Source organism: Tasmannia lanceolata, unplaced genomic scaffold, assembly GCF_043159265.1.
Source record: "Tasmannia lanceolata isolate RefF3 unplaced genomic scaffold, GAP_Taslan_0.1 ptg000012l, whole genome shotgun sequence".
In the NCBI taxonomy this organism is placed as follows: domain Eukaryota; kingdom Viridiplantae; phylum Streptophyta; class Magnoliopsida; order Canellales; family Winteraceae; genus Tasmannia; species Tasmannia lanceolata.
Genome location: NW_027518689.1, coordinates 5,825,631 through 5,897,719, shown reverse-complemented (window position 1 = coordinate 5,897,719; position 72,089 = coordinate 5,825,631). Strand labels below are relative to the sequence as shown.

At 37.9% G+C, this 72,089-nt stretch overlaps 1 protein-coding gene and 1 long non-coding RNA gene across 2 annotated transcripts; both read right to left on the bottom strand.

Annotated features, from left to right (window-relative positions):
• Positions 1-44,181: 44,181 nt before the first annotated feature.
• On the bottom strand, positions 44,182-45,974 carry LOC143887053 (uncharacterized). Its single transcript, XR_013254010.1, has 2 exons — positions 44,865-45,974; positions 44,182-44,787 (listed from the first exon to the last, which is right to left on the bottom strand). It is a non-coding gene; the product is annotated as an uncharacterized LOC143887053 (long non-coding RNA).
• Positions 45,975-48,731: 2,757 nt separating this feature from the next.
• Positions 48,732-51,064, bottom strand: LOC143887052 (non-specific lipid transfer protein GPI-anchored 15-like). The gene is made up of 3 exons (XM_077391161.1): positions 50,652-51,064; positions 49,558-49,683; positions 48,732-49,025 (listed from the first exon to the last, which is right to left on the bottom strand). Exons 1-3 carry the CDS (start codon positions 50,965-50,967, stop codon positions 48,907-48,909), a joined length of 561 nt encoding a protein of 186 aa, XP_077247276.1. The 5' UTR covers positions 50,968-51,064; the 3' UTR covers positions 48,732-48,906.
• Between the last annotated feature and the right edge of the window lie 21,025 nt (positions 51,065-72,089).

Sequence of the window (72,089 nt, the reverse complement as noted above, 5' to 3'; positions counted from 1 at the left end):
TCTCAGAAACGTTAGAAACGTAAAGGGGGTAAAAACCCTATTTTAGAGGGATAGAATAGCGAGTTAACCTTTCTCAGAAACGTTAGAAACGTTAAGGGGGTGAATTTATCCTCGAGAGCAGTTAACCTTTCACACAAAAACGTTAGGAGGGGGGGGGGGATTTTATCCGTAAGATGGGGAAATATCACTACCCTTTATTAAAGTTCCTATTTTATAGCGATAAAATTGCGATTTTTAATATTCTATCCCAAATTATAAGTGTTAAAATTAGCAATTTTGCAAATCTTTGGGGACGCTGTGCACCCCCCCCCCCCCCTGAACGCTATACCTAGTTCCACTCCTGAGAGCTGTTATGCTTTCCACTAGAACGTCTGCTTCATGACCATGGTCTACCTTTGAGAGTTCCTTCTAGTTCTCGGCCATTGGTCTCCATTCTTGGAGAGGCCTCCTCTCCATGGAAGTTATTTTGATGGCTTTGGGTCAGCTCTCATACTATGGTTGAAGTTATTGAGTATGTTGCAGGAGTGTGGCTTCCAATCATATTCAACTTTCTGCTTGAGAATTCCAATTGTTGTTGAGATGCTGATGGATTCAACGAATCGTGAGCTTGCTTCGACTTCGACAGAGAGTCGGGCATAGTTGATCCTAGAGACTTTGGGGGTCTCCGAATTCATATATAGTGGTTTCCCAAGCACGCTAGCGATCTTGCTCATCCCCGGAAGGGGAGGGGTGGGGGGCTTGACATGTAGGGAGTGTGCTGAGGGGAGGGGTAACCTTTCAATGTTAAGTCTGGAGTCCAGCGACGGAGGATGAGTGGCCTACCTCTGTAGAAGTGACTATTGGCTTCTAGAACATTGGCGCAATCTTTTGGGGATGTAAACTGGAAGAGGAAGAAGCGACTAGGACATTGCCACAAAATGGCCTTCCGCGAAATTGCCTAACAAATCCCTTTTTCGAGTGGTAGGACTGAGAAATCATTTAAAAACATTCTCAACAAATAAGAGGCGTGTTGGTTATTGGGCCAATCTTCTCACTTTCACCAAACTAAATGACATAAACGGATTTATGAGAATCTTTGGGAGCGACTCTGAGTTAATTCCATAAAACAAGGAAAAGGGCTTTGTTGGTAGTATTTACCATAAAAAAATTATTATTTTCTAATTTTTCTCCTTAGCTGCACCTAAAAAATGGCGCTGATAATGTGCCCCCCTTTTAACGTGACCTGACTTCAAAAAGCGTTAAAGTCTGCCCACAATTCACATTAAAAGGGGGCCAGATTACTCTACAAGGGTGCCAAAAAATCATCTCACCTAAAAAATTTGGAAAAACCTTTTTGGCATTTTTCAGAATGGTTGTGGAACCCAACCAAAACCTCTCTCTTGTAGAACATTATGAGGAGACACACATAGTCTTGGTCCCATCCAGAATAGGTATTCCATGCATGCTACAAATATTAACCATTGGGCTTTCCTTGACCAAACCCTAACCAAGTCTTGATCAAGGCTAGTTGGATCGAAGGCCTAGAACATCCAATTGAGGTGATCTCAATAATATTTAACGGGTCCCATGGGCTATCAAATTGTGAGAACAAGGCAGAGCGGGGCCACATGTCTTTTACTAGGTAAGTGATCTATTACTCGGTTTTTACTTGCGGCAGGCCCCTCTGGTGTGTTTATGACTACTATTTTAGTGTTTCACAGTAGAGAGGCCTGTCTCAAGTAATAAAGTGGCCAAATATATCATTCCCCCGTTCAATTTAGGTAGGACAGTAAAATTGAAATTTTTACGCGGAAACTCAAAAAGGTAAGGGTAAGAAATTTAAGGGACTAAAAACTTAACACGTGGCATAATCACATTTTTTTTTATTACTGTTAAAGTTGTCCACATTGCATATATATCAGAGGCAACGAGATTTCTTCTTACAATTTAAAACCCTCTCCTCTCTCTCCTCTCTAAAACCCTAAAACCTTCTCTCCAAGTTTCCAGCTTTTCAAAATCTCAGGATTCAGGAGAGATTTTTAAAACCTGAATTTCTCACTTAAAATCCAAGAAACGCTGTAAAGACAGCATATAGCAGCTTGATCATGAACCCTCATTTACACTTTTGTCAAACTGAAAACCTGGATTCTAAAATCCGCATTTCCAAACAGCCCCTATGTTTGAAACAAGGTTTTAAATTTCGGTTTCGGTTATAATTTCGGGCGTCACCGAAACTGAAATTTCAGCTTAAATCTAGAAATTTCGGTTTAAATTCAAGTAATTTCGGCTAAAATTCCATAAAGAAATAAAATAATAATATTCTATTAAAATTTCGACCGAAATTGGTATGTTTCGGGAATTTCGGTTTCGTTGTTGGATTTCGGTCGAAATTTAAAACCTTGGTTTCAAATCATATTCATCAAAAGCGGAAAAGAAAAGAGAATATGGCTTTATATGTTAGCCATTTACATGTGGAATATCATAATTACCCTTACTTACCAAAAGACACTTCAAGGCATTTAAACTTCCTAAATGACTAAGCTACCCTCATAGGAAAAAAATAATGTAAACCAAAACAATTCCTACACAAAATAGCTTCTAGGCAGAAAGGATGTATCTTCAGCATAAAGATGCTGAGTAATCAGTATACTAGATCTCGCTCTCATGAAATAGGAAGCTTTTCCTTCTAGGAGTAGCCTAGAGATCCCTCTGCTTATTACTTTCTAAGCTGAGATAAAAAGGCACGAAGAAAGAGGATCACCTTGCCTCAGTTCTCTTGTAGATTTGACCTTGTGCAGCTTCCTTAATGAGATTCCTCCACCTTTCTTGTGTGAATATCAATATCTATAATTGTGAGCTTTTAATATAGTATGAAATTGTTGAAAGTGATGCTCAGCCCACCATAAGTTGTTTTGTCAACAAAATGAGCTAATGTTGCGACCTACCCTCAATTGTTTGCCAAAAAAGGAGGCTAAAGTTTGTCAAAAAAAGTGGCTATTTCTTTTTCAATTGATTTGTCAAAGAAAGTGACTATTAGTTTGCTATATATGTGTGTATTGTAATGATGAAATATAGGAACAGGGAAGTTCCATCAAATGAAAAAAGCTCTTTGAGTTTCTCATTCCTCAATATGTGCATTTTCCCATTCCTCAATGTGTGTATACAGTTTCATTTTCTTCTTTTATTCTTTCCCCATGAAATTGCAAAATAATCTAGCATGAGTTTAATGCACTACATATCCAACTACTAGACAAATCTCTCACTTTCATCAAATTCTGTATTTGTCGCCATGGCGTCCTCTAGTTCAAGCCAACACCAACTTGTTCCCATTTCCATTGGAGATAATTATGATTTTTGGAGCATGAAAATTAAAAGCTTATGATTTGTGGGAAGTATTGGAAAATGGCATTCAAAAAACCGCAGTACTATCAAAAGAAAAAATGGTAGTTGCGGATAGCATGACCCCTACCACCACTTTATCAGAAAGCTCTTCAACTTCTGAGACGGTCTCGATGAAGGAATGGCAAAAAAAAGATGCCGACGAACTCGCAAAAATTCATGTAGCTGTCTCAGATTCAATTTTTTCAAGAATCATGAATTCTTCTTCGGCAAAGCAGGCGTGAGACACGTTGTGAGATGAATTGCAAGGAACTGTCAAAGTTCGGGCTATAAAGCTTCAAACTCTTAGAAGAGATTTCAAATATCCAAAGATCTGTCTCAACTTTCGGTTACCGAGCTTGTCGGTTGTCTACAAGCTCACGAGCAAAGAATTTGCAGAAGAACCAAGGTTTTCACCAAAGATGCTTTTCAGTCAAGGCACAAAAGTAAATTTTCATCTACTAAAGGTGGAAAGAACCAGAAAGGAAGAGGAGGCTTCAAGCAAGGCGCTGCAAGCGGTACCAAGGAAGGTGAAAATAAATACAAAATCTCTCCTTGTGGAGTGTGCAGAAAGACTGTTGGCACGAGGGAAACATCAGTGCAAAATTGTAAGAAGTTTGGTCACATTGACCAAACCTGCATATTCAAGCAAAGCCAGCAAGTTGATGTAAAAGAGACCACAGAAGCAGAAAATCAGCTTTTCTATGCATGTCAATCTGCTATGGCAAAGAAAGAAGATGTGTGGTTGATTGGCATTGGCTACACAAATCACATGGCTAAGAACCAGAATTTTTTCACTCACATAGATTCGACCGTCAAAGTACCGGTCAGAATGGAAGATGGAGCTTAGGTAAAATCAAAATCCAAATGCACAATTGCTATCCATACCAATAAAGGCATAAGATTTATCATAGACGTTCTCTATGTTCTAGATTTGCATCAGAATTTGCTAAGCATGCCTCAAATGATGATTAATGGTTATTCTATTTTTTGAAGGCAATGCTTTTGCAATTTACGACACCCAAAAGAAACATATACCCAGTGTTAAAATGGAGAACAAAATATTCCCTACTCAGTGGAACTACACACTGAAAATTTGATGATGTCTCAAGCTGGAGCAGATAGTTCACTCTGGCACAAGAGATTTGGGCATTGCAGTATTCAAAGCTTAAAGCTGTTATCACTAAAAGCCATGGTGAAAGATATGCCCGCCATCAATGATTTCAAGGGAGTTTCTGAAGGCTGTTAACTCGGCAAGATGCACTGTAAGGCCAAGGGTTCCCATGGGTTAATCATCCACCTTACCTTATTGTTTTGATGACTAGCAAACTCAAATTGATTAGCATTTATAGACTGATGTGTTGCCTTGAGGTGGTGTATTGTATACGGGATTTTCATGTCATAAACGCCATTACACAACTCAACTCAACACATGGCTTGTGGATACACACACATGATCAAAGAGCTTGCACCTACATCAGAGTCATCACCATTCGGAGATGATCAAGTTAAGAAGCTCAAGATAAAGATTCCTCAAGCTACCTAGCAAGTCTCAAGAAGAAGCTTGGAGTTGAACAAGCCATGGTGACTTCTCATGCACCTCTCAACATGCATTGAAGATTGGAGGAAGTCATAAGAGCCAAGATGAAATCCAAGTAGAGACTTGGTTTGGCAACCTAGAGGGGGGTGAATAGGATGTTTATAAAACTTTTACCTTTTGAAAACTTTTACTAATTTCACCCTAGTTTTATCCTTTGGTTAATTAAGTTGAATTAGTTAAGCTTAACCAATTTCCACAATTGTATATAAGCTTAAAAACCCTTGTTTAAACAACCAACTTAATTAGAAGATTTAGTGGGCTAATTAGCAATGTAAAGATATTCACGTTGGATGGTAATGCTAACTCACTCAATTCTAAATAATAAGACAAGCACAAATAAGAGAGTGATAGAGGGAGTGAGAAATCGAGAAATACCAACGCAAGCGACACAAGGATTTATAGTGGTTTGGCCAACGGCCTACTCCACTCTACTCAAGGTCGCACTTGAGGATTTCCACTATGCAAGACCTCCACGATGCCCGGCTCCGAGGCGGTTACACTTCCAAGGGATATTAAATAAGGATGCCCTTACACCTTTACAATGACTCTTCTTCTCCGCCGAGTTCTAAGCGATTGCTCTCTAGAGAATTAATATAGGATGCCCTTACACCTTTACAAGAAATGAAAGAGAGATAGCTTGGCTTCTTCTTGAAAGCTTGATGCTCTTTGTAGTCCCTTGATTGCTCTTCAATGATGGCTGCAAGTGAGAGCTCTAAAATCCCAAATCAAAAGATTTGCAAGTTGCAAGGCAAGTTTGGGAAAAATAAATTCTTAAGCTTGAAAGGATTGCAAGAATGTTTTAAGGCTTAAGGAAGTTTTTCAAATGATCAAGAGAGAGGAAATAATCCTCTAGATGTTGTATAAATAGTCTCTCCTCAAAATATGACCGTTTGGGGGTGTGGATATCAAAAATTAAAAATTAATTCGAATCCCAACGGCTATATTTTGGTCTGTCGCGAGGTTCTCGGAGCTCCGAGAATTCTCGGAGTTCCGAGAAATATTCTCGGAGTTCCGAGAGAACGGCCAGAAGATGGAATTTTTCTACTGGACCATTTCTCGGAGTTCCGAGAAAATGGCCAGAAGCTACTAGACCATTTCTCGGAGTTCCGAGCTCGGAGTTTCGAGAAGCCTAAAAATCAGCAGTTTTTGTATTTTTATTGCTTGTTTGATTTTTAGCTTTTGGAACTCAACTCCTATGATAATTTTGGAATGTTTATGAGGGTCCCAACATGTTGGTCCACCACATAAGCTTTCACTAATCCATTTTAAGTTCTTAAGTGTTTTTGAAAACTATTTTTAAAACACTTTGCCTTGAACTGAAAATCTAAAGAGAATGGATGTACAATGATACCTATGCAACCTTCAATTTCTCTTTAGTCTTGGTCTTCAATTGATCTTCCATTTTGTGTATACTTGCTTGAGAGATGATGTGAGCTTCACTTAGCTCCTTTGTCCATTGGTTGGTTCATCTTCAAGCATAGGCCAACAAGGTGTGTGCTAGTATGATTTGACTTGTGTAGGACCTGTCTAAAGCACAACACTCAAGGCAGATGATTAGTCCATAAACGACTAATCAATTTGCATTTGTTAATCATCAAAACAAGGTGATTGAATAAACCCATGGGGAACCCTTGGGCTTACAATCTCCCCCTTTTTTATGATGACAAACCAAATTGATTAGATAGGTGGGAGGAACCTCTTATGAGGATTAGATAGACAATTTAATCATTACTACTCCCCCTCGACATATGCATGATTTATATTTAACAAGTTATAATACAAGAATGCATATGATAATGGATCTAATCAATTATACAAATTCTCCCCCTTTTGGCATTAGCAAAAAGGAAGGATTAAGTGTTGAAGCACAATTACATAAAGCATAAAAGATATTCAATGAGAATATGATGCTCCCCCCTAACAACTTATCATGAGTTACCAATTAAAATCAAAGTATAATCCAAAGTATATTGGCATGATAAGAGCATATCAACATAGGAAACGAATCGACTAAGATAAATCAAGCCTATGTTAGAAAAACAAAGAGACATTCTAATTTTAGTACACATTCTTAGGGTATATCTTAGTATATATATAAATCCAATATAATTCTACCTTATGACCCGTAATATAATAATAGATTAGCAAGTTAAAGCTTATATTTTACTTATCATTAAAGAAAACAAGCAAGTTTAAAGTTTAGCATGATAAGCCCCCTTTTTTTTAAATCTAATGATATGCAATTTTTAGCATAATTAGTGAGGAAATGTTTGAATGGATAGTGTTAGCATTTTACAATGATCCATATAAACATAAAGATAGCAACAATTAGCTCTCCCCCTTAGTATTTGTCAATGGCCTTAGATAAACCTAAGATTTAAGGCATGACATGACATCATAGGCCAATGATATGACAATGGAATACTTGGCCACCAAAACTTATTCTTGGAATAGATGATATCATATTTGATCATCCAAGATAAGTTACAAGCCTAGAAGGATATGACTCTAAGACCTAGGCTATGGGCTTCTTGTCTTAAACTCTAAAACACACATAAAAGCACAAGATAAGCCCGAACAACCCATGTGGAGCAATCATGCTCCAAATGAGTGTACTTATCATATGTGAGGTGATAACCACATTAAGAATCATATGATAAGTAACTAAGGACAAATTTACCTTTAAGCTCCCCCTTTGAAAATGAATCATGCAATGCATGAATCCAAAAGGGATGTCCTTGCATAGACTCCAAAGATTTTTGGATATATTTTCCAAAAGATGACATGTTAGACTCAACCCTTGGGCTACAATGACACTTACTCTCCAAGTGTCAGTTTCTCATGATAAAATGATAGCCATAGTCTAGCTCATCATGATAAACAAGCATAGGACAAAAGATTTTCAATCTTTGGCTCATGCTCCCCCTAAATGTGATATCATATTTTCAAATTCACGCTTTACTTCCCTAAGTATGTAACATACATAACTAGCTAGGGAGATCACATATAAATGTATACCTATTCATGTTTGAGATGTCAGCACAAGGCCAATTTGTTAGATATTTTAATTAAGGTGAATGTACCATCTCCCTCTTAGAATCTAAGAAGGCTAAGGGCACCAATTGAGTGACTTTTAAGATTAAGGTTTAACATCTTATACGTGTAGATATTATCAAACAAGGGATGATAACTATAGAATATATATATACCAATTTGAGTTCAATTCTATAGGACTAAGACATAGTGAGAATGGTCAATAAAATACACGTCTTAGAGAGACATCCATGATTCATGAAGGTGAGAGTATACCTTATGATGATTCATGAAGGTGAGAGTATACCTTATGAGAAGATATGATCATCAAGGTTTCCATGGATAATCTACCATGTTTGGACACAAAGGGCATGACACATAATGTGCATGGTCCAAACATTACATCTACATCCAAAACCACATGTAAAATGAGAAGACATTAGGCACAAAGTGCATAAGCCCATTGAAAACCAAAAATGTGTGGGAGGCACATGTTCCCGTCACAATCTAATGTATACAACCACCTTAGTGAATTTTAATTTTACTCAAGTGAGTAAATGCCCAAATATGATTCTAGATTTCTATGATATTTTCATTTCAAGTCATACATTGAATCTAGATTCATGATTTAACTTTCCTATATAATATATATCATTTTATGAACTTAAGGAAAGATCCAAGGATTTTATAATATATATGTATCAAATGACGCAAACTACCTTGAACACATGTATTCCATTTATGAACTTTCATGACTACTTGAACAAAATACATATAACATATCTATACATATTAAGGTTCATCTTAGTCATGATATTATCCAATTAAAGCTCTTTGGAAATACATTAGTTTTTTTTAACCCATCTATGATTCTTATTAGATTTGATGAAAATCATTAAGCATGTAATAGAATGGGTTTTGATAGGACAACTAGGTGCATGTTTGTTCACCTAGGGCACAAAAAGTTGTCTAAGAAGGGATTTGAAGTGAATTCTTAGACATAGCATCTAATACCTTAGTTTTGCTAGAAATGATATATTAAAACAATTAAATACTCAATTGTCTAGCAAGTGCCATGTTTGTCCAAAATAAAGTTCAAAGAATAGTACTTTGGCATTTTCTCAATTTTTGCTCAAATACTATTTGATTGTCAAAAATAATTTCATTTAAGTTCAAGCCTTAAAACCTATGGGTTTCTTTTCTTTTGGTTTTTCTAGAATGATGTGATCAATTAGCCTAACTCCTAGCAACTACCAAAACGGGTTCAAATTTTAAAGATGTACTTGAAGCTTTTAATTTGAACACATGGGCAAGAGATGTTGTTGTATATTCTATAAGGATCAATTTATGGTTTTCACATTGAATGCTCCATTGTGGTTGTCATGTGGATGAATGACATATTTTAAGTGCATGATGATTTTTGAGTATATGTGGGCACTAAAACTAGAAAACTCAAAATGATATTCAATTAGGCTCATCATATCAAAGTCTCAAATTAATTACATTTAAGCATATAGACTTTGAATTTTAAGGTGATATATATAGATATATGTTAGGCACAACATGTATTGATACAAAAAAAAAATAAACAAGAACAAGCACATTGTATCAACAAACATATTTTCAAATGATATTCAATTAAAGCACATCCCTTAATCTAAAATAAACACAATATAGATCATGTTAGGGGTTTTGGAACCCAAACCATCTTGGTTCCAAGCAAGTTTGTCCTAGGTGATAAGTTCCTTTTAACCCAAACAAACTTACTACTTTTTACAAGTTTAAAAGTACATTTAAACTTGTAATGTCCAAATCTACCACAATAGTCACAAGATGCATAAGAGTAGGTAGATGGACGGGATGAACATGATGAATTACAAGAGTGATCATGATGGTAATTGAATTTTACATTCTCTTGTAACTTATGATTTTCCAACCTTAATGTTTCATTCTTAATGTTTAAGTCATTGATTTCCATTTTAAAATTTATTAATTCAAGAGATGAAAGCATTTTGATTTTCTCTTCTTCTTCTTTAAGGAGTTGATTTTCCTCTCTTAGTGAAGCAATGGTATTACTTAGTTCAATAAAATCTTTTTTAAAAATTTCATTTTCTTCACTAAGATGTGCATGATCTATTTCTAGTGACCTAAACTCCTTGTGAATACTAGCTAAATTATTTTTCAAGTTTGAATTCTTAGCTAGTTGATCCTCAAGTTTCTTATGTAATTCTTGGACATTTTCAACAAGTTCTTCAAGTGTAAATTCGGTATTATCCAAGGGGTCTTCATTAGATAATCCCATTAAGCACATGTTTTGATTTTGAAGATTTTAAATCGAGTCCAAAACATTTTTAGCATTTTTACAAGAGGATACTTTCTCATAAATGTATGGTGGTAATGCACAACATGTTGCAATTAGGGCTTTTGTATTTAGTAAAGATAATTTTTTATTATATTCATTTCCTTTAGATTTAGCATTTAAAATAAATCCATTTTCAATTATCTTTACCATATCTTTATCTAGACCTTTTAAGTATGTCTTCATATGGATCAACCATGATCCATAATCTGAACCATCTAAAATAGGTAGTCTAGATCCCATCTTTTAAGTTGCCAAAAAATTTGATCTTTTAACTCTTAACCGGTTAGGATCTTAATCAAGAGCCCAAGCTTTGATACCAATTGAAATCCAAGTAGAGACTTGGTTTGGCAACCTAGAGGGGGGGTGAATAGGATGTTTATAAAACTTTTACCTTTTGAAAACTTTTACTAATTTCACCCTAATTTTATCCTTTAGTTAATTAAGTTGAATTAGTTAAGCTTAACCAATTTTTACAAATGTATATAAGCTTAAAAACCCTTGTTTAAACAACCAACTTAATTAGGAGATTTAGTGGGCTAATTAGCAATGTAAAGATATTTACGTTGGATGGTAATGCTAACTCACTCAATTCTAAATAATAAGACAAGCACAAATAAGAGAGTGATAGAGGGGTGAGAAATTGAGAAATACCAACGCAAGCGACACAAGGATTTATAGTGGTTCGGCCAACGGCCTACTCCACTCTACTCAAGGTCGCACTTGAGGATTTCCACTATGCGAGACCTCCACGATGCCCGGCTCCGAGGCGGTTACACTTCCAAGGGATATTAAATAAGGATGCCCTTACACCTTTACAATGACTCTCCTTCTCCGCCGAGTTCTAAGCGCTTGCTCTCTAGGGAATTAATATAGGATGCCCTTACACCTTTACAAGAAATGAAAGAGAGATAGCTTGGCTTCTTCTTGAAAGCTTGATGCTCTTTGTAGTCCCTTGATTGCTCTTCAATGATGGTTGCAAGTGAGAGCTCTAAAATCCCAAATCAAAAGATTTGCAAGTTGCAAGGCAAGTTTGGGAAAAATAAATTCTTAAGCTTGAAAGGATTGCAAGAATGTTTTAAGGCTTAAGGAAGTTTTTCAAATGATCAAGAGAGAGGAAATAATCCTCTAGATGTTGTATAAATAGTCTCTCCTCAAAATATGACCGTTTGGGGGTGTGGATATCAAAAATTAAAAATTAATTCGAATTCCAACGGCTATATTTTGGTCTGTCGCGAGGTTCTCGGAGCTCCGAGAATTCTCGGAGTTCCGAGAGAACGGCCAGAAGATGGAATTTTTCTGCTGGACCATTTCTCGGAGTTCCGAGAAAATGACCAGAAGCTATTGGACCATTTCTCGGAGTTCCGAGAGAACTCTCAGAGTTCCGAGCTCGGAGCTCCAAGAAAAATCTCGGAGTACCGAGAAGCCTAAAAAGCAGCAGTTTTTGTATTTTTATTGCTTGTTTGATTTTTGGCTTTTGGAATTCAACTCCTATGATAATTTTGGAATGTTTATGAGGGTCCCAACATGTTGGTCCACCACATAAGCATTCACTAATCCATTTTAAGTTCTTAAGTGTTTTTGAAAACTATTTTTAAAACACTTTGCCTTGAACTGAAAATCTAAAGAGAAGGGATGTACAATGATACCTATTGTGGGACCCGATCCCGCGAGAGGGGTGGTGGCGCGAGAGCCGCCACGCACTATCTCTTGGTCTCTCGTACCCACGCGATTGGCGTGTGCCTTTTATTATTAATTTTAATTCATCTTTTATGTGAACTTGGGATCACTAAGGCAATCCGAATTCCACACAAAAGAGACTGACAGAGTCGCCACCTAGATGTGGGATCTAGGACCCATAATTAACCAGAAATCTAGACTCGCTACCTGGTTACAAGAATGGAAGGTATGGGGATTTATCCACCACATGCACCATTCCTGCCCGATAATCGGTCTTCAATTCCAAAAGTTAACTCTTTTAAATTCATTTTTAATGGCTCATTCAACTCTCTGTTAATGTGCTATCTATGTGACATGCATCCTATGATCTAATTTCAATGTGAATCCTAAATGTGTATCTTGATTTCTTAATTGGTTTGGATTCAATCTAAGTGAAAGTTCTCCTAAAATTCTAATTTCATGGAAAATCCTAAGTGATTTGATTGTTTCAACAGTTTTAAAAGTGATTAGCCCGAGTCCTCAGATGGTCTGGTATTCATCCAAAGAAGCCTACGTATCCCCGCCTCCACGAGAATCAAGGCAACGTAGTTCTTCGCGCCTATTCTAAGTTATGACGCCTAAGACACCTAGCCCTCTATCCTAAACTCGATCTAAAAGACCGGACCAATTATTAAAGTTTATTGTACGATTATTTAAATTCCAGTGAATTGTGAATTTTAGGACACCCTATATGCCCTAACTAAATGCAGATTAGCCCTACGCTGATGCAGGTGGTTCTTACAACCTATGTGTGACTAGGCTGTATTTCTTAAGGAAAACCAAGGGTGGACTAGCGTATCATACTCTAGTCATCACTCGGCGATGTGGATCGCCGACTGACCGGACGGAGGCGCTCCTATAACTCTAGGACAGACCCCTAACTCTAAAACAAGCACACAACAAACAAACAATCAAATAACCTATCAAAAGAAAAACCCTAACTCTAAAACTCTCTATCTATGAGAAACTCCTAACTCTAGAAGAAGATCTTTTGAAAACAAGATTTTAAAGGTTTTTTAAGAAGGTTTAAAATAGTTATTTACAAAAAAGTTTGGCTGGACTTGGGATGTAAATCCCAAGCTGCACTACGTACCTCGGAAGAGGATCAAGCCAACGTAGTTCGAAACGAACTCTCAAACTACGCTTCTAAAAGAAACACTCAACACTTTAGATTTTTTTTAAGGTTTTTGATGTTTTCAAATGTTTTTTGAGTTTTAAATTTCTAATGTTTTTGGATTTTAAAGCTTTTCCAATGCTCAGGACCTTAAAATATTTTTAATCTTAAAGGGAACACGCAAGTAATACCACAAACTAGGGCAAAGCCCTAAAGCAAAAGGGGAAACCCCGAATAAGCAACTAGCGCCTCAAAGAGACAAACCACAACAAGAAAGATAGCGTCCCAAGAAGAGAGAAAATGGTCCAAGATCCTAAGCAAGCAAAGCTCTAATAAGACTGAGTTAGCCTCTAATCAAAAGCGAAGTAATCAACAACTCTAAAGGAGAAACTCCGAACTAACAACACTAAAGAGGGGAACAAATGAGTCAGAGACTCTCTAATACTACAACTTAGAGGAGGAATGAGTCAAAGACTCCCAAATAACGCCAACAGAAGAACCAATGAGTCAAAGACTTCCTAGTAGTACAACAAAAGAACGAATGAGTCAAAGACTCTCTAAAAGAAATGGAAACATGAGTCAAAGACTCCAATAACACCAACTAAAGGATAGATGAGTCAAAGACTCTCTAAAAGAAAAGGAAACACGAATTTGCACATTTGGCAGAGGTAAAACACCCAGCCGGGCCGGACAGCTACCTAGCCCTAGGGTGCAACAAATGTGCAACCCAATACCCATAAGGGTAGGGGTATGAAGCCAAGCCGAGTAGGGCGTTCTTCCAAAACCAAACGGCGCACAAAGAGGACTAACGAGAGAATGAGACCGGGCGGGTCTCCCAAACACACACAAAGATGAAGGTGCTTTAGAGATTTTAAGATGATTTTCACTTAATTTTTATTTTTTTAATGGATTTTACCAATTTTTAACCATATGAGTGATTTTACAAGTGAAGCTGTTGCAAACGAACTCGAAATGAGTTGAAACTTCTCCACCAACAAGATATGATGAGATGTAATTTACTGGAAGATTTTTACAGATTTTTACATTAAACTCATATTTAATATGGATTTAAAAATTAATTAACCAGATTGCAAAAATAACACATAAACTACTAGAAATAGATATCTAAATTCCATGAAATTTCTACAGTAGTAAGAGATAAGTGAAAATAGCATGCTGTGAGATTTCCATGAATTTAGAAAAACTATTTACTATCAGTTTCGGATTTTTCAAATTTCAAACCAGATTATGAATTAACACTACAGCTCATATGAGACAAGATCCAAATCACTTGAAAATTTTACAGAAGCAAGAAGTATAGAATTTAAGACTACTGTAAAACTTTGGAGAATTTTATCTGTGATTTGACGTCAGTAACAATTTTCCCAAAATCTGATAATTTTCAAAGAATGCGTAAAATAATATACCAAACAAAATCCAAAAATTCTCACAAATTCATGGTAGAATGTATCATTATCATATTATTTTCCCACGAAATTTCATTATTTTTGGAATCTGTTTAGTATATCGTTTAGTTTTCTTTGTTAAAAATCATGCAAAAATCCGAAAATATACCAAATAATTCTAAAAAAAATTCCGAGAACGGTGTACCTACCTGTGATCGAAATCCTCGCCGAATCCGAGAGCCGAAAAACTCGAAAATTCCGCCTCCGTGCGATCGCTTCCGCTTTCTTTCTCTTTTTGCTTCTTTTTTGTTTCTTTTTCTTCTTTTCTTGTTTCTTTTCTTTTTTTTTCTTTTCAACCCCTCATAGCAACTTTGTTAGAACACATGATAGAAGAGAAATGAGTTCTCCTTCTCTTACTCACCCTCATTGAACCATTTATAGCAAAGGAATGGGAGGGTGGTGGCCACCATTGTGGACTTATTCCATGGTAGGTGGCCACCATTGTGGACATATTCCATGGTAGGTGGCCACCATTGTGGACATTGAATTTTGACATGTGTGTGGCCCCATGCATGTTTTTTAAAGTCCTTTTGAGTAGGTAAAAGATAATCCAAATGGGTCCCATATGTGACCAAATTCCCAATTGTGCATAAAATCATATGCCCCACTCCAAAGTATGATCGGAACCGTTCATTTGATGGGCGACAATGTGATTTAATTTGTGCTCCGCTAATCAATCCTATGGGCTGATCCAAGCCATCCAATAGATCAAAATGTGAATATGTTACCCCATTTTTAAATCACTCCCATTTGATGATCCGAACCGTCCATTTGATGGGCGACAATTGATGATCTTGACCGTTCAAATGGTGGGTCGCAATGTAAATTGGTTGTGCCCCTTTAAATCATTCCTCTATGACGATCCAGACCATCCAATTGATGGGTCCCCTACCTAAGTAGGTTGTGTCCTCCTAAATCATTTCAATGGGCTGATCCGAGTAACTCAACCTGATGATCGTAACAAAATTGGTTGTTAAAACGACTTCTCTGAGATCTTGACCGTTCTCTTGATGATCATCTTTAGGTGTTGGATCGAAGTAGGTTCAAAACTCATTTTTCACTAAAACAATGCGCGGGCCACCCTGTTTGATCCAAATCTAAACAAATGCTCAAGACGGGCCCATCAATCGGATCCAAATTCTCTCTTGCTCGGATTCTTGGGAATAATCTCTCTCAACACTTAACGGAAAAGTGCGAAACATGGCGGAAATGATTGAACGGGATTTCGCCCAAGCATAACGAACTTGGGTCCGGTCAAAATGGGGTGTCTACAGATGCCCCTCTTTGGCAGAGCGTGTGTAACACGCGAATGGCAAAGCTGAACAGACGACACATTTTGACTGACCCAAAAGCAAAACAAATTTTTGGTTTTTTTCAGCTTTAAAATGATATTCACAAAGATAAAACTCTACCAACAATAGAGAGATAGCCTCTCACTAACTCTTAACTCGGCAACTAAGACATCTCAAAGAGATAGTCTCTCCCTAATACTCATGACTCAACTATCTAAAACAAATACGCAAGGGCTCTATTAAAGCAAACACAAACACACTCTTTTTAACAACAAAGCTTTAAGAAAACTAACACAATGAAATTACTTTTAGAGAATGTAGACCATTATCAATGCAAATATAAATCAATCACCTGAACAAATGTGAAACAATCACTCAAAGAGTCGGTAACACTCTGGGAGTTTCAAAACAATCACCCAAAGAGTCTGTAACACTCTGAGAGTCTCAAAACAATCACTCAAAGAGTCTGTAACACTCTGAGAGTTTCAAAACAATACAGAAATCTTTATACTCAAAGAGCCCTAACTACCCGAAGAGTAACACTCAAAGGGTCTCAACTACTCAAAGAGTCTCAAACGCACACGAAAAACCTTTATACTCAAAGAGCCTCAACCACCCGAAGAGTCTGTAACACTCAAAGGGTCTCAACTACTCAAAGAGTCTCAAACACATGCAAAAACCTTTATACTCGAAAGAGTCTCAACTACATAGAGAAACCTTTATACTCAAAGAGCCTCAACTACCCGAAGAGTCTGTAACACTCAAAGGGTCTCAACTACTCAAAGAGTCTCAAATACATCAAAAACTATTTATACTCAAAGAGTCTCAACTACCCGAAGAGTCTGTAACACTCAAAGGGTCTCAACTACTCAAAGAGTCTCAAATCAACAAAAAACATTTTATACTCAAAGAGTCTCAACTACCCGAAGAGTCTGTAACACTCGAAGGGTCTCAACTACTCAAAGAGTCTCAACTCAACACAAAAACATTTATACTCAAAGAGTCTCAACTACCCGAAAAGTCTGTAAAACTCAAAGGGTCTTAACTACTCAAAGAGTCTCAAACCAATACAAAAACCTTTTATACTCAAAGAGTCTCAACTACCCGAAGAGTCTGTAACACTCGAAGGGTCTCAACTACTCAAAGAGTCTCAAGCCAACACAAAAACCTTTTATACTCAAAGAGTCTCAACTACCCGAAGAGTCTGTAACACTCGAAGGGTCTCAACTACTCAAAGAGTCTCAAATCAACACAAAAACATTTTATACTCAAAGAGTCTCAACTACCCGAAGAGTCTGTAACACTCGAAGGGTCTCAACTACTCAAAGAGTCTCAACTCAACACAAAAACATTTATACTCAAAGAGTCTCAACTACCCGAAAAGTCTGTAAAACTCAAAGGGTCTTAACTACTCAAAGAGTCTCAAACCAATACAAAAACCTTTTATACTCAAAGAGTCTCAACTACCCGAAGAGTCTGTAACACTCGAAGGGTCTCAACTACTCAAAGAGTCTCAAGCCAACACAAAAACCTTTTATACTCAAAGAGTCTCAACTACCCGAAGAGTCTGTAACACTCGAAGGGTCTCAACTACTCAAAGAGTCTCAAATCAACACAAAACATTTATACTCAAAGAGTCTCAAATCAACACCAAACATTTATACTCAAAGAGTCTCAACTACCCGAAGAGTCTGTAACACTCAAAGGGTCTCAACTACTCAAAGAGTATCAAATCAACACAAAACATTTATACTCAAAGAGTCTCAACTACCCGAAGAGTCTGTAACACTCAAAGGGTCTCAACTACTCAAAGAGTCTCAAATACAACACAAAAACATTTATACTCAAAGAGTCTCAACTACCCGAAGAGTCTGTAACACTCAAAGGGTCTCAACTACTCAAAGAGTCTCAAATTAACACAAAAACGTTTATACTCAAAGAGTCTCAACTACCCGAAGAGTCTGTAACACTCAAAGGATCTTAACTACTCAAAGAGTCTCAAAACAAATCAAAACATTTATACTCAGAGAGTCTCAATTACCCGAAGAGTCTGTAACACTCAAAGGGCCTTAACTACTCAAAGAGTCTCAAATACAACACAAAAACATTTATACTCAAAGAGTCTCAACTACCCGAAGAGTCTGTAACACTCAAAGGGTCTCAACTACTCAAAGAGTCTCAAATTAACACAAAAACGTTTATACTCAAAGAGTCTCAACTACCCGAAGAGTCTGTAACACTCAAAGGATCTCAACTACTCAAAGAGTCTCAAAACAAATCAAAACATTTATACTCAGAGAGTCTCAATTACCCGAAGAGTCTGTAACACTCAAAGGGCCTTAACTACTCAAAGAGTCTCAAATCAACACAAAATTTTTTATCGATCTTATATCGAGTTCATTGATAGCATAGCTATCTCCTGCCGAGAATAAATGGGAGTGCATGATCATTGCTGAAAACCAAACTCAAATAACTTGAAAGAATTTTTGGGTATTGACTCTTTTAAAGAGAGGAAAAGCATTCTGTTAAGATTTGAAGATTGCAAAAGTAGGTTCTAGATTCCGCTGGGGACTAGATTTTCTAAAACATTGACTCTTTGAAAGAATGAGTTCAATTGAGGAATTTGATTCAAGAGAGTGTTCAAGCTTCTCTTGCCTCTATTTGCTGAAAATATTTATCTCAATTATCATTGTGTAATATCTTTTATGACGCAAGTCATAAAAGATGCCCCTAGTATGATGTGCTTCCATGACAAGGTTTTAAGAAAGCAGAATTCTTTGGTATAATGGTAAGACCACCTTCACAAAGGCTGAACGTAAGAGTTCTTCATTTTGCTCAGTGCTTGAGGCTTTGATGTTTCAGGCAGGTCTGAATAACAAATCTCTTGCCCTTCTTTGATTCTTAAACCAGGATCTACTCTAGATTTTTCTTTACATTTCGGAAGGTGTACACCCATTCTCTCCAGTGCCAAACACTTTTGATTCTAAAAGAAAACAATGAGAAACAAGGAACAGACTCCTGAGGACTCTTTCAAAGAAGACTTACAATATTCATGGGACTTGACTAAATTTTGATTCACTCTTAAATCAAATGTGTTATTTTTAAATGGTAAGGTCAGCCACTCTTAGAGTAGTCTCAAAAACCATGCCAAAAGGCTCTAGTTTCCTCCATCAGGACATCCGTCATGGTTATACCCCTTCGGATTGCTCGGTTTTAATGCCCCTAGTTTAAAAAGGTGTCAAAGTAAGCCTTGCTGACACTATTCGGATTCCAGGATCCTGCCCTATAGAGGTTGCTTCTCGGTCTCCTTGATTTGTCTTTTCGGAAGAAGTCAAAATTAATGTCTTCCAAGTTTTCAGTCTAAAAGACCACTTATCTCAACTTTTGCTTTCCAAGCTTTCAGTCTAAAAGACTACTTATCTCAATTTTTGCTTGTACTCAAACTTATGAATTCTACGTAACTGAGGAACTCCTTCTGCTTCTATTCAACTCAACTTTTCATGGGAAGTATTTGCCTCTGACTAGATTGTCTCTTCAAGTTTTCAATCCAGCATACCACTACCCTTACCTTCTGATAAGTCAATCATTTTGCTTGTTGACTTAGCAAGAAAAACGACTTTCACCTTTCTCTAGGCCGCCCTTTCGGGTTTTCAACCTAGCGGATCTTCAGACTCTCATTCTTTTCTTTCTGTTTTTCTTTTCATTCGCCTCGAACCTTTACTTGTTTCACCAGAAGGACTTTCTAGGTGGGCTCGGGTTCAAAAGGGTTGAATTCCTAAGGTTCTAAGGATTTGGACCGAATCTGGTCTAGCCAGACTACCTACGTACCCCAAAAATGGAGGATCAGGTCCGCGTAGTTCGCTTAAGGATTTTTCAAAGAATGGTTTAGCATTTAGCTTCAAAATTTTGAAAAGGGATTTTATCCCAAGGTTTGACCGAACCTGAATTAATCAAGTTGCCTACGTACCCCTGAAGAAATGGGGATCAGGTCCGACGTAGTTCGGGTGCATAAATGCCCCGGATTTATAATGTGTTTGAAAAGAAACATTGGCTTTAAATTGTTGGCCCAAAGGGTTCTCAAAAGGATTTTAGGATTTTGGCTATTAAGGCTCAAATGTCCAATGATGGCCTCCTGATGTATATGATGTACAAGCTCTTGAATGCTGAGGTTCAAAGACTTAGAATTTTTTTTTTTTTTATCGAGGAGTCTGGCGGTTTTCTGGCAAAACTTCAACCACTGTGCTCCACTCTCATCTCAAAGATCTTGGATTTATGCTCAAGATTCCACAACTCCTTGTCCGAAAATCTTCTCTCAGTATTTCATCAGCTCCACAGGATGTCTGATGCTTATCTCTTTAAAATTTTACTCTTCAACTGGATGTCTAAAGCAGATGAAGTCTTGCTTTGCTCAACGACAGGGCATTCCCCTGGTTTATCCTTATAGGATCAAGCAAGACTACCTCAAACCCCTCTAAACAGGTTTATCAATTCTTTGCGCTCCTTAGGAGATAAAGTTTTTCCAATCCATTTCTCCCGAATTTCGGATTTCGATACCACTATCAATGGCTTCGATTTCTTCTTTAAGTGGCTATGCTCGACGCTCTTCCTCTCGTTCGACCATCTTTCAGATCTCGAGGTGAATTTCATCTGCATTCTCATCCGAAAAGGGGGTCTTGTAGTTGTTTTAAACATTTAATCCAAGAGTGAATCATAAAAAATTGAAGATACAGACTCAAATGCTTTATTGAATTGAAATACTTTGAAGTACATAGATGACTTTGAACGCGCCTCAGTAGGCTCTACATTGAATTTAATCAAAAAGCTAAACACCGACTCTGAACGAGAAAGACTGATTGACATGACACATTTTCTTTTCTTTTTTTAACATCAACATAACTGAACTTTTTCAACTTAGAAAGAAGAAAGTTGATGTACGCTCAATGAAAGACAAATCTAAAAACACAGGACACTTATTCCAAGGTAGTGAACTGGTACTGAAAGCTTATAGGTGATACACCTTTCCTCATGATAATGATAACTATAAAGTTCAATCCGGGAGTAGAAATCCCAGAAAAGGCAACTCCACAAGGTCTAGGTTAAATGGGGCAACAAAAGGCTTATGTTGACAATGTGGGTAAAACAATAGACTGCCTGGATCAAGTATGATTAGAAATAGTCAGTCTTTAGAAAAAATGGTCTTTCGCTAAACATAGACTCTTGACTTGGAAGCACACACTAGATCAATAGTCATGGGATAAAGATTCTGAACAAATAGAGATATGAGTAATCTTGAAACACACCACAGGGTATTTTATTCTGAAAATCAAAGAGATACTGTCTATGAAGGTTAAAGCAAAATAGACAGTGATATTATGACCTACATCAACAGGGTTTCAATGAATTCTCAATCCACACCTTGAAGTCTCATTTGAGTATAACTGCTCTTCTTTTTGGGAATGAAAGAGTCAGGAACGATAAACATCCCTAATCAAAATAAATTTCGATCTCAGCAATGATCAAGCACTCAAAGAATACAGGTAAGATCAAACTTTCCCATTAATGATTTCGATATGATCCAAGGGTAAAAGATATATGATAGGTAAACATGGATCAATGAAAAATCAATGGCTCAGATAATAGACCATTGCCATAAGAATGACAAAAGTAGGGTCAAAGACCAGATCTAAAATCTGAATGATGGATATCAACAACTGTACGATCAATATGAGATGAGATAGCATAAGATTGCTTTCAACGGATGGATCATGAATGACTAATCCTACGAGATCTTTGGAAATGAATATGATTTACATCCTAACCCCAAAGGAAAAGTTTTTTAATCTTCGCACATTTTATCAGTGTTACCTGAAGGCATCAACCCTAACCCTAATCTAGCGGAGTGGAGAGAGGATCTCGACTCATGACTTTGTTTGTGTACCTAGGACCGATCGTAGCCATTGGAAGATGGACTACGGCCTAATCTAGACACAAATGGGCCTAATCTAGACACAAATGGGTAGGATATCCTAAACTAGGCTCACACACACAATTGGGTAAGATATCCTAAACTAGGCTCACACACGTGATGCACATGTGTTCGTATACTACATGCATGTGTGGGTTAATCTAGGGGTAAGGCCAAGAGTTCCCTTAGCGCGAATCCATGTTCGATATACTGTACCAGTGTCCGGCGTATCAGTACGTGAAAAAGAGATCCGTTTACGTACCATAAAGGTACTAGGCTAAGGGTGGAATGCTTCTCTAGCACAGAGGCACCAGGTGATGAAATCCCAGTCAACCATGCTAGATAACACTCCGGGTTCCTAAAATGGGACGTGTGTTCATGTGAGATGCAAGGGTTTAGATGCAAGTGATGTAAGTGTGTGCAATAAGTTCGCGCAATCTATGATGCCTTCAGGTTTTGTTAGATTAAGTTTGAGTAAATGTGATGAGAAAATAAAGCATACAAACTAATCTAACAAGCATAAAAGAGATAGAGTTTTCATGAGCCAGTTAAAATAGATTCAAATGAGTTATCCTTTGGAATTGTAATGAAGTTAGGTGGTCCCCAGCAGAGTCGCCAGTCTGTGGGACCCGATCCCGCGAGAGGGGTGGTGGCGCGAGAGCCGCCACGCACTATCTCTTGGTCTCTCGTACCCACGCGATTGGCGTGTGCCTTTTATTATTAATTTTAATTCATCTTTTATGTGAACTTGGGATCACTAAGGCAATCCGAATTCCACACAAAAGAGACTGACAGAGTCGCCACCTAGATGTGGGATCTAGGACCCATAATTAACCAGAAATCTAGACTCGCTACCTGGTTACAAGAATGGAAGGTATGGGGATTTATCCACCACATGCACCATTCCTGCCCGATAATCGGTCTTCAATTCCAAAAGTTAACTCTTTTAAATTCATTTTTAATGGCTCATTCAACTCTCTGTTAATGTGCTATCTATGTGACATGCATCCTATGATCTAATTTCAATGTGAATCCTAAATGTGTATCTTGATTTCTTAATTGGTTTGGATTCAATCTAAGTGAAAGTTCTCCTAAAATTCTAATTTCATGGAAAATCCTAAGTGATTTGATTGTTTCAACAGTTTTAAAAGTGATTAGCCCGAGTCCTCAGATGGTCTGGTATTCATCCAAAGAAGCCTACGTATCCCCGCCTCCACGAGAATCAAGGCAACGTAGTTCTTCGCGCCTATTCTAAGTTATGACGCCTAAGACACCTAGCCCTCTATCCTAAACTCGATCTAAAAGACCGGACCAATTATTAAAGTTTATTGTACGATTATTTAAATTCCAGTGAATTGTGAATTTTAGGACACCCTATATGCCCTAACTAAATGCAGATTAGCCCTACGCTGATGCAGGTGGTTCTTACAACCTATGTGTGACTAGGCTGTATTTCTTAAGGAAAACCAAGGGTGGACTAGCGTATCATACTCTAGTCATCACTCGGCGATGTGGATCGCCGACTGACCGGACGGAGGCGCTCCTATAACTCTAGGACAGACCCCTAACTCTAAAACAAGCACACAACAAACAAACAATCAAATAACCTATCAAAAGAAAAACCCTAACTCTAAAACTCTCTATCTATGAGAAACTCCTAACTCTAGAAGAAGATCTTTTGAAAACAAGATTTTAAAGGTTTTTTAAGAAGGTTTAAAATAGTTATTTACAAAAAAGTTTGGCTGGACTTGGGATGTAAATCCCAAGCTGCACTACGTACCTCGGAAGAGGATCAAGCCAACGTAGTTCGAAACGAACTCTCAAACTACGCTTCTAAAAGAAACACTCAACACTTTAGATTTTTTTTAAGGTTTTTGATGTTTTCAAATGTTTTTTGAGTTTTAAATTTCTAATGTTTTTGGATTTTAAAGCTTTTCCAATGCTCAGGACCTTAAAATATTTTTAATCTTAAAGGGAACACGCAAGTAATACCACAAACTAGGGCAAAGCCCTAAAGCAAAAGGGGAAACCCCGAATAAGCAACTAGCGCCTCAAAGAGACAAACCACAACAAGAAAGATAGCGTCCCAAGAAGAGAGAAAATGGTCCAAGATCCTAAGCAAGCAAAGCTCTAATAAGACTGAGTTAGCCTCTAATCAAAAGCGAAGTAATCAACAACTCTAAAGGAGAAACTCCGAACTAACAACACTAAAGAGGGGAACAAATGAGTCAGAGACTCTCTAATACTACAACTTAGAGGAGGAATGAGTCAAAGACTCCCAAATAACGCCAACAGAAGAACCAATGAGTCAAAGACTTCCTAGTAGTACAACAAAAGAACGAATGAGTCAAAGACTCTCTAAAAGAAATGGAAACATGAGTCAAAGACTCCAATAACACCAACTAAAGGATAGATGAGTCAAAGACTCTCTAAAAGAAAAGGAAACACGAATTTGCACATTTGGCAGAGGTAAAACACCCAGCCGGGCCGGACAGCTACCTAGCCCTAGGGTGCAACAAATGTGCAACCCAATACCCATAAGGGTAGGGGTATGAAGCCAAGCCGAGTAGGGCGTTCTTCCAAAACCAAACGGCGCACAAAGAGGACTAACGAGAGAATGAGACCGGGCGGGTCTCCCAAACACACACAAAGATGAAGGTGCTTTAGAGATTTTAAGATGATTTTCACTTAATTTTTATTTTTTTAATGGATTTTACCAATTTTTAACCATATGAGTGATTTTACAAGTGAAGCTGTTGCAAACGAACTCGAAATGAGTTGAAACTTCTCCACCAACAAGATATGATGAGATGTAATTTACTGGAAGATTTTTACAGATTTTTACATTAAACTCATATTTAATATGGATTTAAAAATTAATTAACCAGATTGCAAAAATAACACATAAACTACTAGAAATAGATATCTAAATTCCATGAAATTTCTACAGTAGTAAGAGATAAGTGAAAATAGCATGCTGTGAGATTTCCATGAATTTAGAAAAACTATTTACTATCAGTTTCGGATTTTTCAAATTTCAAACCAGATTATGAATTAACACTACAGCTCATATGAGACAAGATCCAAATCACTTGAAAATTTTACAGAAGCAAGAAGTATAGAATTTAAGACTACTGTAAAACTTTGGAGAATTTTATCTGTGATTTGACGTCAGTAACAATTTTCCCAAAATCTGATAATTTTCAAAGAATGCGTAAAATAATATACCAAACAAAATCCAAAAATTCTCACAAATTCATGGTAGAATGTATCATTATCATATTATTTTCCCACGAAATTTCATTATTTTTGGAATCTGTTTAGTATATCGTTTAGTTTTCTTTGTTAAAAATCATGCAAAAATCCGAAAATATACCAAATAATTCTAAAAAAAATTCCGAGAACGGTGTACCTACCTGTGATCGAAATCCTCGCCGAATCCGAGAGCCGAAAAACTCGAAAATTCCGCCTCCGTGCGATCGCTTCCGCTTTCTTTCTCTTTTTGCTTCTTTTTTGTTTCTTTTTCTTCTTTTCTTGTTTCTTTTCTTTTTTTTTCTTTTCAACCCCTCATAGCAACTTTGTTAGAACACATGATAGAAGAGAAATGAGTTCTCCTTCTCTTACTCACCCTCATTGAACCATTTATAGCAAAGGAATGGGAGGGTGGTGGCCACCATTGTGGACTTATTCCATGGTAGGTGGCCACCATTGTGGACATATTCCATGGTAGGTGGCCACCATTGTGGACATTGAATTTTGACATGTGTGTGGCCCCATGCATGTTTTTTAAAGTCCTTTTGAGTAGGTAAAAGATAATCCAAATGGGTCCCATATGTGACCAAATTCCCAATTGTGCATAAAATCATATGCCCCACTCCAAAGTATGATCGGAACCGTTCATTTGATGGGCGACAATGTGATTTAATTTGTGCTCCGCTAATCAATCCTATGGGCTGATCCAAGCCATCCAATAGATCAAAATGTGAATATGTTACCCCATTTTTAAATCACTCCCATTTGATGATCCGAACCGTCCATTTGATGGGCGACAATTGATGATCTTGACCGTTCAAATGGTGGGTCGCAATGTAAATTGGTTGTGCCCCTTTAAATCATTCCTCTATGACGATCCAGACCATCCAATTGATGGGTCCCCTACCTAAGTAGGTTGTGTCCTCCTAAATCATTTCAATGGGCTGATCCGAGTAACTCAACCTGATGATCGTAACAAAATTGGTTGTTAAAACGACTTCTCTGAGATCTTGACCGTTCTCTTGATGATCATCTTTAGGTGTTGGATCGAAGTAGGTTCAAAACTCATTTTTCACTAAAACAATGCGCGGGCCACCCTGTTTGATCCAAATCTAAACAAATGCTCAAGACGGGCCCATCAATCGGATCCAAATTCTCTCTTGCTCGGATTCTTGGGAATAATCTCTCTCAACACTTAACGGAAAAGTGCGAAACATGGCGGAAATGATTGAACGGGATTTCGCCCAAGCATAACGAACTTGGGTCCGGTCAAAATGGGGTGTCTACACCTATGCAACCTTCAATTTCTCTTTAGTCTTGGTCTTCAATTGATCTTCCATTTTGTGTATACTTGTTTGAGAGATGATGTGAGCTTCACTTAGCTCATTTGTCCATTAGTTGGTTCATCTTCAAGCATAGGCCAACAAGGTGTGTGCTAGTATGATTTGACTTGTGTAGGACCTGTCTAAAGCACAACACTCAAGGCAGATGATTAGTCCATAAACGACTAATCAATTTGCGTTTGTTAATCATCAAAACAAGGTGATTGAATGAACCCATGGGGAACCCTTGGGCTTACAACACGTTCAAGATGTTCACTCAAGCAGAAGAAGTCTAAGGAACTGCAAAGACAATGACATTCCAAGAAGAGTCAATAGTATACACTTTAGAATGTAGTTTGGAGCCCTCTTGATTTTATGTTTAAATGCACTTTTAATAGGTTTTCAAGTAATTTTCATACCTAAGTTTTAATATCTTTGAAAATCATTTGCACACCCAAATATGTGTTTGAAAACCTAGGACTAAAGCCCAAAGACCAAAGCCCAAAGCGCCTGGATTTTAAATTTAAAAATGGAATTTTACTCAGGGCCGGTTGACAGGGCGACCGCGGGATGCTACCTGGAATACCAGGACATCTCGAATTTTATCGGGCCGGGCGACCGGGCCAATCTAGTCGACCGCAAATTTGTTTTCTGGAAATTCAGAAAACATCTAGGTTGGGCTTGGCAGACGACCACGATAGTATTTTTTTTTAGCCGAATTTTTATTCAAACAGATTGCCCTGGCCGAGCGACCGCCCTAGAGCCAGTCGACCGCGCCGGTATGAAATTTGAAATTAAAAAAGAGAGCCCGATAAGGGCGGGCGACCACCGTGGCTTGGAAATAGGGCCGTTGGGGCTTGCGCAGGTTGACTTTTTCGACCCTGTATTTTATAGTTTTACCCCCAAACGATCATATTTTCCTGTGGATTATATATACACTATCAAAACCTTTCTAAACGACCTTTTGTAAGATCAAATCTTATCTTCTTGAACTTAAACTTTTATATGAAAGGTTAAACCTTTTTTAACTCGTATTTTTACATTCTTTCAAGAGGATCTCCATAGGCTTTACATTTGTAGCCATTCCTTAGAGAGATTGTAAGCTATACAAAGTTTGTAATCCACCTATTAAGAGGCAAAGAGAGTTCTTCATTTTATTTCTTCATTTTATTCTTGTGGGTCTCCGATTTGGCCCGTTAACAAAGGTAAATCATTTGTAAGAGGAAGGGTTCCTCACAAGGCTTCGTGCAGAATGGGTTGGTGCCCTTTGGAGTTAGAAGGAGAAGTTGTATGTACGGCTTGGTGATTCGCCATTGAAGAATCTCAATCTTAGTGAAGCATCCAAGGAGGAATACTTGGAAGAGTGGAGTAGGTCTTGTGATAGACCGAAATACTATAAAAGTCGTGTGTTCCTTGTGATTGCTTGTGATTGCTTTCTCCTTCTATTTGCTCTTGGTGATTGGTAATCTCTAACCCTATTTGTGTTTATGTTTTATCTTAACAAGGGTTAGTGAATGTATGATAAAGTAAGATCTAAACCCTAGCTTTCATCATCCTGTGAATGTATGCTAAAGTAAGACCATATTCGCTTAATTAGGAAATTAATTTAATAACCCATTTAATTAAGCCCAAAATTTTAAATTGACCAATTCACACCCCCTCTTGGGTTGTCACACCTGTATTTCATACACTGGCAACCGTTTCCCACAGGCGACACATGGCGTGCTTCATAGAAACTTCAACAGGTGCATACTGACATTTCTGGTCCAATGAGAACTCCATCGTTGGGCAACAATAGATACTTCATCCTGTTTATTGATAACTATACCCGAATGACTTGGGTACATTCTCGAAAGAAAAATTTGCGGTCTTCCGAATTTTTCAAAAGATCAAGAAGCTCGTGGAGAACCAAAGTGGTTGTAAGATTTAGACACTTCAGGAGCGACAGAGGCACCGAGTACAATTTTTCGAAATTCAATAAATTTTGTGAAGGGGAAGGTGTACATCGCCAACTCATCGTCGCATACACACCATAGCAAAATGGCATTTCTGAGAGAAAGAACAGAACAATCGTGGATATGGCCTGATCCATGATAAAAGATAGAGGTATGCCAAACAATTTTTGGGATGAAGTAGTTTATACTGCTATTTATCTATAAAATAGGAGCACCACTAAAGTTGTTCCAGAGATGACCCCACTTGAAGCATGGTCTATACACAAGCCCTCGGTCACACATCTGAATGTATTTGGTTGTATTTGCTACATGCACATTCAAATAGAAAAAAATGCACAAGCTAGAAGCAAAGGCAGAAAAAGGCATTTTCTTGGGTAATAGTTCTCAATCCAAGGGCTATAGAATATTCAATTTGTAAACTCAGAAAATTATGGTGCACAGAGATGTTACATTTGATGTAGAGGCTTCTTGGAATTAGGATGAAAACAAGGAGGAAAAAAGTTTGACGGTAATTTTAAAATTTCAACAAAATGAGGAATCAAGCCAATAGCCAAGTCAAGATATTCCGACCCAAGAAATTCACAGTTCAGATCCAGATTCCGATGAGTCGTATCAAAGCTCAAATGAATCATCCCCGGCAAATTCACGGGGAAGTGGTGAATCTTCATCCTCTGAATCTCAACTGAGAAGGACATGACTTTTGTCTAAGATATACGAAGCAAGTTCAGAAGTTTGAGAGTCATGTCATTATGCTGTTCATGAACCTACTGGTTATGATGAAGCAGCTCAGCACCAAGAATGGTTGCTTGCAATGAAGGAGGAGATAAAAATAATTGAGAAAAAATCAGACATGGGATCTGGTTGAGAAACCAGTCCACATGGATGTTGTTGGAGTTAAATGGATTTATGTGAAAAGTTTCATTATAATGAAATTTTTGCCCTAGTGTCAAGACAAGATATTGTGAGAACCATCCATGCACTTGCATCACAGAAAGGATGGAAGATATAATAGCTCAATGTGAAATCGGCATTCCTCAATGGTTATGTTGAAGAGGAAATTTATGTTGACCAACCGCCAGCCTTTGTAGCTAAAGGTAAAGAAGAGAAAGTCGTAAAGCTCAGGAACGCTTTATATGGCCTTAAACAAGCTCCAAGAGCTTGGTACAGTAGGGTTGATTCCTATTTCCGTGATTGTGGCTTTAGGAAAAAGCGAGCCCACACTTTATATAAAGGCTCAAGGAACATCTAACATCTTAATTATCTCCATATATTTTGATGATCTGATTGTTACTGGAAGCAGTTCCACTATGATCACATCATTTAAGGGAGATTTGAAGAAAGAATTTGAGATGACAAATCTTGTCTTAATGAGCTATTTTCTAGGTAGGGAGATCAGCCAAAAATAATGAAGGCATCTTTATTTTCCAAAAAAATATGCTAAGAATTTACTCAAAAAATTCAAGATGGAAGATTGCAAGGCTATCACAAGACTTAAAACCCCACTGGTTCCCAATGAAAAATTAATGAAAGAAGATTGCTCACCCAGTGTAGATGAGAGACTGTACAAAAGCATGATTGGCAGTTTGCTGTATTTGGTAGCAAGTAGACCGGACATCATGTTTGCAATAAGCATGTTGTCCATGTTTATGCAGAAGCCAACACAACTACATTATGATGCTGCCAAGAGAGTACTCAGGTATGTCAAGGGTACCACTAATTTTGGCATTCAGTACAAACCAAAAAAAATGCAGATTTGGTTGGCTACACTGATAGTGATTGGGCTGGTTCACATGATGGCATAAAAAACACATCTGGTTATATTTTTCTTTTGGCAATGGTGTATTTTCATGGTTGTCCTAAAAGTAGGAAGTATTGATCCACTGTAGAAGCTAAATACATAGCAGCTTTTGTAGACAAGCAACATGGGTAAGAAGAATTCTTAGTGATATGGGTGAAATTAAGGAAATGCCTACTAAACTATATTGTGATAGCAAGTCGGCAATTGTGATTGCTAAAATGCCAGTTCAGCAGAGGAAAACCGAACACATCAAAATTAAATTCCACTTTCTTAGGGAAACTGGAAGCACAGTTGAAATCAATCTCATCCACTGCAGCACCGAGGATCAGGTTGCAGATATTTTTATCAAGGTACAACCAAAAGCAAAATTTAAAATATTAAGGAGCAAGCTGGGAATGCATGGGAAGACCATCAAGGAGGAGTGTTGAAAGTAATGCTCCACCCACCATAATTTCTTTTGTCGATAAAAAGAGCTAATGCTGCGACCTACCCTCAATTGTTTTGTAATAAAAAGGAGGCTAAAGTTTCTCAAAAAAAAAGTGGCTATTCCTTCTTTAATTTGATTAGTAAAAAAAAGTGCTTATTGCTTTGCTATATGTGTGTGTGTGTGTATTGTAATGATGAAATATATGAACGGGGAAATTCTATCAAATGAAAAGGCTCCTTGAGTTTCTCATTCCTCAATGTGTGTATACAGTTTCATTTTCTTATTTTATTCTTTCTGCATGAAATTGCACAATAATTTTGCACGAGTATAATGCACTACATATCCTACAAGAACTTTCTCTTTTTCTTTCAAATATTTAATAAAGTCATGATCATTTTTCTGATATTCTCTCTCTCTCTCTTCTCTCTTTTTTTCTAAATATTTAATATAGAGATCATTTTAAGGGATTTGTTAGGCATTTTCGCAAAAACCATTTCACGGCTCACTTTTGACAACGGCAACTCAATTAAATGAACAAGACAAAATCTGTTAAAAAGTTAGTATGTGTGGCTGTTCTCTCTTTCAACAGTAAGCGATGCAAAAGTGAGCTGCGAAATGGATTTTTCTGATTGGTAAGCTGTGGTTACGCGGGGACCCCTACCGGTATATTGTCCAAAGGAAAGATTCTACAACCAGATGCGAACAAGCACCATCCCAATGACAAAAGTGCAAAGATAGGGAAAATCTAATGACCCAAATGATCCAACAACACTATTGAACATGAGCTGATTTTGATCGGTTTGCTATGGGCGCTAGAGAGCCCATGAGACTTTATTTTTGGGGACTTTGCTGAGGATCTTTGGCTTCTCGAATCTCTTCTTCAGTGGGGGGAATAAGCAGCTAAATTCTTAACTATAGCTTTAGTATCCAGCATCTAGTTCGTATTGTTACTTCCCTAGAGGTTGGATTCTTTGTGCTTGTGCTTTGATCCTCCTCTTCAAATGTATCTTCTTCTCCACAGGTATACTCTTCATATGAGGAATTGTTAGCCCAAGGGTTCCCATTGGTTCAACTAATCACATTTTTCTTGTTGTTTTGATGTTAGCAAACCTAAATTGATTAGTCTTTATGGACTAATGTGTTGCCTTAGAGTATTGTGCCTTAAACATGAACTTCACATGTGTCATATCGCCATTACACAATACAACACAACACATGGCTTGAGGATCAACATGCACAAAGGAACTGAGAGAGCTTGCACATATTGGAGACATCGTCCTTGGAAGATGTCAAAGGATAGAGCTCAAGTTGAGGATCCCACAAGCAAGCCTAGCATATGCAAAAAAGAGCTTGGAGATGAACAAGCATTGGTGACCTATCTGAAGCATTCAATGTGAACAAGATTCAAGAAGAGAAGTCACATGTACCAAAGCCATATCAAGTGTTCACTTCTAATTCCAAGAGCCCAAAGACTTTTGAAGCCAATACGATAAATGTGCTAAGTAGTTTATCTTTCTAGATTGTGTTGGAGATCTTTTTCATGTGGTTTTGCATTTAAAAGTGTTTTTCAAACCATTATCAAAACCACCTTGAAACCTATTTGAATTACGTGGAAAATCATTTTCAAAGGTCATAAACTTAGTAAAAAAAAAGTCCATAGCTCAAGGAATCAAAGCCCAAGTGCCAACCAAAGTTTACAAATGAAAAGAAATGACATTAGCACTTGAATTATGAAAACAACAGCTTAAACATGATTTAATAAGTCCAAATAATTTTCAAATATTTTGAAAATATTTTTAACAGATAGATCTCATCATTTCCATTCAAATCAATTGTAAGAGCGTCATAATCCGATAAGAAACGAGTGAGAAACTAATTTTTAAAGATCATGGCAAAAAATTATTTTTGCAGCCGCGGTCGACCGGCGCACTCAAATTGCCATTTTTTAAAATTCCAGATGCCCTCCTTCCGGGAGACTGTGCGACCTCGATCGACCGGGATAGTGCGAAAAACTAGCCGTTGGGGCTTAACGGCTAATTGCTTTTTTTATCTGTTTGGGATCTTTTCTTGTCCAAATCAGCCCCAAACAGTCATAAATCATAATGGACTATAAATATAAGGTTTTATCATGGATTCAAGAGCTTTTGGACTTACTGAAAACCTCATTTGAGCTTAAACCTTCAGATCCATTAGTTTTCTTCAAGAGGGGTGAATTGGGTTTCTTCTAAAACTTTATGGATTTAAAAACTTTGTTTGCACTAGTTTTAGTTTGATTAGAAAAATTAAGATATTTAGCTTTACTTGGTGAATGATTAAAGATTACAAATATAATGCAAATCCCACAACAAGATAAAGGATTAGGATGAGTGGTTTCGTTTAGGCTTTTTATCAAACACTTGGTGGAACCCTAATTGATCTACTGTCTTTAGTTCCTTTGACAAACAATTTGTGGATGGTTCATTCAAGTAAAACAAAATTAAGAATAAAGTTCAACCACAAGAGTTAAGCACTTACTACAAGAGTAGAAAGGAAGAGACAAGAGGCTTGACACAAGGGTTTTTATAGTTGTTCGGTCTTAAACTCAAGACCTACTCCACTCTTCTCAAGTTTGTCTCCTTGAGGATTCCACTTGTCTTCTTCTAAGGAACTTAAATACGGCGTTCCTTCCACCAAGTACAATCCGAGCGTCCAACCTCCAAGGGTCTTAAATACGGTGCCCTTTGTTGCCAAATACAATGAAGAGAAGAAGTAACAAGCTCTCTTGCCTCTTTGTAGGCTAATACAATATAAAGCTCATAATACACTCTCAAAGATGATTACAAGTAATGTCTAATCCAATCTCAAAAGAATTCCTCAAGATCAAACAACAAGTGAGATGTAGAGAGATTTTACCCAAAAATAATGGCCAATGATTTTCAAGGGTTTCTTAGAGTTGGAACATGTTCATCATTTTGGTTTGAACCCATACAATGAGTATATATAGAGTCTCAACATAATATGACCATTTTGGGGGTATTTCGGTCATTTTCGGGTCGAAAAATAACTAGCCGTTGTAGCCACAACGACTACATTTTTTGTGTTTCAGGTTGTTTTCTCGGAGCTCCGAGAAATGTCTCGGAGTTCCGAGAAACTTCTCGGAATTCCGACTGGTTTTCCATCAATCTGCTTCCAACTTGTAAAATTCATATCTCCCTCATTTCTCATCGGATTTTGACGTTCTTGTACTCTACGGATATGAGAAAAATGAGAGCTATCTGTTAAAAATATTTTCAAAAATATTTAAAAATATTTTAAATAAGTTTTGATAGGATTGAATTGCTGGTCCAGATTGTTTCTTCGGAACTCTGTTTTGTTCAATGCTGTGTTGAATGCCATATGGGTCTAACATATTGGTACACCACCATGGCCATTCACTTATCCATTTAAGTCCTTAAAGGGTGTGTTAGTCTCTTTGAAAAATATATTTTTAAGGAGTTTTATGATGTGCCCTGATAAGAGAAAACACAAGAGAGATAGGTGATACAATCTACCATTTTTACCACTCTCTTGAATGAACTCTTGAGGTAGCCATTGCTTGATCTTCTCTTTGAGTGCATGGCTTGCTTTGGGATCTTCAAGGTTGAGCTTCTTATCTTGACACCTTCCACGGATGATGCCACCATTTGGTTCAAGCTCATTTGCAAGTTGTTGATCCACAAGCTTTGGCCTTCATTGATATTCCTTTGTTTGTTCAATGCTTTGAGATGACTGATGTTGAGCTTCTCCTTGGTTGATGCTCCAAGGTATGATTGATCCAAGTATGCTTTAGCTCCTTTGCATTGCATTTGGTCCATCTTCAAGCATAGGCCATCAATGGTGTGTTGGTGCTATCATGGATTAACCTGAGAATTTCCTGTCCATAGCACAACACTCAAGGCAAATAATTAGTCCATAAACGACTAATCAATTTGCGTTTGTTAATCATCAAAATAAGGTGATTGAATAAACCCATGGGGAACGCTTGGGCTAACAATCTCCCCCTTTCTTATGATGACAAACGAAATTGATTAGACAGGTGGGAGGAACCTCTTATGAGGATTATATAAACAAGTTAATTGATACTACTCCCCTTCAACATATGCATGAGTTATATTCACAAGTTATAGTACAAGAATGCATATGATTATGAATCTAATCAATTACACAAATTCTCCCTCTTTTGGCATAAGCAAAAATGAAGGATTAACAGTTAAGCCCAATACAAAGCATGAAAGATATTCAATGAATATGGATGCTCCCACTAACTTCCTATCATGAATACAAGATAAACAAGGTATAGATTCCATGGTAAGAGAATATCAACATAGAAACAAGATACCAAACGTAAATCAATCTATGTTGGAGAAAAAGCAAAGAGACATTTCATTTTAGCTCAATTTTGGGTGTATGTGAATAAACCTAATGTAAATCAACCCTATGACCCATAAAATAATACATGATATAAAAATATAAAGCTCATAATATACTTATCATGAAAGATAAACAAGCAAGTTAAAAGTTTAGCATGATAAGCCCCCTTTTTTTGAATTCCTTATAAAAACTTATCATGAGGTGATGTGTAGTTATAGACTAATCATGATAAGCAAGAATACATATTTTTCAAGTTAAATTATTCTTTTAAATTGTCATGCATAGAAATGAACATTTGATCCTAATATGGCATGACAGTGAGCTCTATCATGGATATATGGATAGCCAAGAGAGAAAAGACATGATAACCACTCAACTTCATAGAAATTAGGATGAGCAGGTGTAATATATTTCTATGAGTGATGATCAACAATGATATTAAGGTTTTAGCACAAAATTCAAAAAGTTGATCATGAAACCCTTTTTTTTGTTAAAGATATGCAAGTTAAAGCACAAATATATGGGGAATATCAAAATGGACAATGCACACAAGTCATTATGGTCCATATGATTCTAATATAATACTAGTAAGCTCTCCTCCTTTGTCTGTCATTGGCCTTAGGTGAAACCTATATGGCAAGGTATGACATGACACAATAGGCCAAAGGCATGAAAGTGAATACGTGGCCAACAAAGAAACTTATCATGATTATATATACTAAATAACTTTAGAAACACATCATAAAGATTTTAAACATAGGAATTAAAATAAACAACTCTAAGAAAGATCCTATGAAAGAAATTCTAGGGAATACACAAGGTAGACCACTAGAATGGAAACTTATCCTTGGAATGACAATTACCACATATTGATACCAAATAAAATCAAATAGATGATCTAAGGTAAGTATGAAGCCTAATAGGATATGACCTTAAAATCTAGGCTATGGGCTTACTTGTCTTAAACTCAAAATACACATACAAGCACAAGACAAATGCCAAAAACAATACACATGGAGCAACCATGCTCCAAATGAGTGTACTTAGCATATGAGGAATGATATACACATTTACAATCATATGATAAGACATCAAGGATAAGATTAACTTTAAAGCTCCTCCTTTAAAAAAGGATCATGCAATGCATGAATCCAAAGGATTGTCAACACATAGATTCCAAGGGATTTTTCCTATTGATACCAAATTAGACTCAACCCTTAGGCTACAATGACAATCTACTCTCTAAGTGTCGGTTTATAATGAATAGAATTATAGCCATAATCTAGTGCATCATGACAAACAAGCATAGCACAAAAGATTTTCAACTTTTGGCTCATGCTCTCCCTAAATGTGATATTATATTTTTTAATTTCAAGCTTTACTTCCCTAAGTATATAGCATACAAACAAGCTAGGAAGACCACACAAATACATATACCTATTCATGATTGAGATGGTGGCACAAGGCTAAATGATTAAGTATTTTAATTATTGTGAAGGTACCGACTCCCCCTTTGGTCAAAGTGGGCTATGAGCACCAATTGAGTAGCTTTTAAGGTTAAGGTTTGACATCTCATACATGTAGATACTATCAATCGAGAGGTGATAACTATAGAATATATATAAACCAATTTGAGCTCAATTCTATAGGGCTAAGACACAGTAAGAATGGTCAATAAAATACCATATCTTAGAGAGACATCCAAGGCTCATTAATGTGAGAGTATACCTCACGAGAAAAATATGATCCATATCAAGGCCTCCATGGATAGTCTATCATGTTTGGACATATAGATCATGACAAATAAAAGTAATGGTCCAAACATCTCTACCTACATCCACAAACCACAAGTGAAATGACAAGGCATTAGGCACAAAGTGCATAAACCCTTAGGAAAACCAAAATGTGTGGAAGACACATGTTCCCATCATAAGGTATAGGGTATCAACCACCAAGGTGAAATATGCCCAAATAAGATACTAGATTCACAAGATGTTTTCAATTTTACTTACATACATTGAATTTAGACCATTTTCAATTTTTCCTACAAAATATATTCTATAAGAATCTAGGGATGAATCCAAGGACTCTAAGGATAAATATCAAGTGAACACCTTGGACATATGTATTCCAAAGAAGAACTACCATGACTAAATACATATCATCTAAGTTTCTAATTCCATACTAGTCATGAGAGGATATTCATTATAAGCTTTTAGGAATACAAATACACATGACTCATCAAAGACTTCATATTATATATAGTGATGACACTTTAGCACATAATAGAAAAGTCTTGTGAGTGGGTGAAGGACAACTAGGTGCATAGGGACTTTGAACCATATTTGCTCCCCTAGGGCAAGAAAGATGTCTAAGGAAGGATATTCATTGATTTTCCTAGCCATGGCATATAGATCCATAGATTTGCTAGAAATAATGGATTTGATTAATTACTTATAAGGAATGACATCCCTTTGATCTTATTCCTTATTGACTAGTTAATCAAATTTTCAACCCAATTCAAGAGTTGTTTTAATTAATCAATCTAATCCAAACCCATGATGAATTCTAACCCCAAGTAATCTTTTATATTGAATTAAGGTTTTTAAACTATTCCAAATTACTTTTGCAATTTTTCAATTAACTTAAGCCCTTAGAATTTTGGTTTTCTAATTAAATTAGATAAGTAGTTAAAAGAGATCATTAGAACATTGGTATACTTTGCCTAAATTAGGATTTTAAATTAAAAAGATCTTAGTTGAATTTGATATAGTGTTGGCTCCAAGGTCAAGTCCATGAAAATCCTGAGATTTTGCCAGGCAACATTATATCATAACTAGTATTCTAATCGGTACAAGAATAGGATTCACAAACAAGATTTCTCTTCCCTGAGTTCGACCCGTGACTACACGCGATCGGTGCACTTGCGGTTATTTAATATCACAAACATTCACCTCGGGAGGAACTTTTTAGGGACCGCCATTCCCCAACAAATCTGCGAGGTGGGCGTGCAGCGCCGCGTTCTCTTCCTCCAGGAGAGGCGCCTTCATCTCCAAGTCGCATAGCTCCCCGGCAGTTTGACAAACTGGGCGGCGAACTCCAAGCTCCGGTCCTTGGCACGCTTCGCTGAGCGCTTGTAGTTGCGAGCAAACAGTCGGAGCCCTTTCAAATCGTACATCCCGCACTCGTCGTTTCATGGGGCGGGAGATGGAGGAGCGGCCTTCTCTGGCCTCCTTCTGGGTATTGGTGGGAGAGCTAGGGGCATGGTAACCTCCTCCTTTACTTACTCCTCTTTCACCACCTCCTTCCCCAAGGAGGCCCTCCTGGTTCTTTTCGCCACCGGTTCTACTGGCGGCTCCGGTGGCGGCATAAGGACAATCTCCGCCTCTGCCATGGCATCAACATCTGCTATTTGGGCCTCGAATAACCGTGGGTGGAGAGATCTAAATCTTCGGCCATGGCGGTTGGAGGGAATAGACAAGGGAAGAAAGTAGAAAGAAAGGAGAGAAAGAGGAACAAATCACTGTCGAGAAGATTTGGTGACTAAAATAAGAGGGAGAACACCTATAAATAGAATTCAAAAGGAGGTGAAAAGATAATCAAATGCCTTTTGGGAGTTTCCCGCCTCCTTGCCACGTGATAAAACTCCATTTGCCCCAAAAGTGACGCCCATTATGAGGGAGTCCCTTCTCGTCACGTCATTATGATTAGAAACTGTCGTTTCAACTAATCGAGGATGATTTGACGGCTCCCCATAATGTGCAATGAGGAACAAGGACATTAAATGGTTCCACGATCAGAAAACTCAGTCCCATCTTATGAAGTCGACTGAGCATGGGAAAGGTCGAATTAGTTACCATAAAAATTGATTCATCGGTACCGAATAAATCCCAGACAAATTGAAAAAACCTCTAAACTACTTCCTCAACCCAAGGATGGCTTAAGGAAGTGGGAGGTAAATTGGGGCTAACTGTTGATTAGCGACATGTGGCACTTCAGAAATTTTAGAAACCGACCTAAGAGTTTTAGAAGGAAAGATAATCCTCTCCTTATAAATAGCAACGTCCCTAGTTGGGAAACCGCCTCTCAAAGAGGCAATGCACTCTAAGGCGGTGACTTTCCATCTAAAGGAATCCTATTAACTGTAGCTTCCTCGTTCAGGGAAATAGGATATCTATTAAAAATAGATATAAACTTATCTCCCGGGGAAGTAGATCAATTAGGCAAGACTCCTAAAACAGTAAGATCCTAATCATTGTGGACTCTCTTCTCTATAAAAGGAGACCCTCACATTCAAAGTGGAACTACGTCTGACTTGATCCAAAAAAAGGGTTACGTAGGCAACTTGGAAAAGACCAAGTTCAGTCACATCCTCTTCCATTCGCACTCGTTGGTAACACTTCTGAATCTCATCTCTTTCCTTTAGTTTCCTTATGATACCGATTTCTGACTTAAGTGTCAAAGTGGATGTCCGGAGCCACAACTTTGGGCCCGCTAACACACTTTCTGTGAGTACAGTTTACTTGGAGAACCAACTCTATCACCGCTAGATCGCACCAAGCGGATTTCGGCACCATCATCCTCAAATCCCATTTTTTCACCCCACAAATGGCCGATGATCCAATGGAGCTGATTTTTTATACACACCCCATTTGGGACCGAAATCCGAAATTTCTGTCCGAAATTTGGTAAATGGCGAAAAATGCGAAAAATGAAATTTCAAAAAATTTCGGTTTCGGTCCCCACCGAAATCCAAAATTTCAGATTTCGGTTGAAATTTAAAACCATGGTCACAGCCATAGTTAGTAAATCGTGATACGGCAAAAGAACAGGACGGCAAAAATTCGGGTTTAATACGGCTTTGGATAAAAAAACCGTAGTAAAAAAAGGGTCAAATAAACGGAAACGTGAAAAATATGTTGAATGAAAAAAACGAGTTTAATACGTTTTGGTTTTTTTTTAAAACGGTTGTTTTTATCATTTAGAAAAGGGTTAAGCTCTTAAAATTGATGCCCATCAGAGGGTGTCTTCAACAAATTTGTGCCTCATTTTTTTAGAGTTTCAAATTACATAAACATTCATAATTTCAAACCCCCTCCTGTCCATATTTTCACCCATTTTGTTTGTCTGTTCCTAAATCCTCGATGGGCGTGAAACAAAATTTTCTCCCATTTTTAGTGAAAAATGGTCATAAGATTTGCTAAGAAATGATATCACCACTACCGTTTCTTGATGATCGCACTCCTCGCATTATTAAAAGGTATGGTATGACCCGCACCAGGATGATCCAAACTGTCCATTAGATGGGCCACAGCCTAAAGAGGTTGTGCCCCAAAAATCATTTTCATAGGTTCATCCCAACCCTCTAATCTATAGAGGGGTAGGCTCAACCCTCTAATATTCAGTCCCTCCAGAGATCGGAGAATTAGGATTAACCTATGGAAAATGATTTTTTGGGGCACAATCTATTTCGGCTGTGGTCCATCTAATGGACGGCTTGGATCATCCTATGGTACGGGCCATACCGTACTTTTTAATAATGCGAGGAGTGCGATCATCAAAATACGGTAGTGGTGATATCATTTCCCAATTTGTTTTAGACCCATTTTCAGTGCGCACTGTGTTTCCATTCCTTATTGTTTGACTTTTAGTAAAAATTGATTAATTATCAGAAAAAGACAAAAAATGGTGGAATTGCTGGGAAAGGAGGGGTTGGAAATATCATTTCACTAGCACGAATGGTGACTCAATAAGACACCTGAAGATCTAAAGCAATGGCGACTGACACATGCATGCATGCCAATTGACAACAATACGGATTTAATTTGGAATATACTAGGAAAAGGTCGAAAAAAACAGGAAAAAAACGCAATACGTAATTAATTCGCGTTTAATACTTTTTCTACAAAAACATGCCATTTAAAACACCCCAGCCATTTTAAACGCCGTTTTATACGGCCAATTGAAAAAAAGAGAATTTTTCAAAAATACGTAGTTTAAAACGGTGTTTTGCTAACTATTGTCACAACACATCAAGTTGTGTCCCACGTGAGAGCACGCATGCAGAACAATATGGGGAAAGAAGCATTCCTAGTAGTCTGACAGTTCCATCAGAGACGAGCAGAAGACCCAAATTTATATTTTGCCATGGAGATGGATAACAAGGAGAATTTGTGATCCATGTTTTGGGCCGATTCACGGGCTAGGAATGCTTACTTGGCCTTCTCTGATGTCATTGTGTTTGATGCGACCTACAAGACGAATAGGTTTCAGATGCCTTTCGCACCATTTACTGGAGTTACCATTATAGGCAATCTACCTTATTCGGATGTGCGTTGCTAGCAGATGAGAGAGATGAGACATTTTCATGGTTATTTGAGTAGTGGTTAAAATGCATGTTTGGTAAAGCTCCTGGTTGTATTATCACAGACATGAACTTTGTTATGAGAAATGCAATCAGAACCGTTTTTCCAAACACACCTCATATGTTTGCTCGTGGCACGTACAAAGGCACCTAGTTGAGCATATTGCACCCATGGAGATTCTGATAGTGAGTTTAGTAAGGATTACAATAGATGGTATTTCAAGAAAAACATACACGAATACAGTGTAGGATTGAGTGATGAGGAGACTTGGAGATGGTGCAAGGTTGTCTATGAAGATTCTGAAGGTGTGATGGCTACATGTGAGTGTGCCAAGTTCGAGATGGAGGGGATTTTATGCAAGCACATCCTTCGCATAATATCCCTGAGGCTTTTAAGTAGCATTCCCGAGCAATATATATTGAGTAGATGGACAATTGGGGCAAGATTTGTTTTTGATGGTGAGGTGTCTACGGCCGAAGAAGATAATGATGAGATGACACATCTTCATAAATGGTTCCTAATTTCAAAGTATCAAAGATATTTAGATGAGTATCAATGTTCGAAGAGCTTGTTCAAGAAGATGGATGAAACTCTTAATGAATGGATTGCGGATGGTGAATGGCGTAATAAAGAGAAGCAAAATGCCTTGTCTACTAGCGGAAGCTGAGAACAGTCTAACATTGTCATGGAAACCCCAGAGATATCTATTCACGACGCCCAGATTGTGAAAACCAAGGGCCGTCTGAGAAATGCTACACGGTTTAAAGCTCCGATAGAGGTATCCCAAGCCGGATCCAAGAGACGGAGGTGTAAAAAATGTGGAGAATTAGGCCATAATATGAGAACCTGTAAAAAGAATTCAAAGGTATGGATTTGTACTTCCTTGTCTAGTTTTTTTAGGGGAGATAACATATTTATCACTTTTTTCATTTACTATGTGTGCCAATAGATGTCGACAAAAAATGATCAAGAGGAATCAAATGAGGAGGGACAAGAAGAGGAAGACGAAGCGGAAGAGGACCTAATGGCAGATTGAACAGCTACAACAGGTTTGTGTAATTATTTTTTTAGTTATGCTCATAACCCAAACACTGCAACACATTATTTTTTCTCATTTTCTTGTTTCTTTTAATGTGTCTGCTATATATAACTTACCTGTGCTTTACTATGTTACAGATTAAATGGCAGAGCGTAGATGGTGCTGTGGACATCCCAACTTTGAAGTATGATTCATCTTTAGATATCTATTCTCTTCTGTTGAGAGCAGGGGAAAAAATTTATCACTTAACTATTTCTTTCTTACAGGGACTGATATACTGTCCTCCTTACAGAACCCAGAATGTGGTGGTTTTGCACATGGAAACTATCACTATTTCTTTATCTTTCATGAGCCATGGGTAGAAAAAAATATGTGCTTAGATTATGCATCCTCCACTAGTTGGTTGTAACTTTTGCCGAGTGTCAAACTAATTACTAGTGCTTTTTGGCCATGGCCCATTGTTTGGACAGTCTGGATGACTGATTTGTATACTTGATTTGGTTGTATGGGCACTTTAAGTTAATGGAATTCCATTTGTTCTTGAGTTATTTGTATACATGATTTGGTTGTATGGGCACTTTAAGCCAATGGAATTCCTTTTTTTCTTCACGGATTTGTATACATGATTTGGTTGTATGACTGTTGATTTGTATACATGATTTGGTTAAGAAAGCATCTCACAGGTGAGCTCAAGAAGACATCTAACAGGTGGGAGGGCTGTTCTTTAATGGCTTTTCATCACATCTCCACTTTCTTATAAGGGTACAGGGTGTTCAATGGACCTTATGAAAATGAAATAAACATCGAACCTAATCAATTTTTATAGTCCAAACATATGGGTTTGTTGTAGTAGTTCACCATCTATATAAATCTTTTTAAGGACCAGACTCAAGCCCATACACAACTCAAGAAGAATAGACCAACGACAGTGAAAATGGGTTGTATTGTTTCTTGCTTTTCAGTTTTTAAGTCCAGTCAAGGTAAAGTTGGAGATGTTTCTTCGCATTCCAAACTAGAGAAGAGGGAGACCACGGAGAAAAATGAAGAGAAGAAGAAAAGTGAGAAGAGTGCATCTATCGTAATGCCAAATTTCACTTCATATTATCGTCACTCACTTCTTTAATTGACAGGGATGAGAGAATTAGGGTGATTTTATTCCCCGTGTCTTTTTTCTATTTTGCCCAACATTTTATTTTGCTCATCCATTGATTTTTTTTTGTAATCCATTTTATCCGATTTATTTTTACTTTATATTACATTTACATGGCTATGCCCTGTTTGGGATGCTAGAACTTTCCATCAATTCAAGTAGTAGGCACTGAGTATAATGGAGTTAAAAGGCATAACAGGTCAAGAGCATCTAAAAATTTCAAAACATTGAGCATCTTTACTTTCCAAATCCATTGCAATATGACTACTAAAAAACTCACCACTTTCAAAACATTAATGCTCTTTTCTTTATGATTTAATGAAGAAATTTTCCTTAAGATGGGTCACCTTTGGCACTTTATGATTTAATGAAGAAACATTTCCTAAAACTAGTTCTTTGAAATGGTGCAGGTTTGATGGCTGAAGAAACAGTTCTCCATCAGCTCTGAATCCTAATTTACATAATCCAAGCCAAATTCAGCTCTCAATCTGACACAAGGGCTTACAATTACATCTGTAGAACCTAAGACACAAGAGAGAGGAGGCATAGAAAGAAGAGCCAAAATATACAGCACAGATATACAAAATAGTCAACCCAATTGAAAACCCATTTGACAATTAAGTGTCCATACAGTACAGATATACAGAAACTTTTAACTCAAATGGATACTAATGATAGTGTGCAAAAAGAAACTTATGAAAAAAATTAAAGGTTGATCATCCAATCATAACAGTTTTAGGGTCACGGCAATCCAAGGTAAGGGTCTGAAACTTTTGAAGTGATACACTGGAATGGGTACCAAAAAACCAAGAAAAAAATGGCAAGAACTCCAAGTACTTTATTCCACCCCTTCTCATTCTTTAGTATTTTTTAGCGTCGCGGCAAGAGCTTCAATTCAGCTATCACTTCCTTTGTCTCTTGAATCGATATGTTCAATTTCGATACATCATCTCCCAAGCTTCTTAGATGGTTATTGGATTCCCTCTGCCACCCAACCAAGCTAGATAACGCATCTCCCAAATCAGCTACCGCAAGGGCCGTCTCTTGCGTCGACATGTTCAATCTGGCTACCTCTTCTCCCAACCTTATCAGATGGTTATTGGATTGCCATTCGCACCCAAATTCCGAGTTGTTTAACAAATCGCCCACCCATAGAAAATAATTGCACCTCCAAATAATACCATCCTGCATGTTACAGAGATGTAAGTTCGACCTTTGAAATTGCCTAGAAATAAAATATCACTTAAACCGTGTTTACTTACATTGAAATGGTATAAGTAGAAGGCCCTTTCTTGGTTACTATGCACATCAGTCTCGGCTATCTTCATAGTAGCTTTCTTGTTACATTTACATTGAAGTACGGGAATTCTGAAGAGGGTTGACCTTCCATCAGTATTGGAAGATGAAGCCATCCTTGCAAAAATAAAGAAAATATTAGAAAATGAACTGTAGTTTAGGTAACTTGTGGTGCAAATGGTTAAGAGAATAACTGAGCTTTATGTAAGTTGTAATACCATATGTGAAGTAGAAAACTGAGATACACAATTGGAGGTGTAGACAATTGAGAGGAGAACTAAACTATACAACTACTAAGTATACACTGAACCTGTTGTGCTAACTTGAACTGGATATGAAGAGACACATTTGAGTTAGAGTAGGTTCTGAACTGAGCATATACAAAAACAAAAACATGCTTTTAGACATAACAGTCCCTGAAATGATCCATATATGAAAACTGTACTTCAAGAAATCCTTCCCACCTTCCAGCACTATGACCAACTGGATCCACCATCAGTACAATCTTTGAGCTGAGCCATGACATAATATAGCTAGTGTTTTGTTTTAAAAAAATAGATGCATAGTGTTGCTAGCTAGATGTTCTGATTTGAAGGCTACCAAATATGCTTAATGGAACCTAACGCATTGACCTTTTATTATTATACTGGCTACCAAATATGCTAAATGGAGCCTAAATTATTGACCTTTTAATATTATACTAGTAACTGGAAAGTAACTCATTAGATTCGTAACACTACTTAAGGCCCTTTATCCCAGTACACTATGAATAGACGGATTTAATCACCCCTTGCTTGGAAGCACTGGGTAAATGTACACAGGTATTCAGGCACACAAATATATGTGGGCGTACTTGTTGTTTTAAATCTATTTTTTTTTTAAATTAAAACGTATTAAACTTTTTTTATGGCATTGCAAACCACCAAAACCACCCCACTCAGGCTACGTTTAATACCATAAAAAAATCACCCCCTTGCTTTGAGAGACAGCGAGGGAATAGGGCGTCAAAATTTCTCTTTTCTTTACATCGTTGGGTTTTATATTTGAAGGGCTTAGATTAAACCACTTTACATCTGACTGGGTGTTTTAAAAGGGCAGAGTAGAAAACCTTCTATAGGGGGCCGACTAATATATATATATATATATATATATATATATATATATATATATATATATATATAGAGAGAGAGAGAGAGAGAGAGAGAGAGAGAGAGAAAACGGTTCCTACACACATGTGTAGATAAGTTATCTACACACTAGCTTAAAATAGAGTGGGGGCCACATTATTTGGGTGATCCAAACCATTCATTTTTAAGGCCCTCACATAGATAGGGTGTCCATAAAAAATCAGATCCATAGGATCATCCTAACCATTCGAACTGTGGAGGCAAAAAATGGACTAATTTGTGAAGGTTTAAAGACATCCATTTTACCTCCACAAATCGTAGGGTTGGGATGATCCTATGGATCTGATTTTTTGTAGACACCCTATCTATGTGAGGGCCTTTAAAATGGATGGCTTGGATCACCCAAACAATGTGGGCCCCCACTGTATTTTAAGCTAGTGTGTAGAGAACTCTCTACACATATGTGTAGGAACCGTTTTCTCATATATATTTCCTACACATATGTGTAGAGAGTTCTCTACACACTAGCTTAAAATAGGGGGCCGACTAGGATATATATATATATATATATATATATATATATATATATATATATATATATATATATATAGAGAGAGAGAGAGAGAGAGAGAAAACGGTTCCTACACACATGTGTAGATAAGTTATCTACACACTAGCTTAAAATAGAGTGGGGGCCACATTATTTGGGTGATCCAAGCCATCCATTTTAAAGGCCCTCACATAGATAGGGTGTCTACAAAAAATCAGATCCATAGGATCATCCCAACCCTACGATTTGTGGAGGTAAAATGGATGTCTTTAAACCTTCACAAATTAGTCCATTTTTTGCCTCCACAGTTCGAATGGTTAGGATGATCCTATGGATCTGATTTTTTATGGACACCCTATCTATGTGAGGGCCTTAAAAATGAATAGTTTGGATCACCCAAATAATGTGGCCCTCACTGTATTTTAAGCTAGTGTGTAGATAACTTATCTACACATATGTGTAGGAACCGTTTTCTCATATATATATATATATATATATATATATATATATATATATATATATATATATATATATATATATATATATATATATATATTTTATCACAAACATAGAAATATCATTTTCAGAAGGGAAGTGATATATTTGCCTCATTTTCTTCCCCGAGCCACCCCTTTTGGTAGAGGTGGTAAAATTGGCTGACCTGAACCGAAACCGAGCCGAAACATAACCGAAAATTCGGTTTCGGTTTGGTTAAAACAAACCGATTCAAATTTCGGTTCGGTAGAACAAAACCGATTCAAATTCCAGTTCGGTTTCGATTCGGTAGAACCAAACTAATGATCGGTTCGGTTTGGTTCGGCCTAGACAATGATAAATGCGCCCATTTTCATAGGAAAATGATAAATGCGCCCCTTTTCATCTGTTCAGTTTCGGGGCTTGGTTCTGTTTCGGTTCGGTTTGGTTCGGTTTGAGGGTCAAACCAAACCGAAACTGAACTGTTGCCACCTCTACGTTTTGGTACAAGAAGGGTAAAAATAGTAGCCATAAATACACTAGAAGAGGGCCGGAAAGCCCAGAAGGCCTGAACCCTCTCAAAGGCCCTCACTTCTACTGATATTAATAATGTCCAATATCTTTAAAAAAGGCAAAATTATAGTTTTGTGTTGCTATTTTATAGCCAATCTCAGCCATTATTTAAAACTGATATCGATCGGAATCATCCGATTTTCATCAGGTGATATGATGGACCAAACCAGATAATTATGGGTTCACCGAGATTTTGGCTATAGTAAAAAGCCCTTATTGTATTGCAACATTTGGCCATGGTTGAGACGGGTGAAAGTGCCTAAATTTGTAGGTGGCAAGACTAGCCCGGCATCTCAAAGTCAACAAAGTTAAGGGCATTTCCGCCATTTGGACTCACGCTTCCTAGATTTTATATGCTGCGTGTGCCCATACAAGTCCAGAATTTTTCGAAAAGCACTGCCAACTTCATAGGATGATCCAAACTGTTCATTTGTTGGGCCACGACTTAAATGGGTTGTAATCTCAAAATCATCTCTATTAGGTTGGTCCTAACCCTCCAATCTATGTAGGTAGTCAATTGGACCTGGCTCACCATAGATCAATGGCCAATGGGCGATCTTTGCATAGGCCATATCAAATGAGCAATGCTTTATAAAGCGACCCGTGCCCGCGGGTCGACCCGACCCGCGATATAAAGTTTATATCGTGGCTGGGCCTAGCCTAGCTACACACAATTAGACCTGGCAAAAGCGACCCGTGCCCACAATATAAAGTTTATATCGTGGCTGGGCCTAGCCTAGCTACACACAACACAATCAAGGTGCCACCAAATGATCCCACAAAAGCTTACTTTTTCAGAGGCTGTCATGGATCAAATAACAAGAGCAGCACCTATGACCATCCTCTTTCGGTGCAGCTACGCCGTACACCATATAATCTCAGGGATAAATTATCTAAAATTGCATGTATAGAGAAATTATATGATGAAGGACCGTAGAAACATGTACTTATCATCCCATCCTTGATATTTGATCCAAGAGGAGCTGATGTTGGATCAAATATCAAGGGTGGTACTTCTATCGTACCACCGTTACGTGTTTCTACGGCCTTAATTTCATCATATAATTTCTCGTATAGAGAAATGTGTAACAAATTGCACGAGTCTCCCATCAGAAATTAAAGAAATTATCCCACAATACATTGTGTTCACACACTGCGCTATGCGCTTATTTTACATAAATATAAAACAATAGAAAACAACCTAAAAAATGATCTCAAAGAAATAAATGAACGTCACTAGCTCATACATACATGTAGGATCATGTAAAAACCCACATTTCGAAATCAAAATACGCTGAGATTGGAAGCATATGACACAGCAAAGAGAAGGAAGAACAGCAGAGAAAGAGACAACTTGGTAGAACTTGCATCCGATGGCGGCGATGGGACGGCTTTAGATCCACCTGTTGATCAAAGGACAGGATTAATATTAAAATGTTAGAAAGAATAATCAATAGTACATAAAATAATCCAGTAAATTCAATTATGTTTATATGAAGATGAAAACAACTATAATATAAATCGAGTTTAAAGATGAGAATCTTGGCAATATATTAAGGGGAGTGATAAATCGACTCCCCAAATTGCTAAATCGACTCTCCATGTGTCTTTCTCTCTCCTCTAGTTAGAGAGAGAAAGAGGAGAGAGATGGACACATGGGGAGTCGATTTATCCATTGGGGGAGTCGATTTATCACTGCCCTATTTTAAAATTTTATTAATTTAAAACAAGGGTGTTGAATGTAGTGAATTTATAGACAATATGATACATGAAATATCACAATAATTGTATTAAGAATCTGTAGATATGATGCTATAACAACAATTTAAAACTTTTAAGCCAAATTAAATGTCGATATTAAGTCGACGGAGTGCCGAGATCATTTCTCAATCTGTAAATATTACAAATTATGAATTTTTACAAAAGGAAATTCACCTGAAGGACTGGTTGGTGCTATATGAGTCGAAATGGGGGAAGTTGCGGTAGGGGTTGATGTTGTGGTAGGGGTTGAGGTTGTAGCCGGAGAAGGACTAGTGGAAGAAGTCGGCGATTCTGCAGTGCCTGTCCACAAAAGAAAATAGAGAGGTGACTTAGTAGTACGTAAAGGACTTTGAAGTCCCGTTTGGCACATATTATTCCAATGAAAAATAGGTGCTGCAAAAGTACATGTGGGCACCATTCATTTTGGTGGACCCTACTATAGATTGGCCAATCCACACCATTCATTATAGTTATCTCTACTATAGGTCGACCAAAGATCAAAATTTTCTTTTATTGGACAAACCTTAACTGGATGTTTTTGGTACAATTTTTTTTTTTTTAAGCTTTATGAGCCGTCCATTATTCACCATACGATATGAATGGATCTGATCGTCCAATAGACAACAGGTTTTGGGCATGGCCTATCTAGAATGGGAACCAGTAAATGAATCGCTTGTATCAATGGAAGAGTGGTTCCCGTAAATATCATATATTTTTTTGGGGGCGTGGAGTAATGATATATCCACTCCTTTTTTTAACATGGGACAGCCCCCTCTAGTGAAAGAGTCATCGTAAATACATTAGAGGGGGCTTTCCAGGTAAAGAAAAGGGCGAATATATCAATTCCTTACCATCTAGTGAAAGAGTCATCATAAATACACAGTTAGGGCAAGGTTAGGGGAGATCACCGGGTAGAAACTAGAGAGAGAGAGAGAGTATGAAATGTTGTTTGTTGTTTTGAATAGAGTTTTTAATATTACAAAAATACCCATCATAAATAGGCATAAATGAACAAAAATTTGAAGGGTATTGGACACTGTCAGTTCGGATCTAGGATGCTCCATCAGATTTTATGGTTACGTCTTGGTCACGATCTGAAATAATTTTGGACCTTAGGATATGGATCCAATGGACATGGTTCAGATTTAGTTGCTATACCCAAATACTGTCTATTAACAAACAGATCCATTGGATCCTTCGGACCATCTGGGTCCATTTACACCCCTAATATTTTCTCTTAAGAAAAGAGGAAAGTTAGTATAACTTACTATTGCACCGACTAGTGGGTGGTGTCTGGACATTGCAAGCGCCAGGAAGGGCTAGAGCTTGAGTCTGGTTGATGTTGAGACCGAGAGACGAGGCACCACTGCCAAGGACCGTGCAAAGGCAACTAGGCTGGGATTGAACAATACTAGCGAGCTGCGTACAGCAAGAAGAAGAAGGGGTTGTTGAATTCCCTGTGATGTAGTTTAAGCATGGTGTTAGGCTAATAAGGGCGGTGGTGCAAGACTGAGCCGTGGCTCCAGCGAAGAGGGTGGCCACAAGGACCATGGCTAGACCCATTGCCATTTCTCTCTTAACCATTTGATGTCTGGATTTTTTTCCCTGTTGTAAGAAATGTCACACAATAACTCACAAAGGTAGAGAGATGATTTGATTTGGTGTTGGAAGTGTGAAGGGAGGGTATGTGATTTATATTAGTGTGGATTTGTTAGGAAATGGCAAGTAGTTTGGTTTTGTTGGTGACCAACTTTCCAAATTAATATCTAATGGTGGTTTTTTTTTGGTAAACTAATAAGCTTCAAAGGTGAGGTGGAACACTTAGAAAATATGTGATTCTTTTGGTTTGCATCATAATCTATATTGTTAATAATGCTAAACATTATAGTAAGTGAAAGTTGGCCTCCAACTCCTTTTTAAATAAATAAAACCCATCTCTCTCTCTCTCTCTCTCTCTCTCTCTCTCTCTCTCTCTCTCTCTCTCTCTCAGTTTAACTTCACCAGGAAACTTACCAAAAAAATTGATTTTCTATACATGTGATGCATTTTGGTTTTCGAGTACGAAGTCGGCCATAGGCTCGGTTTCCGTATCATTTTTTAGGGAAATGATATCAGCACAACCATGATTTAATAATTGCACAAATGCAGCTTGTCTTGGTTTGTAAGAGATATTTGGGAACTGCAAAAACCCTTTGACAGCTCTATAAATAATAAAAGACAAGATAGGTCAGTGGAATTATCAAAAATGGTTGTGCTGATATCATTTCCCTTTTATTTTTATATTGCTACCTTCTCTTTAATTTAAACATCCGTTATAGTTGTTAGAAACAATGTTATGAAAAATATTTGCGAACTTTGAATTAGGTGTGTGTCTACCTCACTTTTATATTAGGTTGGTTATCAAACTGGTCGATTCGAAAAATGAATTCAAATAAAATAATAAGTCAACGTGTGAAAGACAAGATCAAATCCCAAAGGGGAAGCAATATCTCTACAATGGATGGTGAAAAATACGATTTTGTGGTTTTGAATACCATTGGGTCATGTTTGGCAACGATGGAATTTATTAGTTTATCAAATGGTGAGAGAAGAGTAGGAAAAGTGGGAGAGGGAGAGAATTGTTAAGAGGTATGAAATGGTGGGAAGTGTCTAAAAGTAGGGAAAAACTCTATTTTGAGTAGAGTTTTTCTTTTCCGTGTTTTTAACCACTTCTCATCCTCTCCTCATCCACCATGGGATAAACTATTTATTCAATGAAAAGATAATTAATTACCGCAAAACATGGCCTATGTAACCACAAAAAATTACTACATGAATATTGTGTACAAGAGGAGTGGGGAAGAAAGGAGAGGAAGCGAATTGAGTTAGCGGGGCTACAGAGAACATCAGAAATCCCTAAAAAGAGTGAAAAGAAATATTAGATCTTTTATTAATTTTCCTAAGTTTTAAGAGCTTTTTATGCTTTCTTCGTACCTAGGCCCTCAAATTATTCTTTTTCCCACGCATTTATCACAATTGGCCCTACAAAAATTCCATGGAATAATTTTTCATGGTTCCAAAATATGGCCTTAATGTTTTAACTCAAATTAAGAGCATGTTTCAATGTGCTGGAAAAAATCTCGAAAAATCTTGAAAATTGATAACTCATATATGTTATCTTACCAACTTCTCCAAAAGCTTAAGCTGTTGGAGAAAGGCATTATTTATCTTTTATACTTTAACACTCCCCGGCACGTGTAGCCCACTTGGCAAACACGTGGCACATGTGGTACCACTTTGGGCCGACCATTGCATGTGGATTTTTGCTATTAGGGAGGTTTGAACTCGAGACCATTGGCTCTGATACCATGTTAACTAACCAACTTCTCCAAAAGCTTAAGCTGTTGGAGAAAAGCGTTATTTATCTTTCATACTATAACAATATATTCAGGTAAAACAATTTCATTAAAAAAAAAAAGAAGCCCATACTATAGCTGTGAGTGTTATTTCATTGGCAAGGTTTTCAATGAAAAAACAAACATTGAAGGAAAAAAGAATGAATAAAATCTTTTTTAAGATAGATAAACTCAGACTCAAAGGTGTGAACCTCTGGCAGTTAAGGGCTACACCACTGAGTTTAGTTTATATGCAATTAACTATTAGGGGGAATATGTCAATGAAGATAGAGGTTGCCAAACCAAAGAAGGTATGAGGTTACCAAAAGGGAAATTATATATCCGTCTCCTTTTCTTCCCCAGGCCACCCCCTGTACTATAATGTAAAAGAGTGTTGTCATAAGTACACTAGAAGGAGGTGGCCCGAGGAAGAAAAAGGGAGTGGATATAACACTTTCCTTGCCAAAGTAAAGAAAGCTGGGAGGTCCTCAAGGTCAAACTATAATAGAATAAAGGTAGTGATATATTCGCCACGTTTTCTTCCCTGGGCCACCATCATTTAGTGTATTTGCTACAATTTTACACTAGAAGGGGGTGGCCCAGAGAAGAAAGGTGGTGAGTATACATTTTCCTGGAATAATTCAATACTGCCATTCTTTCTACGAGTTCTATATACTTGTAAAGTTTCATACGTCTTCTAGTTGACTATGCCTCCCATATTTTAATGTGTTTTAGAGCTTTTATATGATCTTGCAAGTACGCGTGCTTATTTTTCAGAAAGTACAGTGGGGCCCACCTTGTTCGAAGATCAAAACCATTCGTTTGGATCGCTTGAATGTAAATAGGTAGTGACCCAAAAATAATCACCGAAGGATGATCCTAACCTTCCGATCTGAGAGGATGACACGTTATAGAAAATGGTGACCCAAAATTATACGTAATTTTGGGCCAATAATCAGTTGGGTCCACCACCTTCGGTTGTCAGAAACGAACAGGGCCTAAAGAAAATGGAGCTAAAAGAAGATTTCCCATTTTCTAACTCACGATTGAGTAGAGCCCAAAAACGTTACTATGCAAAATAGATTTTATGGTATCAAATCCACAATAGTTCGGAGAAAATGGTGTGGCATCAAAGATGATGGTTAGTAATGTGCACAACCCTGGTACTTGTGAAGTCCAAAACTGATTATTGGGCTCCAATTTAGGTTTAGTTTGAGTCCAATAATCAGTTTTGGACTTACAATTGATTCTCAAAATTCAAAAAAAAAGAAAAGAAGAAGGGCATAAACGTCATTTTGAGTACAATAATCAATTTTGAACTCACAGTCCTCAAAATCCCAAACAAACAGGGTTGAAAGCCATGTCTGATTGTTTGGCAACCATGAAAAATTATACCATGGAATAGTCGACCAAATATGTGAAGGGCGGAGAAGGAAGGAAGTAGAGAGAATTGAATTGGTGGGAGTTTAGACGGCATCAAAATTCTTAAAAACTACTGGAAAAAAACCTATTTAAGATTGATTTTTGGTTTTCCTAGTTTTAGGAGCTTTCTATGCTCTTTTGGTTTTCCTGGTCTTAGGAGCTTTTTTTGGTTACCATCTAAAAAAAAAAGTCTCTCCAACTTCCATTCATCTATCATAACTAGCCCTAAAAATATTCCATGTAAATGATTATATAACACTAACTCTAACAGCTTAAGCTTTTGGAGTAATTTGTTGTTTCACATGGTATAGGTATTGCCTCACCACAGGTGCTAGGTTCAAAACCCAACAATTCCTTTATATTTAAAAATTCTACTAGTACGGCCAACCCCAAAAAAGTGGGCACGTGAGGGGAAGTGTCTATAATGATTAAATAACTGCAGCTCTAACAGGTTAAACTTTTGGAGTAATGGGTTGTTTCACAATTTTTTCACGGTGGCCAAACCAAAATATATTCTTGACTCACAATCTATTCTTCAAAATCCAAAACACACATGGCCTGAACATATCTTTTGGAGGAAACGGGACTGACTATTAAAAAGCCTGATCCGAAGTGCCATGACAAAAGAAGTTGTGAACATGATCTCTAGTCATGATGTGTGGAAGTATATGAAGGATTTGTTCAAATATTCGTCAAAGGGGAAAGAATACAACTTGATGTTTCATATTTGAAGCCTATAGGATGGTAATCAATATGTTGAAGACTATGTAGGCCATGTTTGGCAACAATGAAAAATTATTCCATGGAGGAATGATAAGCTATTCGAACGCCACGTTTGGCTGCCATGAAAATTTGTTACATGGAATTTTAGTGTATCAATTGGTGAGAGACGGCTAGGGAGGGTGTGAAAAGGAGAGACTAGAGAGGGCATGGATGAGGAGAGCATGAGGAGAGGCAGTAAAACAAGGAAAAAAAATACTCTAATCAAAATATAATATATTTTCCCCTTCTTTTGACCCACTTCTTAGCCTCTCCCCAGTCATGTGATCTCGAGTCTCTTCACCTCCTATCCTCTCTACCCCTGTTTCACCGCTTGATTAACTAATAGTTTATGGAAAAACAATTCGTGGATGACAAATGTGGCTGAAAGAAACATTCAAAGTCAGATAGGGTTTTCTAGTGCTGTTGTTTGACTACGCAAAGACTTGGTCTGAGGTGCGGAATAAGAGTGTGTTGAGTGTGCAGGCATGCCAAAGAGTAAAGTAATTTTTCAAAATTTAATTCGAGGTGTAATCAAATGTTTAATGATACGTGCAAAACATTTCCACAAATAAATCGCTACCGTTAAGGCTTTTAATCCCTATCTTTTTTATTCTTTTACTATTTTGGCTGCTGTTAGGATTTGGGTAGTTGTTAGTTTCCTTATTTCTCCCATTCCTCCTTATCTTTTTAGTATGCTAATCTCCACGTATCTCTAAAACGTGGGTAAAGTTGCTATATTTAAATATGGTACTTATCATTAATAAAGAACAAAAAACTTACAGAAGGGTGACTTTGTTTAGGAGAGCCATGGCTCCTCTGGAATCGAGCCATTAGGAGGTCCGGTTGCCTCAAATCAACCATCTTCTTCTCTATTTTATCTTTTATTTTTGTTTATTTGTGTTATGGCCGATTAGGCACGTAACATTTAAAAATTCAATTCGAGGGGTAATCAATCCGTCCCTTAGGATTGGATTTCAGGCTACTGAGAGAAAGAGGGGAAGATCCTTCTTAGTTGGGCTCTTAATGCAACCAAAGGACTTTTAAATTCACCGCCAAAATGCAGGCCTCGAATCAACCATCTTCTTCTCTATTTTATCTTTTATTTTTGTTTATTTGTGTTATGGCCGATTAGGCACGTAACATTTAAAAATTCAATTCAAGGGGTAATCAATCCGTCCCTTAGGATTGGATTTCAGGGGACTGAGAGAAAGAGGGGAAGATCCTTCTTAGTTGGGCTCTTAATGCAACCAAAGGACTTTTAAATTCGCCGCCAAAATGCAGGCCTCGAATCAACCATCTTCTTCTCTATTTTATCTTTTATTTTTGTTTATTTGTGTTATGGCCGATTAGGCACGTAACATTTAAAAATTCAATTCGAGGGGTAATCAATCCGTCCCTTAGGATTGGATTTCAGGGGACTGAGAGAAAGAGGGGAACATCCTTCTTAGTTGGGCTCTTAATGCAACCAAAGGACTTTTAAATTCACCGCCAAAATGCAGGCCTAAAAGCAGAGGCATGCAGGAATGCAAACGATTGAGTGGAAGTGGATAGATATTCGATGAAAATTGCAACTGAACAGCACAAACAGGAACCCTGATTCAATGATATATAACTGAAATTAAGATGAAATGCTCATCAGTGTGGTTAAATCCTTTCCTTCTAGACTTCTTGTTCTTGCATGCCTAAAATTACAACCAAGGAAAAGTAATAAAAAAAAAATGGGTGGAAACAGTTGTGAAGGGGCTAGAGTCGGCCTATTAGAGCTTCACAAGTGCTTTTATTTAGGGATGCAACTTGGGTTGGGTCAGGTTTTAAAAAATAAATTGCAAAAGCCCAAATCCGTTCCAATTTTATGGCAAAAGTTCAATCGGGATTCCCGAACATAAGTTATTTAAAGTAACTAACTCTTATAATCATGAAGGAACTCCCGGAAGTGGTGCAGGTTCACATATGAAAAATGATCCTAGTACTTTTGATGCCCTTAAATCTTTGTGGGTGAAAATAAATTGGTATAGGGTGTTGGGACTAATTGGTATGGTGGATGAACAAATTATTTAAAGTGAAAAAAGAGAATAGGAAAGAAAGAGAAGAAGGCAAGGCAAGCCTAAAGACTTTAATTTCCCCACCTAGGAATGTGGTTACCAGGAAATAAGTCCTGAGGATACAATGCCTATACTAAGAACAAGGGCTGCACCCCAAGTTCAAAGCAACCAGTATGCCTTTGAAAAAATGGGAAATAGAGAAGAGTACAAGTGGAGAATGACTTCTTAAAAATGAGATCAAAACCCTCCTTTTTATAGAAGAAAAAAAGACATGAATGTGCCCTTTAAAATGAAAATACCCTTTCATTTAAAATAAAACATTTTCACAAGTGTCTTTTGAATGGAAATACCATTGCACAAAAAAAAAAGTATCTCTTTGAGAAACTCATTTTTCTTTTGCTAGCGTCCATTGCAAAAGGAATTTCGTGGACAGCCTGTTGTATGTGAGAGCAGCCACCTTATGAATGAAGACAAAATCTGTTGAAAAGTTAGCCTTTGTCGCTGCTATCACATTATGGAGCCCCACTAGGAATCTGGTAGGATCCGACACACACTCACAGGTTCTTCTTGTCGCAGGCATTGCTTGTTGTTTGTTGGTGTTTGCTTAATCTGGGTATATTGTATTTGATTTTCCTCGCTTTTCCATGAACTAGGGATAAAATGATCCGAATTTCACGAAAAAGTATTGACCAAAGTCACCACCTAGGTTATGTCCTAGGACCCATAAATGACTACGAACTAAGTCCGTGTTCAAATAAGATTGGGTTCGTTGCCTGGTTCCGAGAACGGAAGGTGTTAGGCACCGTTCTCGCCTAGTTAAAAACCGGTCTTTATATTTGAGAAGTTTATTCATTTAAATGCTGACTAAAAGGGGGTTAAAGGTGATTTATTCAAAGGAAGTTAACTGACCTAATGTTTGATTGAGTTAGTTTAGCCGTTCACAGTTTATACTCGTGCAGGCTAAGAGTTTTGGTCCTAAATGCCTGGCTAGAATGCCTAATTGCCTAGCATGAGACCTATGTGTCTGAGTGTTGTTTGACTAGGCCTAAGAATTGAATGTTCCGGGTGCTAGGTGCTAGTGAATTCAAATTTCATCATGCCTAGTATGCTGGTTCTAACATGATCCTAGATTTAATGCAAGGAAACCTAATGAGCCTAAGCTAAGGGTTGATCTTGAGGTGCGGGATTGGATGTCCTAGGTTTCAGGGTTCTAGATGAAGGGTTTCTAAGATAAGGTATTCTAGTTTTGGGATTGGGAATCGGGATATGGTATCCTGGGTTTGGGATGAGGGATCGGGATAAGGTATCCCGGTTTTGGGATTGGGAATAGGAATTCCTAAGAGGGGGTTTTCCAAGGGATTTGGTTTCTATAGATTAGAAAAGATTTTTCTATAAGTGCGCTCCCTTTTGAAAGGGATTCTCTAAGGTGGTGTTTTGGAACGAAAAAGGTTTTCCTATGGATAAGGATTTCTAAAGAAAGAGTTTTCTATGGAAAGGGCTTTCCTATGGATAGAGATTTTCTATATAAAGGATTCCTATGGATAGGGAAAGGGTTTTCCTATGGGTAGGGATTTTCTATGGAAAGGATTCCTATGGATAGGGAAAATATTTTCGATGGAAAGAATTCCTATAGATAGGATTTCTAAGGTATAGGATTTCCTTTGGATAGGGTTTCTAAGGTATAGTATTTCCTAAGGATGAATTTTCTAAGGGAATGGGATTTCATCAGGAAGTTGGATTCCTTTGGAATTGGCTTTCTTAAGGGTAGGCGAATAGGGATGGAATCCTATGTTAGTCGAATAGGGTAGAGTCCTAAGGGTTGGCCGAATAGGGTAGGGTCCTAACGGTTAGTCTAGTGAGAGTGGGCTCCTATGTATTGGCCAAGTAGAGTAGGGTCCTATGGGTGGGATCTTAAGTGTTGACCAAATAGGGTAAGATCCTAAGGGTTGGTTTTCTTGGTTGGGATCCCATGATAAGGTATCCTAGTTTTCAGGTTTTGGGTTTGGGTATCCTAGGATAGGGTGTCCGAGGTCTTATGGTTCTATTCTTGGGGTTCAAGGATAGGGTATCCTAAGCTAGGGGTTTTATGTTTTGGGTTCAAGGATAAAGTCCCTAAGTTTCGGGTCCTAAGGTTGGATATCCAAGGTTTAGGGGTCCTAGGATAAGGGTCAGGTTGGGGTTGGACTCGAGCTGGGGTTGGGCTTGGGTTATGGTGCTGGTTGGGGTTGGACTCGGGTTGGGGTTGGGCTTGGGTTGGGGTGCGGGTTTGGGTTGGGGTACGGGTAGGGGTTGGGGTTGGACTCAAGCTGGGGTGCGGGGTTTGGGTTGGGGTGCATGTAGGGATTGGGCTCGGGTTGGGGTGGGATTTGGGTAGGGGTTGGGCTCGGTTGGGGTGGCGTTGGGATCTGGTTGGAGTGGGGTTTGGGTTGGGGTTGGGCTTGGTTGGGGTGGGGTTGGGTTCGAGCGAGATGCGGATTGTGGGTTTGGGTTGGATTAGGATACTGGTAGGGGTTGGATAAGGGGTGGGGTATTGGTTGGACTCGTAGGCCATTGGCGTAGAAGACCGAATTGGTATCATCCATGTGTAAGTGTATTGTTAAGTGAGGGATATGCAATATGGTGTTCGTTCATACACTATTGGGGAATAACTTGGGAAATCAAATGGTGTTGTTCATATAGTATTGGGGTGTGGTCTTTGGGTTGGGGCAAGAGCACTGTCAGGGTATGAGATCAAGGTTTGAGTAGCTAGGCCATGGGGGCCCTTGGGTTCGAAGGTTGGGGGGGGAGCTATCTAACTTGGGCACAACGGGCCTTGGGGTGATGTTGGGCTGCAAAGGTCTAAGTGGGACCCTAGTTGTCGGGGTCGAGTGGGCCATCGGATGAAGGTTGTTTCAATTATTAGCATCCACATCTTTGATTCACCCATTCCCAAATATAACGGACTGCCATTTCACATAACAGTACCATTCTAAATTATTATGACTGAAGCAAATGATTAATCTCAACTTTACAATGGCTATTACTAGGATCCAAATATTGTTGCATCCTCTTGAATAGGTATAATTTACATCAACCATCTTGACGAACGGAAGCAATTAATGAAAAAGAACACCATTTCAAATTGAACTCCATAACCGCCATGAACTTCTCAACAACTTGAAGAAGAGTGCTTTTTTTAATTGTTCTCGTTATGATTAGAACAAAAGCACTGTAGTGATTTTGCCTTTATTAGGATCGAATGATTAAACAAAAGCACCGTTAGGAATCATTTTTATTCGGATCAAAGGATTCAAACAAAAGCATTGTTGTGATTAGCTTTCATTGGGATTGAATGGTTCCAACACAAGCATGGTTAGGAATTATTTTTGTTTGGATCCAATGATTCAAACAAAAGTGTTGTTGGGAAGAGCTTGGATCTAATAGTTTGAACAAACATACTTACATACCTGTGATGAGATGGAGTTTTCACTTGAAAATAGCTTTGGCTTTCGGGAAGAAGTTGAGCTTTTGTAAGAAGATCGAACGGCTTGAAGAAGAGACTCGGCTGCGAATTGCGAGAGAGATCAAAGGCAATGCTATTCAGCCAATGGCAAATGAGGGGAGAGGACTATCGGCTAGTGACTAAAGGTGGTGCCAAGATGCTAGAAGGGAGAGGGAATGGGGCGAATTCTCAAGGAAATGGGGTGAATTTTGAGAGTATTGGTGAAAGGGTTCTTGAATTCTGGGCTCACTTGAAGTCTTCAATTGTGCCCTACAAAGGAGAAAAGGGGTCTATTTATAGGCCAAGTTGGGGTAGTTCGGGTTTTTTGCAAAGGAAAAGGGGTTTATGGCTATGATCGAATTGGTTTTGATCTAATGGCCTAAATGGGTTGGTTAGGAAGGGATAGGATCAAGAGGGGGAAGGAATGGCTATGATTGGCTAAGAAGGGATGGGTTTGCCACCTACCCCCAAGGTGGTTTGAAATGGATGGTGCGGATGTGATCATCAAAGAGAAAGGAGAGCCATTGATGATCAAGATCAAGCCAAAAATGAGAGGGAAAATCTTCTTGATTGTGCACATGGGAAATGAGGTGGAGTTAGGGAGAGAGAAAAAGGTTATTAGTTGGATGGCCATCAAATGGATGGCTTAGATCTTCCTATGATAGAGAGTGGTTTTGCATTAACCAAAAAAAGAGGAAAAAAAAATCATGCAAAATGGGGGGAAAAAGATTGTGATGTGCACAAAAGACAAAAAAGGTGGGCAAAAGGTGGAGTGAGGTGGCATTCCACAGAAAGAGGGAAAAAGTAGTTAGATGGAGGGGTGGCTATGGGACTTTTCGGGGGAGGAAAAATAACAGGAAAAAGTCTTGTCCAAGGGGTGGTTATGGAGGATTTGGGGGCTGGAAAGAGAGGGAAAACGGGTTTGTTATTCCTTTTAATAATCCCTTGTTATATGAGAGCCGTCGATTTCACGGGCGACCCGATCGTCCACTAAATCACCTTCTTTTCGAACAATTTGAAGCGTGTGACTTATCCTCACTCCCAATTGATGATCTAAACCATTAATTGCTGGATTTCAATTCCCCAAATAGGTAAATTACTGATGTATAAATCATCCCTTGCGATCTCAACAGCTCTCACCGATTCGTTGTTAATCAGTCGATCTATTCACTGGACTTTTCTTATTCGATCGCACTAGCCTTTAATTGGGTCCCAACCATGATTCTAGGGGCCTTGGTACTGACCTAAAAATCTTGGATACGGATGGAACTTCCTGAATCATTTTAGCCCTTGATTTAGGGTCCTTTTGAAAACCGAATTTTGGTAGGTTATCGGTTGTTCAGCCGAAAAGCAACCCTAGCTAATTTTGACCCGATTGAAGATTGGTACGGTCGGATTGGCGTTTTAATGACTCGAAGTATTCGAAACCATGTTCGAGGTGCTCTCACATGACTTAGTACACTTAAGTCATCAAATGTTGTTTTTCGTCAATTTTCGGGTAAAACTAGCGAATTTTCCAGGAGCAACTCGTGGAATATTGTCGATTAAGGAGTAGGAAAATGGGGGTTTCTATACACATGCAACAGGCCATCCGCGAAGCCTTCTTGGATGGATGCTAACAAATCCCTTTACAAAATAAAATATTTTAAAAATATCCAACATAGGTAACAGAAATCGACATACTATTTCTTATGTTGGTTTTGCTATTATTCCTATGTCGCATGAAATTTTACATGTCGATAACATCCTTTTGGTCACTAAAATTTCTGAGAATTTAATGTACATATGTCAACTCATTCTTGTATATTTGAAAAACATTTTAATACGGTCAAATTCCGGGGTTAATTTGTATTGGATAAGAAAGCAATAAAGAAGTGGTCAAATAAATGAAAACACAAAAAAAGGTGTTTCATATGTTTGAAATTTTGACATTTACAAAATATAGAAGGGTAAAATTGGCTAAAATACATTTCAAACACATTTTAAATGTTTCCTAATAAAAAGTTTTAAACGGAGTATTAAATACGAACCTACAAAATGTTAGAATTTTGAACTCAAATGCTGAAATTTGAACCCAAAATTTTGGAGGGGAGATTCAAAATAAGAATCTCCCTTCGGAACACCTTAGACTTGAATCCAAAACCTAGTGTGGTGAGTGAGTGGATTTAGACTCCAATGCTAGTTTTTTAGTCTCACATTAGAAAGTTGAAGAGAATTTCACCTCCTTATAAAAGATAGTGTGTAGATAAAGGCTTGGGCCTCCTAGAGGGCATTGGAATTTGTTAGGTGACCCAGTTTTACATGAACTTTCATATAATATGCGAGTGCACTGGGCTGGGTGGGCCGTGGCCATGGTCCGAAGTCCGAGGTCCAAGTTCGGGTTTGGGTAAATAAAAATTATCGTTTTGGTGAAAAGAGGTTATGTTTTCCTTTAATTAGTAGTTACCAATTTTAAGAGAAAATATCTTGCAGTTTTAATTCTTAAATGGTTGTAATTGCATCCATTAAGTTCATCGCTATTTTTTGAACCGTTTCATCTTCTCCAAACAGCCATAAGAAGTAATTGTTGGAGAAAGACATTTTCTCCTCCAAGGGTTGTGTTCTGTCTATAAAAACAGAACTGATTTTTCACAATACACTAATCTATACAGATTTCTCTCCTTCGATTTTTGCTCTTTCGTCCTCTATTATGTTCCATGTCCGAGCATAGTTCTAAGGTGATTTAAAGTGGACCAGTAAGCGAATGTACGTCTAATGAAGCCTTTTAGGGCTGTTTTATCTTGCAACGCCAATTTGTGGATCTCGGTTGGACCGCAGGGGAAGAATACAATTCTTAAGGAGAGTGACCGAGTGGCACGACTTAGACGTTCTTCCTTCCTCTTCAATAATCACATTTGTGCAAACGGTTTTTTGTCAAATCGATAAGTGCAATATGACTTCTTCAATTTTATTCTCATTCTGAATTTTACAGCAGTATAGTAAATTTGGGTTCGAGTAGCACCAGAGTTTGGTTCGAGTTACCAGAATAAGGTTTTGAATTGCACCAAAGTTGGGTTCAAGTTAGCCAAAGATCATGTCCTTGTGATTTATTTCTAACAATCTTAAGAATCGTATTATTCATCTATCATTCGTTTATCTAACACAAAATGCAATTTTCAAAAAACACCGTTTAAAATGAAATGTTCGAAAGGTGTTACGGAGATGAAAGACAAATGCAAAATGTAAATGAAATGATAGAATGGAGAGGGAGGGCTTGGAATTTTTCCAGTGAAACAACTAGTTACTCCAAAAGCTTGAGCTGTTGGACAATGTGTTATTTATTTTTTATACTTTAACACTCCCCCTCACGTGTGGCCCCTCTCTCTAGGGTTGGCCTAGACATTTTGCCATTGCATGTGGATTTTTGCTATCAAGGAGGTTTGAACTCATAACCTTTTGCTCTGATACCAAGTGAAACAACCAATTACTCCAAAAGCTTAAGATGTTGGAGAAGGCGTTATTTATTCTTTTATACTTTAACACTTCCAATTAAGAAAAGAATGTGTAACCGTGGCAAAATCATATGCTCGATTGAATGATAAGTATAAATCTAGATTAGTAGCAAAAGGATTTACACAATGTAAGCCCAATGGTTCCCACCTTGGCATTCCCATCTTCTTTTGATGATTCTAATACACAAGTGATTTTATATCACTAATGTGTTTGTATGTCTAAGTTGTAGATCATGATTGTATTAAGACAAAATTGCTTGGATTAAGGCCAAAAAGCTCTCATTGGACCGTATTAGGAAGGCCAAAGACATCGGAGATCCAAGACGCATGAAGACTTGAAGTATCGCAATTGAAGATCGAAGTCATTTTAGAATGTAAAGATCAAATCCTAGTTTATATTTTAAGAGGCATAAATAAGTATCCACACACCCTAAATGCTTAAGTGGTTGTCCTTGTAGTGTTCCAACAAATTGGAACCCTCATAACAATCCCACTTGGTGAACATTTGGAAGCCCAAAACAAATAAGAAACAAGAATTGAAAATCTGTTGGAAATAGGCTTCTCGGAACTCCGAGAAATTCTGTAATGACCCCAAAAAACTATGATTCTATGGCCTTTCTCCCAAGCTTGTTAACACATAAAATGCATGACAATTCACTCAGACATTTCAGCAAGCACTTTCAGTAAGTGAATATATAGAGGACTGTTTTGCATTTCCCTTTAATTCAACCCACCAAACATGGTATTACAAAGAAAATACAGCTATAGCTTCTTTAAGATGATGACTGGAGAGGTCCAAATTCGTCAATTAGAAAAGTGAAGAGCAATAAAAGGAGAACATTAGATCTTGAGATGGAGAAGTTTGCTAGCTCCATCATGGAATTTGGTGGGATGGAAGAGGTAACCATTTAAAGTGGTGATGGAAAGGATATGCTCCAAGTGCACACTGCCACAAGGAGGAAGGGTGAATAGATGGGGTGCTCACTGCACCAATTGCTAGAGGAAGTAGAACGCACTGTTCATTCCTCTTGCTAACACACGACTTCACTAGTCGTAGGGTGTTCTTGGTTACAAAGGAAAGATAAAAACATGCATAATCTCTTCTCCCTTCACCACATGGCACTTATAACTCCCCAATTACACCTACCCAAAACATATGGAGTGCCTCTACCAATTTAATGCCCTCTTGAAAGCAACCACAAGAGGGGCCTTTGCCCCCAATGGACAACAAAAAGGGGTGCCCCTATCATTTCAGCACGAAAGCATAAATAGTTCAAAACATGGCCCATGACATAGCCTCTTTAACACTAGATGGCACCTTGGTCTGTATTCTAGAGAGGGTCTCCCACTCCATATGCCCCACAAGTGGATCACCTCCACACGATCCGGCCCCACGGATGATGCCCAAACACACAAAAGGGGCCCCACACGCTCAAACCTTGCACCTTTGTCTGATCTTCGGCCCACTGAGTGGTCCCACACGACCCAATCCTTGTGTTTCCATTCGATCCATAATACTTGATCAATGTTCCTAAAAAGGAACATTACAAATTCCTCGGAGCTCTGAGATTTGGTCCAGTAACATTTTCTTATCTTCTGTTTCATTTCTCGGAACTCCGAGAAAATATCTCAGAACTCCGAGACCACTAGTTCGGGAACAAAATTATAGCCGTTGGGGTTTTTTCCAGAATTACCACTATGCCCCCAAACGGTCATATTTTGGGTTTTTTATATATATGGGTATTCTAAACTTCCCAACTACAATCCTAACACTCTAAAAACCTATTGGAATATCCTAAGAGTGTATTAAGCTTGTTTATGCCTCTCATCCTCTAGAATTAGGATTTGGATCATAGGCTTCAATTTGTACATCTTCTACAAACCTTGTAAACCCTTGTGAGGGATTTTTTGTTCTTTCTTTCTTGTTCAAACGATTGTATTTGGGCGAGTGTTCGGAGAAGCGAAGCCCACTCTCCGTGGTGAGGATTGCCACCAAGGTTAAAGGCAATTGGAATTGTAATTGTCACCGATTTTTGCCTAAGTTAAGAAGATCAACATAGTGAAGCCATCAACGGGTTTGGTTGGTGGAGTGGAGTAGGCCTCGCGTTTTGAGGACCGAACCACTTTAAATCTCGGGTGCACTCTCTCTTATCTCTTGCTTTATATTTGCATTGCACTTAGGATTTAACTTGTGTGCTTAATTGCCTTTTTGATCTCTTAAAATCTTCAAAATTGGGTTAAAGTTTTCAAAAGCTTAAAACTTGTTAGGAACCTAATTTTCCCTCATTATAAGTTGCCATTAGAATAGTACTCGGGCCTTCCCTTGGATACTCGTGCTTGGTCTGCCATTCAAAGCATCCAAAGCTGCCTACGTATCCAAGCCTCACTGGAATCAGAGTCGATTGTAGTTCGGTGCCTGAACTAAGCTACATGCCTAAGACATCTAGGACACCAATCTAGACTGGAATGACTGTTTCAACAGTTTAAGAGAAATTATTTAGTTCAAGTTGAGTAGAATTTACTATCCTATAACTCCATCTAAGATGCTATATGGTTCTATCTAAGTGCAAGATATCCCTTAGACTAATGCAGGTAAACCTACATCCTAGGTAACTAGGCTTGTCCTATGAGAAAATGGGTAATTAGTGTAACTAGATCTATAACTCAATTGCTAATAATAGCAATCGGTCGTGATGAGGCTGAACTCCCTAACTCTAGGATACCCTAAAACCTAGGACACAACGTGACGTAAGTGTTCCTAATTGGTTCTAAAGGTTCCTACGAAGTGATACCGTTATCCAATAGTTCCAAAAGCATAGATCAAATGATCTTAATTTATTAAGTTAATGATTTTCAATTTTTCAAAGATTTTTTATTCCTAACATCTAGGGAATTCCAGTGGCTCTATTATTGGCAAGTTTTAGCCTCAAGTTGCATTCATGGAAGGGAATCGTGCTTTCTACCCTTGCATAATTTAACACGTAAGTTATAGTATGTTATTGCCTGACATATTTCTCAGGATTTTCGTAGACAGTGGACCTCGGAGCAAACAACATACTATAATTTAAATGCTCAAATTATTAAGGATTGATCGCAATTAAGATACAATTATGAATGCAATCTTGGTGATTAAACTATCATAGCATTGCAAATTTACAAAGAAAATCAATGATTCCTAAGGTTTTTGTTTCAATAGTTTAAAGATTGAATACATTATGTGGTATTAGAATTCTCTGAAAAAATTTATAAGAAACTGAATTTATTTCGATTTTATTAAGGATTTCAAAATTTTCAGTTCATATTATAGATTTACACATTAACTTATAGCAAATCTATTCGAACTAAGCTGAAATTTTTACAATAGCTTTCGCTTAACCAGAGAAGATTACTGTAAAATTTTCATGGGTTATAAATATGTTTTGCTATCAGTTTTACAATGTTGAAAAGTTCTGCCCAGATTATTGATTTACACAGTAACTTATAGTAAATCTAATCTAAATAAGTTCAAATTTTTACAGTAACTTGATCTTTACCAGAGAAGGTTTCTATACAATTTTCATGAATTGTAAATGTAATTTACTATCAATTTTTGATTTTAAAAGTATCTGTCAAGATTATGAAGCTTCAAAGAAACACATAGTAAATCTAATCGAAACAAGATGAATTTTACAGTCGATTCCTCTAGACTAGAGAGGATTACTGTAAAAGTTTCATGAATTGTAAAGATGATTTACTATCAATTTACGATTTTAAAAGTATCTGTCCAGATTATGAATTTAGAAAGAAACACATGGTAAATCTAATCGAAATCAATCCAAACTTTGTGAACACATGTACTTACAACAGTAAATCTCAATAAAATATTTTTAAAATTTTTCACTGCAATTTATTATTTTTTTCCAATTTAATATGGCATGCTTGATTTGGAATAAAAAATCATAAACAAGTATCTAACAGCAACCAAAAATCTTGAAACATTCACAGGAGATTAGATCAAGTCTTAGTTACTTCTCATCCAAATTTCATTTCTGGAAACTCTATATATCTTTCAAAAATTAGTTTTTTCCAAAAATACCCTTAGGATTAAATAATTTTTTAAACCCTTTAAATTAAATCTAAAATTCTTCAAAACATTCGTACTGTTTCAAAACCTTAAAAGTCTATTATGTTTAAATTTTCATTGATTTTTTATCTGTTTTGACATCTTTTTAAATTCGATCCTGAGAATTTTACCCCTTTAAGGATAAAGTTCAAAAGGTTAAATCGTAGTCAAAACGGAGTCAAAATTTCTGAAAATTTCATATTTCTATAATTTTTAATACACAAAAGACTCAGAGATTGAAAATTTCAAGAAATTTCAAAGGTTTATTAAAGTTGCTTTGTAAAGTGAATTTAATCCTCTTAATTTCAAAATTTGGATTTTAATATTAAAAAATAGATTTCCCAAGAAATTTTTTATTTTAGATTATGAAATAACCTAAACCTGATCTCATCTCCTTAAAATTTCACATGCAAACAATTTCATATTCATAGCTTTTCAAATAAAATCACAAATTCAATCCTAGCATGCTTCTAGTTTAAACTACATGAAAGATGATTTTGGAAGACCAACCTTGCTAGCTCTCCTTGTCTCTAGGGTAAGTAATCCTTGGATATACGCTTTGACTTACCCTTTCAGGTTCTGGCTGAATCAATCCTTCTTGGGTGATTGGAGGAAGCTGTGATTGGGGTAGACTGTGGTGTTCCAGCTTCTTTTTAAGACAAGAGACATGAAAGACGGGATGTATGCTAGTTTCCTTTGGAAGTTTTAACTTGTAAGCAACACTTCCGATCTTCTGTAGCACCTTGTATGGGCCATAATATCTGGAGGAGAGTTTGAGAACTTTTCCTAATGCTGCGGAATGTTGGCGGTATGGCTGAAGTCTAAGGTAAACCTAGTCTCCTGGAGTAAATTCTCTCTCAGTTCGATGCCGATCAGCCAGCATCTTCATTCAATCTTTGGCTGCATGCAAATTCTCTTTCAAAAGTTTTGCAATCTGCTCTCGAGACCTCAAGACTTCCTCCACAGCTTGCACCTTAGTAGTCCCTTTGACATTAGTAAGCAACCTTGATGGTAGTTCATCCTAGCCCTAGCTGTAAATTAAAATATCATCGTACAGAGGTATGGTCGAAATACTTCGTTCATAATGCCTTCAAAAGTTGAGGGAGCGTTTGTGAGACCGAATGGCATTACCAAAAATTCGTAGTGCCCGTCATGCGTCCTGAAGGCTGTTTTACATATGTCCTCCGGGTGTACCCTGATTTGATGATAGCCGGACGGAAAATCAAGCTTTGAAAAAAGGGTCGCTCCATGTAGTTCGTCCAAGAGCTTATCAATCACTGGTATAGGATACTTGTCCTTGATTGTCACGCCATTTAATGCTCGATAGTCGACGCATAATGGCCAGCTTCCATCATGTTTCTTCACCAGCAGGACAGGAGATGAAAAGGGACTTTGGCTTGGACGGACAATACCTGACTCTAACATTTCTTTCACCAATCTTTTGATTTCTCCTTTCTGATAGTGGGGATACCGATAAGGACGGACACTTACTGGTTGAGCTCCACCAACAAGAGGTATCTTATGATCTTGTTGTCGAGGAGGGGGTAGGCCATGAGGTATTTCAAAAATATCTTTAAACTCTTATAGCAGTGGGTGAAGTCGTGGATCTCTTTGCATGGGGCTGGGTCTGACTTCCATGCTATAAAGCTGTAATAGGACTCCACTTTGTCGTTCCCTCAAGGTAGCCTTTATAAGTCCTCCCTCGTCAGTGACGGTCAACTCTTTGGTTGTTTCCCCTTGGAAGGTATGATGCTTCTCATGTAGAAAAAATTGCATTTTGAGATTCGAAAAATCCCAAGTAATCGGCCCAAGAGTTCGGAACCATTGAGCCCCAAGAATGGCATTACACCCGCGGAGAGGAAGAAGATAAAATCGACTGTGATAGGAAGACCATGTATAGTAACAGTAACTCCTTTACAACGACCTTCACTATATATTTTTTCTCCATTAGCTACTGTAACTTCAAATATGTTACCTGGGGAGATGTGGAGCAGTCCTTTCTTGGCAACAATGGGATCAAGAAAGTTGTGGGTGCTACCCGTATCTACTAATATCACCACTAGTTGTTGATCCAACTTTCCTTTTAAACGCATAGTTTGAGGGGTAGTACACCCTGTGATGGCATGTAGAGAAATTTTAGGGAGGTCACATGTAGCCTTCAGAACATCTGCATCAAAGGCCACAACTTCTTCACCTTCATCTTGTAGTTCTTCTGATTCGACAGAATCTCCTCCCTCTAGTAAATATAACTTTTGAGTCTTGCAACGATGCCCTGGAGAGTATTTTTCATCACAATTATAACATAATCCATGCTCCCGCCTTTCCTTCATCTCTACTGGGGTCAGTCGTTTGATGGAAAGAGGGGAAGAACGAGTGGGCGTGGTGCTGTTGGAGAATTTAGATGTTACACCTTAACTCGGTGCAGGTAATCGAGCCCCCTCGGTTCTCATTTGTCGACGATGGACCATCACTCGCCTTTCGTAAGTCCGCACAAGTCCAATGGCATCATCCAAGGTAGTCGGCCTAGCAGCCTGTACATCAATGCGTACGTCATCCTTCAAACCGCTCACAAAACAGGAGATAATGAATGACTAGTCCAATCCTCAGTGCGGTTTGCAAGTTCTTCGAACTCGGATTGATATTCCTCTACTGTGAATTTCTGAAGGAGTTTAGTTAACAATGCTACCGGGTCCTCATATTGAGTCCGCCCAAATCGGGTCAGCACTGCTCGGGTGAAGACTTCCCAACTAGTGAGAGCTGCTGATTGAACAGCCTTGCCCTCCTTGTGAAAAGAAGCTTTAAGAAGATGTTGAGTATGTGGGGTCTGGTTATATGTAAAAAACTGCTCTACGCGGTACAACCATCCTGAAGGATCGGTTCCGTAGAAACGGGGAAATTCCAGCCGGGTCGTTCGTGTGTGTATAATCCCATGAGAGTCAATTGATTGGATTTCTCTGTTACGAACACCAAAATTTCCTGAGGAGCTGTCTCCTCGTGCTGCCTGAGTGTTTTCCTGGCTGAGATGGTCTACATCGGTTTGAAGAGCCGTCAATTGTTGTAGCACTTCACCCAGGAGTTGTTTGGTTGATCGGGCATCCTCTCGTGACTTGCCTTGATCCTCCTTAAGCCGGCTCACAGCTTCAGTAAGTTGATTGAGGCGGGTACCCTCGGCCATCAGGAACACCGCTCTGATACCAATGATAAGTGCCTGCAAGTTGAAAGAAAGAAAATGAAAGAAATGACTTCTTCGAGGGAAGTCTTCCTCCTCAAATTTTGTTATAACTCCAGATCATGCTTTTTATTGACGTCCATCCAGTCTTTAAATACAAACTGCTGAAATGTCTCCTAAAACAACTCCCTAACAAGCCAAGGCTATCCTAATCCACTCCTAACAATCCTGATAAAAGTAAACTAAACAACTGAAAAGATAACATAGATCTCTCTGGATTACACCTTTACTGACACGTCCTTTTATTGGATAAGCATGCGAAAGATCTGCTTGTGAAGCCCGCATCATGCTCCCTCAGTCCCACGCTCTCAAGTCTCTTCATCTCCCTCACATCTCTCACACCTTGCCCCACAAATATTCCATGAAATTTTTTTTTCACGGTCGCCAAACATAGCCTAAATTCCTGTGGCACGAAGACGAGAGGAAAATTGCATGTTGATCTTAGGGCGCCGATATGCGCCTTCCCCCCCTTCCTTGACGGCTGGCTAACGTTGACCGTTAGGCTTTAACGGCTAACTATAAATGGAGGTCATACTCTCTCTCTCTCTCTCTCTCTCTCTCTCTCTCTCTCTCTCTCTCTCTCTCTCTCTCTCTCTGTCTTCCCAACAGGAACAGTTGATGGGCCCCCAAAATTCTCCTCCTTGGTGCCCAAATCCAACCCACTATGATAGTGTACCGTCCGATCTGAACCATCCATTTAATAGGCCACATCGTAAATAGGTTGTGTCCCAAAAAACCATTTCCATATGATGATCCTAGACCTTAGATATAAAGAGAAATTACTTATTATGGAAACCTCTATA

Excerpts from the sequence above, each read along its gene's own strand:
- LOC143887052 (XM_077391161.1), bottom strand. The coding sequence starts at position 50,967 with ATGGTTAAGAGAGAAATGGCAATGGGTCTAGCCATGGTCCTTGTGGCC. Across the intron at positions 49,684-50,651 it reads ACCCACTAGTCGGTGCAATA|GCACTGCAGAATCGCCGACT; the intron begins GTAAGTTATACT and ends TTTTGTGGACAG. Across the intron at positions 49,026-49,557 it reads AGCACCAACCAGTCCTTCAG|GTGGATCTAAAGCCGTCCCA; the intron begins GTGAATTTCCTT and ends TTTGATCAACAG.